The sequence below is a fragment of the Anomaloglossus baeobatrachus genome, chromosome 9, assembly GCF_048569485.1.
Source record: "Anomaloglossus baeobatrachus isolate aAnoBae1 chromosome 9, aAnoBae1.hap1, whole genome shotgun sequence".
Classification (NCBI taxonomy): domain Eukaryota; kingdom Metazoa; phylum Chordata; class Amphibia; order Anura; family Aromobatidae; genus Anomaloglossus; species Anomaloglossus baeobatrachus.
In genome coordinates, this window is record NC_134361.1 from 204,682,267 (window position 1) to 204,753,567 (window position 71,301).

The 71,301-nt window shown below is 46.4% G+C and overlaps 1 protein-coding gene across 1 annotated transcript; it reads left to right on the forward strand.

The window, feature by feature from the left end:
• Positions 1–4,957: 4,957 nt before the first annotated feature.
• ST6GALNAC6 (ST6 N-acetylgalactosaminide alpha-2,6-sialyltransferase 6) lies at positions 4,958–54,867 on the forward strand. Its single transcript, XM_075324296.1, has 5 exons — positions 4,958–5,497; positions 38,235–38,411; positions 39,798–40,207; positions 45,604–45,711; positions 47,897–54,867. The coding sequence occupies exons 1-5, from the start codon at positions 5,489–5,491 to the stop codon at positions 48,093–48,095; spliced, it is 903 nt and encodes a 300-aa protein (XP_075180411.1). The 5' UTR covers positions 4,958–5,488; the 3' UTR covers positions 48,096–54,867.
• Positions 54,868–71,301: the final 16,434 nt, after the last annotated feature.

Here is a 71,301-nt window from a genome sequence, read left to right on the forward strand (position 1 = left end):
GAAAGTCCTTAGTTACCCCTCTCCACCCATAGCAGTTTTTAATTGCAATGAGATGACACACAGTTAGGGTCACAGAGCTAGGGACCCCAATATAGAGATATACCTTGACGAGGTTTTGGGGCTCAGTTACATTGATCAATGCGATTGCTAAATATCTCCTTTTTCCTAATATTCATAGCAGGTATGCAATTCATTATTCACATGTTCAAATTAGCAAGTAGCATTTTTCATTGTATATTCCAATATTTTTCCATATGCTTGAGGCATTATACCATTATCGAAGTTTGATGTGCAGCCTTATTCTTATATATAGTATGTATTTTTGGCTTGCACTCATATATATATATATTAGTGCTCACTTCAGTTATCCTATTCAGTTATATGTAGTTTTTTTTCTGAATGTGAACACAGCTCCGCCCCTTTCGGCCATGTTTTTTCCATCTCCTATATAAGAAAGTCCTTAGTTACCCCTCTCCACCCATAGCAGTTTTTAATTGCAATGAGATGACACACAGTTAGGGTCACAGAGCTAGGGACCCCAATATAGAGATATACCTTGACGAGGTTTTGGGGCTCAGTTACATTGATCAATGCGATTGCTAAATATCTCCTTTTTCCTAATATTCATAGCAGGTATGCAATTCATTATTCACATGTTCAAATTAGCAAGTAGCATTTTTCATTGTATATTCCAATATTTTTCCATATGCTTGAGGCATTATACCATTATCTAAGTTTGATGTGCAGCCTTATTCTTATATATAGTATGTATTTTTGGCTTGCACTCATATATATATATATTAGTGCTCACTTCAGTTATCCTATTCAGTTATATGTAGTTTTTTTTTTTAATGTGAACACAGCTCCGCCCCTTTCGGCCATGTTTTTTCCATCTCCTATATAAGAAAGTCCTTAGTTACCCCTCTCCACCCATAGCAGTTTTTAATTGCAATGAGATGACACACAGTTAGGGTCACAGAGCTAGGGACCCCAATATAGAGATATACCTTGACGAGGTTTTGGGGCTCAGTTACATTGATCAATGCGATTGCTAAATATCTCCTTTTTCCTAATATTCATAGCAGGTATGCAATTCATTATTCACATGTTCAAATTAGCAAGTAGCATTTTTCATTGTATATTCCAATATTTTTCCATATGCTTGAGGCATTATACCATTATCTAAGTTTGATGTGCAGCCTTATTCTTATATATAGTATGTATTTTTGGCTTGCACTCATATATATATATATTAGTGCTCACTTCAGTTATCCTATTCAGTTATATGTAGTTTTTTTTTTGAATGTGAACACAGCTCCGCCCCTTTCGGCCATGTTTTTTCCATCTCCTATATAAGAAAGTCCTTAGTTACCCCTCTCCACCCATAGCAGTTTTTAATTGCAATGAGATGACACACAGTTAGGGTCACAGAGCTAGGGACCCCAATATAGAGATATACCTTGACGAGGTTTTGGGGCTCAGTTACATTGATCAATGCGATTGCTAAATATCTCCTTTTTCCTAATATTCATAGCAGGTATGCAATTCATTATTCACATGTTCAAATTAGCAAGTAGCATTTTTCATTGTATATTCCAATATTTTTCCATATGCTTGAGGCATTATACCATTATCTAAGTTTGATGTGCAGCCTTATTCTTATATATAGTATCATACACAGTGTCTTAAAAAAGTATTCATACCCCGTGACAGTAGTGTAACTAGTAACAATCAAAATGACTGCTGGAACACCATTGTAAATGTGAACAGGGTGCTAGCCAAAAAATACACACTCTATATGAAGTGAAAGCTGCACACCAAATTCAGAGAATAACTGCTTTATGATACATAAGGAATGAAAAATACAACTAGCCATATGAAAAATGGAAAAAAAAAATTAAATGTGAGGATTATTTAAAAAAAAAGAGATATTTAGCTAATATATTCATCAATTCATTACTGACCCATAACCAACTTCACGGTAATCTCTTATTTATGGGGTCCCTAACCAAATGTTACCTCTATATGCGGTTTAAACCTGCTTGTGTGCATGGGTACCTAACCAAATGTTACCTCTATATGCGGTTAAAACCTGCTGTGTATGGGAAACAAGGGCCCTGGCTATATAGGAAGTTGAAGAGATTACCGTGAAGTTGGTTATGGGGCAGTAATGAATTGATCAATACATTAGCTAAATATCTCTTTTTTTTTTCAAATAATCCTCAGCATTTATGCAATGTCACATTTAAACATTTTTTCCATTTTTCATATGGCTAGTTGTATTTTTCATTCCTTATGTATCATAAAGCAGTTATGCTTGTTCATATTTCTCTGAATTTGGTGTGCAGCTTTCACTTCATATAGTAGTGTAACTAGTGTCCAATGGGCAACAGTGCAAATATTTGGACCTGGGCCACAAAATTTGAACCTGCCTTTCTGTCATGTTGGTCAGATGTATGCCCCTTGTAGCGTTATAAATCCTAAAAAGACATGTCTTGCCCCCCCTCCCTCTTCATTATGTGGTAATGTCTCCCATCCTGTACTTATGACCCCCATCCTGGGCCTCTTTCTGGTAAATCTGTAGATTTCCCTGGTGTCAATTGGGGTAGTATAAGCGGAGAAAGCGGACAGCTGGGGGCTGGTATTCTCAGGCTGGGGAGTCCCATGGTTATTGGGTCCTCCACAGCCTAAAAATAGCAGCCTGCAGCTGCCCCAGAATTGGTGCATCCATTAGATGCGCCAATCCTGATGCTTGCAAGGCTCATCACGATTTCACTGGTGCAGTGGCATTCAAGGTAATATAAGGGGTTAATGACAACTGTGATTTATCAAAAATGAACATGTGAATGAGCCCTTACTCACTTACTAAACATTATTAAAGGAATAGTCTACTATTGGACAGCCAGTCTACTATTGGACAACCCCTTCATTAAATGTTAAAGTTAGTCAGAAAAAAAACAAACATTCAGATTGATGTTGTTTTATATTGACTAAAAAAATAAATATTTATAGCAAGTGTCAAGTCCTCTTTAAGTGATGTTATCAGCACATAATGTTATTTTTTAAAAACGTAATGCGGTCCCCCCTAATTTTGATAAGTAGCCAAGACAAAGCGGACAGCTAGGGGCTGGTATTCTTAGGCTGGGGAGTCCCATTGTTATTGGGTTCTCCCCAGCCTAAAAATAGCAGCCTGCAGCCGCCTCAGAATTGGTGCATCCATTAAATGCGCCAATACAGGTGCTTGCAAGGCTCATCCCGATTTCCATGGTGTCAGTCAGGGTAGTATAAGCGGACAAAGAGAACGGCTGGGGGCTGGTATTCTCAGGCTGAGGATTCCCATGGTTATTGGGTCCTCCACAGCCTAAAAATAGCAGCCTGAAGCTGCCCTAGAATTGGTGCATCTATTAGATGTGCCAATCCTGATGCTTGCAAGGCTCATCCCAATTTTACTGGTGCAGTGGCATTCAAGGTAATATAAGGGTTTAATGACAGCTGTGATTTATCAAAAATGAACATGTGAATGAGCCTTTACTCACTTACTGAACATTATTAAAGGAATTGTCTACTATTGGACAACCCCTTCATTAAATGCTAAAGTTCCCCAGAAAAAAAAACAACATTCGGATTGATGTTGATTTATATTGACTAAAAAAATAAATATTTATAACAAGTGACAAGTCCTCTTTAAGTGATGTTATCAGCACAGAATTGTATTTTTAATTGCACAATACTTTGGGTATTCTTATATTTTCTACTAGATTTCCCTGGTGTCAATCGGCGTAGTATAAGCAGACAAAGCAGACAGCTGGGGACTGGTATTCTCTGGCTGTGGAGTCCCATGGTTATTGGGTCCTCCACAGCCTAAAAATAGCAGCCTGCAGCCACCTCAGAATTGGTGCATCCATTAAATGTGCCAATAGAGGCGCTTGCAAGGCTCATCCCGATTTCACTGGTGCGGTGGCATTTAGGGTAATATAAGGGATTAATAACAGGTGTTATTTTTCACTAATGAACATGTGAATGAGTCTTTACTCATTTACTGAACATTATTAAAGGAATTGTCTACTATTGGACAACCCCTTCTTTAAATGCTAAAAAACAAACACTTGGATTATTGTTGTTCGATGTTGACTAAAAAAATATATATTTATGGCACGTGACAAGTCCTCTTTAAGTGATGTTATCAGCACAGAAATGTATTTTTTAATTGCACAATACTTTGGGTATTCTTATATTTTCTACTAGATTTCTCTGGTGTCAATCGGGGTACTATAAGAGGACAAAGCAGACAGCTGGGGGCTGGTATTCTCAGGCTTGGAAGTCCCATGATTATTGGATCCTCCCCAGCCTAAAAATAGCAGCCCCACAATTGGTGTGTCCACTAAATGCGCCAATCCTGGTGCTTGCAAGGCTCAATCGGGATTAGTAACAGCTGTGATTTATCAAAAATGAACATGTGAATGAGATTACTGAACATTATTAAAGGAATTGTCTACTAATGGAGAACCCTTTCTTTAAATGCTAAAGTTCCCCAGAAAAAAACAAAAAAACACTTGTTTTGTGGGTGTTTGATGTTGACCAGATTTCCACCCGCCAGAAGATTTTAATGAGTATACAAACATCATTAGTTGCTTCGGATAACACGGCTGCCTGAGCGTCTAAACTAACTAATAATGTACAAATATGGAATGTGGATTTCGCTGGTTAATCCCGCTGCCCTACACATCGCTATCACTCATACCACACATTCCACGTTTAAAGAGCCACCGACATGTGTCAAGGCGAAGTCAAGAAATCGCAGGGACGATCGTGTAACGTGCGTATAAAAATGATGTCCGCGTATGTTTCCTATATATACATAACATTCCCCCTCTTGACTTCTTTAAGGATTACATTATATCAGCACCACCGTAGACGTGCGGGCACTAGGACCCTGCTCCTCTCCAGCGCTGCTTCCATCTAGCAGCTGCAGACTTTAGCAATCTGCAGAAAGGGGAGAGACCCTCACACAGAAAGAGACCCTCACACAATGAGATCACAGACTGGTTCGAGGGGAGAAAAAAACCCTATAGATGATTGCATTATTATGACAGACCATCTGCGTAGGCGTATTTAATTATCAGACCCTTACGTAGACAGAGACCCTTTATTTTTTTGGGGGGATTGGGAGGCCCGGACCCTCAAGCTGGAAGATAGACCCCTGGTAAAGGAAGGACGAAGAGCTCATCCGGGGTGAAGGTAAAATGTGATCACAATGGGGCATACCCCCCCAATTTAATAGGATTGGCCCCAATGTTGCGTAGAGAAGGATCCCCCCTCGAATACTTAGAGGCTGCTCATAGGTAGATGCATAGGGATGTGCTGTGTGTTGGTAGCGAAGGATTGATCCAAGAAGGAAGGACGAGGAATATCGTGGCTACCGGCAAGCGGAAATATCCTGACGTCCAAGACCAGGCCTGGTGACCAGAGGGGACATCTGAGTGCTCCTATGGCCCCGGTGAGTGCAGGGGAGGAGGGCGGTGGGGGCAGCAGTGACAGCTGTTCTTATATAATCAGTCCGTATCATTGCCCCCCTGTATGGTGACTGGGTGCTGTGATGCCAGCTGGTCACCGCTGCCCTCGTAAAGCTGGCACAATATTTCCTGGATGGTGACCGAAATATGGCACTGCTATGATTCGCAACTCGGCCAGCCGGCGTTAAACAGGTGTTGTTTTGGTGGCCCGGTACCATGGGATTGTGCTATCCTAAAAATCCGAGCACGATATATACATTGGGAACAAAAAAGTTAATTTTAAAGGGTTAATTCAGGATTAGAAAAACATGGCTGCTTTGTTTCAGCACCCAGTCCCATTAGTGTTCATGTAGCTGAGCCGTAATACCAGACACAACCCAGAAAACAGCCTACATTTTTTTTATTCGTGGACAACAACTTTAAAAGCACCCCCTCCAGAGTTTTTATTTTTGTTTATTTTCAGTGCTAGAGTGACCCTTTAAATGTAATCCCCCTGTCATATACTCACCTTTTGGTGGCTTCACTTGTTACCAATGCCGCGCCTGTCCCGCGGACCTATCTTGTGCCTGTAACTTCTGACGGGCCGGACAAGAGCTCAACAAAAGTCTATGAGAGCCAGAAAGAGACTAGAATGAGGCTAGGATGAGGCTGGATCGAGGATGAATAAGGCTAGGATGCGTCATGGCCGACTGTAAGGACTACACACAGGCAGGGGGAAGGAATGACTTATAGCGAGGGAAAGGGGGACTACTACAACCTGCAGCTCACCCTCACTGCTCTTACAGACCCTATACAGGTTCCTCACCTGTCGCCGAGCTGGAATACCTGGGACCCTGTTTCACCCTAGTAAATGGGCCCTAAGTAAAGATGGAGGGTATGAGCGCTAAGTCAACACCACTATCACTAATGGAGGACAAAAGGGAACAATACAGGGAAAACACAACAGTTATCACCAGAGCCCTGGTAGATAGCAAAGACAAGAGAACTGTCAGATAATAACAACAAGTTGACACATCCGGGACAGGATGAGGCCGGAAAGAGGCTAAAACGAGGCCGGAATCAGGGCGGAACGAGGTTACAATGAGGCTCTCATAGACTTGTATTGAGTCGTGACCTCTGGTGAGCTCCATTAAACACTGGAGCTCCCAACAGGTCACAAATCACAGGAGACCGTCCGGAGCGGCGGTGATGGAAGATGATGACTGCAGCAGTTGACTATAAGACTGGGGGTTGGCGACTTAGATTTAAAGCACCACCCCAGAGGTGCAATAAAAAAAACCTGCTGGAGGTGTGCTTTAACTAATTGGGGCATTAAAAATAAATTCGCTTCCATCCCTCCGCTAGGGGGGGTATTCGGTATTATGGAGACTCTGTCACCAGGTTTTTGCCACTTAATCTAATGGGCAGCACAGTGGCTCAGTGGTTAGCACTGCAGTTTTGTGGTGGCTCAGTGGTTAGCACGGTAGTCTTGCAGCGCTGGGGTCTTGGATTCTAATCCCACCAAGGACACCATCTGCAAGGAGTTTGTATGTTCTCCCCGTGTTTGCGTGGGTTTCCTCCGGGTTCTCCGGTTTCCTCCAACACTCCAAAGACATACAGATAGGGACTCTAGATTGTGAGCCCCAATGGGGACTGTGTTGCCAATGTATGTAAAGTGCTATGAAATTAATAGCGCTATATAAATGAATAAAATTATTATTATTATTATTATTAATCTGAGAGCAGCATAATGTAGGGGCAGAGATCCTGATTCCAGCGATGTGTCACTTATTGCTCTGCTACCTCCAGTTTTGATTAAAACCTGTTTTATCTGCTGCAAATTTACCATTTTTGCTAAATGCTAATCTCTGAGTGCACTGTGCATAGGCAGTGTGTCACTTACTGGGCTACATAGTGTAGCTTTTATAAAATCACTATTTAATTAGCAGGAGATTATCATTACTGGACTACTTGGCATGCAGCAGGTAGTCCAGCATATTCATGAGCTCTGTATAACTGCTAGGGAAAACACTGATTTTATCAAAATGAGGGGCTTTGTAGCTATAAGTCCCCTTACTGGCAGCCAGACTGGCTTGCAAAGTCTCCTTAAGGAGAATAGTGTTCCCCCGTGATCCCCACATAGCTTCTCATGAGCCGGATCAGACACCCCATACTTTGCACTGACGAGGGGCAAGCAACCCGAAACACCGTGTCTGCAAATTGGGATTCTGATCTGGCATATATCCTAAGTCATATGCAAAGGATTGTTAAAAATCCACTTTTGACTTTTAGGATCGCTACTTCCAATAGGTGGCGCTGCGCTAGAGTTTGTCTCCAGTCCTGGAGAGACAATTTGAGCAACAGCTCAGTAAGGGACACATCGCTGGAATCAGGGTTTCTGTCCTTACGTTATGCTGCTCTCAGATGGGGGAGCAAAAACCCGGTGACAGAGTCCCTTTAATACAATTTCAGGGGAGTACCGGCTTACGAAGTGTGTTTATAGCTTATAAAAGAACTTTTCTTGTAAAGCTGAGCTGCGGGGAAGGAAAGATTTGGGGCGATACGATATTGAGTCCCCGTGAATTGTAAATAAAAAATAATCATCGTTTAAAGGGTTCTCCTGATAACAGAGAGCAATAGAAGATTTGTGTTCCATTCAGTCCGTGTAAAGTGACTGTATGCAAAATCACCGAGAAACAAGACCCCCCTTCATGTTTTTGGTTGACGAATTGAGACGTCTTGACTCCTGACTTGAACCCGTCTTTCCTCATGTGTGCTTATAAGACCATTGGGTTTGTCTCAGGACACCAGCCGGCCGTCTGGGCATCACGAGCCTTAGTCAAGACCTCTGCATTTAGTCCTCCAGCTAAACACATACAGTATTTGGGCAATCGCTCAGTGCAATCGCTTCCTGTAACCTTTTCCGGTATCCATATCCTGCGTAGAATTGTAGCCCTTTATTCCTTTCCTCCCCGGATGCCCCGTGCTACATTGTACCAATCCTAAATCTCTATGAAAGCCCTACTTATGTTCAGACAATCCCTACTTATTAAAAGTGAATCTCAAAGAGGGACCCCCAGAAATCAGCTATATACTATGTGTGAATGTTCATTTTCCTCTCTGGCGCCCCTGCAGGATAAATAAAGCATTACAAGGTTTGTTTTCAAATCATTGGGTAAAGCAGGACTAGTCCTATAAAGAGAAAGACGCTCTGTATAATTGCTCTCCACTTACGCCAAGAAACGAGGATCCCTTTATGAGGGTTTCCCAATAGGTTATATAAAAACGAGTTATAAACTGAATAAAACAAACACATTTTATATGCACTGATGAAGGTTAAGGTGTATACAGTGTGTCCACCCATATCCTGTCCACCGCCATTAACTTGAGGACGGCTGCAGCTATAGGCATAGAAGTGGTGTCTAGGTATAGTAAAGTAGCCATGCGGGTGTCGTTATATACAGTGTGTCCACCCATATCCTGTCCACCGCCATTAACTTGAGAACGGCGGCAGCTATAGGCATAGAAGTGGTGTCTAGGTATAGTAAAGTAGTCATGTGCTACGCAATGAAACCACCTATAGCGCCACCTGGTGGAAAACAACGGAGTTAGTATTTTTATCTCAAAAATGGAACGAGATAGAGAAAAAAAGTGAATTACAAAGTTGTAGGGCGTCATCAATTCAATACGAATCGACACCTTGCATACAGAAATGCTATGATATGAAACCCATGGCCCCCCCCAAAACACTGAATGCTGGTCACGCATATGGCGCTCATTTAACTTTGATGCTCTTGGTGGCCCCCGTCGGCTGCAATGCACATCTGGACTCTGCACAGCATACTGTATCTTGCTGCACGTTGTGCAATATGGTAGGGGACACGTTTGCACAAGCATCTGTGATACGTGGTTGTAGCTCCTGCAATGTTGGTGGAGGGGTTGCATACACCTGCTGTTTGATGTCACCTCACAGAAAGAAGTCCAATGGGGTCAGGTCAGGTGAGCGGAGGCCACTCCACACAGCCACCATACCCAATGACTTGTAGGAAGGTCTCCATGAGGTATCGCTTCACGTCCGCAGCCTTGTGAGTTTTACACGTTGTAATCATAGCATTTCTGTATGCAAGGTGTCGATTCGTATTGAATTGATGATGCCCTACAACTTTGTAATTCACTTTTTTTCTCTCTCTCGTTCCGTTTTTTGAGATAAAAATGCTAACTTTGTTGTTTTCCACCAGGTGGCGCTATAGGTGGTTTCATTGCGTAGCGCATGGCTACTTTACTATACCTAGACACCACTTCTATGCTTATAGCTGCCGCCGTTCTCACGTTAACTGTATAACTGCAGCAATAATAATAATATACTTTAAAATCCCCAAATCTATAAAAGGTCCCATGCCAGATTATAATAAAAAGTATATGATAGTCAAAAACTTTGAGGACCTCAGTCTGGTAGATAGCTTCTGAAAATAAACAAGGGGTCAGTTACATAGTCCCCATTAATTAAAGAGGTGGGTCACTGCTATTGTGGTCCGCTCATCCCCATCGCATGACCCCCGGGCTTTGTGACCTCTGGGATCCGGTGATGTCAGGTCAACTTCTAGTTGACCTGACATCACCGTGGCCGGCCCCAGTATTCCATGAGTCACTGGGCTGTGGGTGGAGTTTCACCTCTCGTCACAGCCCAGCGTGTCTCCTGCTTGTGGCTCCCTGCAGTGAAAGATGAGGGAGCAGGGAGATGCTGGGCTGTGACGAGCAGTGAAATGCCGTCCACAGGCTAGTCACTCACAGAGACTGCGGCCTACCTCAGTTGACGTGACATCACCGTATCTCAGAGGTCACGAAGCCCGGAAGTCACGTGAAGGGGGTGAGCGGAAAGCAATCGCACCGCTCGCAGGCACTATTGGCAACACAAAGTATTTGAGAGAAACATTATTTTTCAACATATTATTGTTGTGGCCAGTAATGAAAACAGGTGAACTATCCCTTTAACTTTGGCCAAGAAATGAGGATCCTTTTATGAGGGTTTCCCAATAGGTTATATAAAAACAAGTTTTAAACTTTAAAAAAAAAAAAAAAAAAAACACAAAAAATCCCACAAAAACAGATTTTATATGGACTCATAGAGGTTGGGTTTCCAAATAGGTTATATAAAAACAAGTTCTAAACTCTAAAATAAAAAGAAACACACGTAAACCCCCCCAAAAAACACATTTTATATGCACTGATAGAGGTTGGGGTAATATTTATTTGCAGTAATAATAATAATAATAGAGTTAATGTGGATCGATTAATGGATGAGGGAGGAGACGGAGAGAGCAGTTACATAATTTACATAAAGCAGGGCTTTACAAGTCTACCATATTATTAGTTTTTGGGTTTTTTTTCCTTAGAGAAAATTGTATTCTTCACTGAATCGACTAGTTAAAGTCTCTTGGAATAAGATTGTTCTTGTAAAATTGGTCTGTAAGATCTAACTCTCTTCCTTCTTATTTTCTGTACTATTTGTTTTTCTAATAAAGAAAGATTATACATAATAATAATAAATAATAATAATAATAATAATAATATATCAATAAGCAGGTCAGTTATGTAGTCGCTATTAATTAACTTTGGCCAAGAAATGAGGATCCCTTTATGAGGGTTTCTGTTACGGGGGGCTGTCTGATAATAACCTAAAGGAGTATCAGACAGTCAGGGTCCACCGTGCAAAGACTCTGCTGCAGACTATGGCAGAGTGCAATACCTCTGTTAACTCACAGAAGGATATAATAAGTAAGTAAAGCAATTCCTCCCTTACTTGGAGGGTGTGTGGAATGATCTCTGTTAATAATCACAGAGACAAAGGCAATGTGTGCGAAATGTCACCTACCTAGGTCCGCTCTTCTAGTGGTGCAAAAGAGACGAACAGCAGCGTAAGCCGCACAAAGCTCCTACCTGCGTTCGCTCCACTAGTGTGCGAGGATACGAACAACTGCCAGACGCAGCATAAGGAACGTTACCCTAGCGGCAACGTCCACCTACGAGTCGAACCACAAGACCCAGCCAGACCATGTGCCTCAGGCACCTGCCTATATCCGCTCCCCTAAGAGGTAAGGATACGGACAGCAGCTGAAGCTGTAAGGTATAAGAACGCTACCCTGCCGGTAGCGCTCACCTAGCATAGACAGAGGAATGCCTAGAGGAACGCGCACAGAGCGTCTACTCTTATGCATGAACCAAGAGGACTGAGCGCCATGCGGCGTGTGTCAGGGTCTTATATAGACTCTGTGCCTCATCCAAGATGGAGGACACCAGAGCCAATCCGCTGCCAGAACGACAGGAATGACGTCATGCTGGCCTATCACCGAGCAAGGCGTCACAAGCACATGACCAGCGACCAATCGGCATAGAAGGTGTCAGAGACATGTGACCTCGTGTCAGCGATGATGTCACCCGCACATGTGCAATGGCTCCAAGATTGGACTTAGTCTCCGGCGCTCGCACATGTGCAGTAGCAAGAAATCTGGACTTAGTCTCCAGCGCTCGCACATGTGCAGTAGCAAGAAATCTGGACATAGTCTCCAGCGCTCGCACATGTGCAGTAGCAAGAAATCTGGACTTAGTCTCCAGCGCTCACACATGTGCAGTAGCAAGAAATCTGGACTTAGTCTCCAGCGCTCACACATGTGCAGTAGCAAGAAATCTGGACATAGTCTCCAGTGCTCGCAGCAACCGTAACAGTTTCCCAATAGGTTATATAAAAACAAGTTCTAAACTGAAAAAAATAAAAACACAAAACACATTTTACATGCACTGATGGAGGTTGGGGTAATATGAAATTGCAGTAGTAGTAATAATAATAATAATAATAATAATAATTCATAAAAAAAAAATCATAACTTTGGCAAAGAAATGAGGATCCCTTTATGAGGGTTTCCAAATAGGTTATATAAAAACGAGTTATAAACTAAATAAAACAACAATAATCAGTCTGGTTGATTAGATTACTTCTGAAACTAAACCTAGGGGCAGTTACGTAGTCCCCATTAATTTACAATTGTCATTATCTCGAAGGTGGCCCATAGTTATGGGGAACCTGTCAGGACGATTTTACTATTAAACCCATCTGTATGTTTGTAAAGATCATAAAACAAGAAAAAAAATGATATCTGTCTTGTCCAAGTGCCGAGAAATCAAGCTTTGAAGCTACATGCAACGTAGCCTGCAAGTGCTTTTGGGGCGTGTCGCTGCACTTTGACTTCATTGACACGCCCCCAATGCACTTTCAGGCTAATTTATGCATTTTTATAAGAAGGATTTCATGTATCGCTCATTATGCTCCATATACTTTATGGGCATCATTAATAAAGTTTTCTCACTGGTGGTTTAGATAGTGGTACTTTATCTTTATTCCATTTGTATGAGCGAGAACAGCTGCAGTGTAAATCAAGGGGGAAATAGGAACATTTTGAGACTTCAAACATAAGAAAAAAGGGACTTAAATATCTTTCTTAGGATTTTGCAAGTGACTCGTGAATACTATAATCCCTAATACTCAGGAGTGTCCCCCGAGAGATGCTACTGCGGAGAAAGGTACTGATGATGAATCATAAACCGGCCAGTGAGAATAGTTCTGATAAGGGGGGGGGGGGGCGACGCAATTAAACGATTAATTGGAATTTTGGGGGTTAATTGGAGACACTCGGTTCCGAGCCCATAATAGGGAATGCAAACTTGAGCCCGAGCGGAGAGTAGATGAAAATAAATAACCCGAGGAGACGTGATTTATGTGGTTTGTGCAGCTTCTGTTAATGGAGGAACGCTTCCCTCCTGCCATCGCTTTGTCCTGATTTGCTCTTGCCGCTTGTTTTGCAATATTGGTCAATGCAGTCGATGTTTTCTTGTTAGGCTGATGGCTGTAGAGTAATACGTGTGCACTTATGGGGTACCGCAGTCTGCCTCAAAGTCATCGCTCACTTAGAGGGAACCGAACAGATTATTTTTTTCCCCCCGTATTTGTTTAAATCAAGCGAATAGAAGAAACTTTGTAATATAGATTAACAGAGAAATAAGCTTCTTTCTCCACTTATGAGCCACCTTTCTCCTTCCCTCTAAATTCCTCATAGAAAAAAAAACAGCTAAAATCCGTCTTGGAGAAAACAAGACAGACTGTCAGCTTGTAGAGGGATCAGATTATTGCTGCCTATAGAAGTCCGTGGAGATGGGAAGGAGGGAGGGAGACTCAGAGTGATGCACACAGAGAGGTACAGCTGCTTTTTAGTATTTTATATCAATGCAGTGCTTAATTTACGTCTCTACTTATGTATAATGTCCTCTAAGTGGCTGCTACATAGAGACTGTAGAGCGGGAATCCCTCCTGTCTGTGTGTGCTGTCTATAGAAGACATCATATGAGCTAGTCTCCACTCACTAGCTCAGAGACAACTAAAAACTAGTGCTGCGCTATCCCCGGGGAGTGCGGTAGTGAACCTACAGGACCATAGAGGACTGTGGCAACTGACCCCAGAGACGGACTCGGACAAAGCTTGAGGGATGGAAAGAACTTTAATGATTAGAGCCCGACCAGTGCCAAACAACACAGGGTCCTATGGTAGAGTCCAGAGTGCAGGTATAGTCTGTAGAGGAATAGTCCGAATGCCCGTAGGTATGGCCGAGTGGTAATGCACAGCAGGTACGACCTGAGCACCAGTGAAGTCCGGTCCAAAGTGGAGGTAGATGGTAACGCAGAGCCAGGCCTTGATCCAGTAATAGGAAGGACGTTGACACAGGCGACTCGGTAAGGATCTCCTCTGATGGTGCTTGATCCGATGCATTGAGCTGAAGCTGAGTGGTCACGGCCGGACAGGTATGGACTCTGTGGAGCGCAGGGACCCAGGTATGGACTGGAGCAGCAGACATTCACAGCCGGCTCTGAGTGGAGGCAAGGTACAGAGATTAGGAACAGGAGCAAGGTGAAACAACAAGGCAGGGGACAGGGACCTGACGGGAAGTAACGCCACACTAAGGGTCAGGAAGACGTTGCTCAGGCACCTCCCAGAGAGGGAGGATGCCTTATATATCCTGTGCCTTTCTGCAATAGGCTGAGAAGCACTTCAAGGTTAAAGAGTACTGGCCCTTTAAATCACAGCAAGATGCATTGGGTGTTGCCTAAGGAAAGTCCTGGAAAACCTGTTCAGTGCATGCATGTATCTGGAGAGGCAGAGAGCTGGACTAGGATCCAGGACTGCGATCCACGTGAGTACCCTGTATGGAAGGAAAAACAGCGGGATGGGCAGATTGTACAGAGCCCCCTGCTCAGTAGGTGCTGGTCCCGCGGATCGGGGCATGACAACTAGTGATAGAGCCTGCAGATGGGGGAGAGGTGGTTTGATCCAGATTTACTGGTGGATGTTGTGCATTAGTGCTGTAAGTGGTGTTAGCCCTTGTTGTCCTTTTGTTGCTGCCTTTCTCCTCTTGCTTTTCTCCTTAGTTTCTTACTGTTTGTTCCTGTGAGTTTGCAGTGCACCTGAGTTTCTGTTTTTCCCTGTCTGTCTAAATCTGTGTTTCCAACACACTCCTGTCCCTTCCTTCACTGGGAGCGGGGAAGAGATTAGCTCTGGTCAGCAGTATAGCCATGTATGAGACACAGGCATCTCCACCTTTAGGGGTAACCCTGTGAACAGCTATAACCCAGGTTCCCTTGGGCTGAAGGACAGTTTAGGCACTCCCTGTCCCTCGCTATTCTGCAGTCACATTATGACATACTTTACACTGTACTATCTATACAGACAGTGCAGGAAGGAAGTTTCTCTCCAGAGTCCCCAGTGACCTTCCAACATTCAAACAAAACAATGTCTCAGAGGGAAGGTCACTTGCTGATATAGTCCAAATCATTTTTACACTGTATATTAAACTGGTAGTGTCAAATCTTCTCTTTAAAAAGTCCAGTCATTTTTGCTTTTCTTTTTACATATTGTTAAGTTTTTCCAATAGCCCCCAAAAAGTTTTAACAATTGGGCATCACAGTGTCCCAGAGAGTTAAGAAAAAAAATTAGCAGTCTTGAGAAAGGTCATCTTGAAGCCAAAGAAGAGGGTTCTATACAATGTGTCCACCCATATCCTGTCCAGGCATAAAAGTGGCATACCTCCCAACTTTGAAAGAATGGAAAGAGGGACAAAGGCCACGCCCATGCCCACGCCTATAACCACGCCCAGTGAGCAATGACAATCATTGTTTTAGAAACAATAATTAAAAAAATATACAGAGATTTATTTCTAAGTAGTAAATTAAAATATAAATGCAAACTTGGCCGTGTTACATTTAAACTAGAATATTTTAGACCACAAAATTCTGTTTTAAAGCAGATCTTTCCCCTAAATCTGCCCCATGTACAAAACTGCAGACTTCATGACAGATCCGCTCTATTAGATAAAATATCTGTAATACTGTGCTTTTGGTTAATGGGAGGAATTAGTGAATATGGGCAACTTACTGTTCTGATTGTTCCAATTGTAGAGACACAGGGGTCAGCGGGTGCTCTCGTCCGCTGATCCAGTCGCCTTTAAAAAGACAGCAAGGCCCAGGGCTCATCCCGACTGAACGCCTGACATCCTTAATCCCTCCCTCTCCTCCTCAGCTGTGATCCGATTGCAGGATCAGATCACAGTGTAATGGCTCACGCTCATAGCATAGCAGGAGCCGAGGGTCATTAGCATATCGCATCACGTGATATGCCAGTGTGACCTCAGCTTGGTATGTGCGCAGTGCGGAAAAGAACACACCCTCTGGCAGACTGGAGAAATGTAAACACTGTTTGTAAAAAAAAAAATGCATCCAAAACGCATGCATTTTGGATGCATTTTCCATGTGTTTTGCATGCATTTTTGGTAGTGCGTTCCCCCGTCAATTCAGCTCTGCTACATGCCCGCTGACAGCAGACAGAGTCGCACGATGAGAATGAACTCAGATGAACTTCACCCGACTTAATTGTCACCCCGCGGCTCTGTCTGTCGCGTCCTGGTTAGCGGTCAACCGGTGAAGGACTTACCGGTGGCCGCAAATCCCCTGAGTGACTGAAGTGAGCAGTGCGATCAGCGGTGCCATCACTCAAGTTACCCGCGGCCAGCTGGAGTCCTCCATCTGAGACCGCAACTCACCTGTGATGTCATCGCTGATCGCGCTGCTCACTTCAGTCACTCAGGCAACTTGCTGTAACAGTTGGAGGATCCAGCGGTGGCCGCGGGTAACCTGAGTGACGTCATCGCTGATCGTGCGGCTCACTTCAGTTGCTGCGTGGAGCTGATAGAGAGCGGTCTGGTCTGTGACCGCTCCTGTCAGCTTCATGTAGCAGAGCTGGATGCGTCGCGGAACCTCATGTGGATTACGTCGGACCTGGAGGGGTATTTGGGAATTAATAAAGTGGTGAAAGAGGGTGGGTTTTTTTTGTCTTTTATTCCAAATAAAAGGATTTTTTGGATGTGTGTGTTTATTTTCTTTAACTTACAGGTTAATCATGGAAGGTATCTCATGGAGACGCCTGCCATGATTAACCTAGGACTTAGTGGCAGCTATGGGCTGCCATTAACTCCTTATTACCCCGATTGCCATCGTACCAGGTCAATTCTGGATGAGCCGGGTAGAGTCCCAGGACTGGCACATCTAATGGATTCGGCAATTCCGCACGGCTGCTGGCTGATAGTTAGGCTGGGGGGCTCCCCATAATGTGGAGCTCCCCATCCTGAGAATTCCAGCCTTGAGCCGTGTGGCTTTACCCTGGCTGGTATGAAAATTGGGGGGGGGGGAACCGCACGTCGTTTTCATTAATTATTTATTTTACTCCACAATATAGACCTGCCCACCGGCGGCTGTAATTGGTTGCAGTGAGACAGCTGTCACTCAGCGTGTCAGCGTGGGGGCGTATCTGACTGTAACCAATCATAGGTGCTGGTGGGCGGGGAAAGCAGGGAACATGAGATGGAATAATGAGCGGCCGGCATTTTCAAAAGAGGAAAAGCCGCCGGAGCAGTGTGAACGCTGTGCAGCGAGATGCCAGTGAGCTGTGAGTAAGAGAGGGGGGCAGACCGACCGACGATAGTACAGCTAGTACACACATATATTTGAAGAAAAATTTACAAAATTCACATGAACAGACGTAAATCTACACACAGTCATACACACATCATACACACAGACACATTAGAGGTATTAATATGGGGAAGTCGGCAGCAGCCTTACTCACCTCCCCCGCTTCTCTTCGTCCAGCTCCTCCAGGGTATGTGGCTGTGCAGGCCGCACTGCGTGATGGCTGGGGGCAAATACAGCACAGGGGGCATATATGTTACTGGGGTCACCAGGGGGTATACATATTACTGGGGGTGCATAGACATCACTGGGGGCATCCATGTTACTCGGGTGGCATACACATTACTGGGGTCCGTGGGGGGGGGCATACACATTACTAGGGGCATAAACATTACTGGGGTCAGTGGGGGGGCATACACATTACTGGGGCCTGTGGAGCCTAGATACTGACAGTGGTGGCCTGTGGGGCATACATACTGGCCCTAGGGATGCTTAGGGCACAGGCTGGCAGCAGTGGAAGACGCTCAGGGCCCAAGCTGGCAGCACTGGAGGGTGCTGAGGGCATAAGCTTGCAGCACTGCGGGGGGGCGCTGAGGGCACAGGCTGGCAGTACTTGGGGGAACTGAGGGCACAGGATGGCAGCACTGAGGGCACAGGATGGCAGCACTGGGGGGCACTGAGGGCTACTCTGGTTGCTTTCTCTGAGTCCCCTCTGTTTCTGCTTTTTTCTATTGCAGGTACAGGGGGACCTGAGAAGACAAGTGCTGTACTCTCCCCTGCTCCCCCCTCCTGCACTCACTCTGCACTGTCCTCCTGCAGGCACACTGCTCCCCCCTCCTGCACTCACTCTGCACTGTCCTCCTGCACTCACTCTGCACTGTCCTCCTGCAGGCACACTGCTCCCCCCTCCTGCACTCACTCTGCACTGTCCCCCTGCACTCACTCTGCTCCCCCCTCCTGCACTCACTCTGCACTGTCCTCCTGCACTCACTCTGCTCCCCCCTCCTGCACTCACTCTGCACTGTCCTCCAGCACTCATTCTGCTCTCCCCTCCTGCACTCACTCTGCACTGTCCTCCTGCACTCACACTGCACTGTCCTCCTGCACTCACTCTGCACTGTCCTCCTGCACTCACTCTGCGCTGTCCTCCTGCACTCACTCTGCGCTGTCCTCTTGCACTCACTCTGCGCTGTCCTCCTGCACTCACTCTGCGCTGTCCTCTTGCACTCACTCTGCGCTGTCCTCCTGCACTCACTCTGCGCTGTCCTCCTGCACTCACTCTGCGCTGTCCTCCTGCACTCACTCTGCGCTGTCCTCCTGCACTCACTCTGCGCTATCCTCCTGCACTCACTCTGCGCTATCCTCCTGCACTCACTCTGCGCTATCCTCCTGCACTCACTCTGCGCTATCCTCCTGCACTCACTCTGCGCTGTCCTCCTGCACTCACTCTGCGCTGTCCTCCTGCACTCACTCTGCGCTGTCCTCCTGCACTCACTCTGCGCTGTTCTCCTGCACTCACTCTGCGCTGTCCTCCTGCACTCACTCTGCGCTGTCCTCCTGCACTCACTCTGCGCTGTCCTCCTGCACTCACTCTGCACTGTCCTCCTGCAGGCACACTGCTCCCCCCTCCTGCACTCACTCTGCACTGTCCTCCTGCACTCACTCTGCACTGTCCTCCTGCAGGCACACTGCTCCCCCCTCCTGCACTCACTCTGCACTGTCCCCCTGCACTCACTCTGCTCCCCCCTCCTGCACTCACTCTGCACTGTCCTCCTGCACTCACTCTGCTCCCCCCTCCTGCACTCACTCTGCACTGTCCTCCTGCACTCATTCTGCTCTCCCCTCCTGCACTCACTCTGCACTGTCCTCCTGCACTCACACTGCACTGTCCTCCTGCACTCACTCTGCGCTGTCCTCCTGCACTCACTCTGCACTGTTCTCCTGCACTCACTCTGCACTGTCCTCCTGCACTCACTCTGCACTGTCCTCCTGCACTCACTCTGCTCTCCCCTCCTGCACTCACTCTGCACTATCCTCCTGCACTCACTCTGCACTATCCTCCTGCACTCACACTGCACTGTCCTCCTGCACTCACTCTGCACTGTCCTCCTGCACTCACACTGCACTGTCCTCCTGCACTCACACTGCACTGTCCTCCTGCACTCACACTGCACTGTCCTCCTGCACTCACTCTGCACTGTCCTCCTGCACTCACACTGCACTGTCCTCCTGCACTCACTCTGAACTGTCCTCCTGCACTCACACTGCACTGTCCTCCTGCACTCACTCTGCACTGTCCTCCTGCACTCACACTGCACTGTCCTCCTGCACTCACTCTGAACTGTCCTCCTGCACTCACACTGCACTGTCCTCCTGCACTCACTCTGCACTGTCCTCCTGCACTCACACTGCACTGTCCTCCTGCACTCACTCTGAACTGTCCTCCTGCACTCACACTGCACTGTCCTCCTGCACTCACACTGCACTGTCCTCCTGCACTCACACTGCACTGTCCTCCTGCACTCACTCTGCACTGTCCTCCTGCACTCACACTGCACTGTCCTCCTGCACTCACTCTGAACTGTCCTCCTGCACTCACACTGCACTGTCCTCCTGCACTCACACTGCACTGTCCTCCTGCACTCACTCTGCACTGTCCTCCTGCACTCACACTGCACTGTCCTCCTGCACTCACTCTGAACTGTCCTCCTGCACTCACACTGCACTGTCCTCCTGCACTCACACTGCACTGTCCTCCTGCACTCACACTGCACTGTCCTCCTGCACTCACTCTGCACTGTCCTCCTGCACTCACACTGCACTGTCCTCCTGCACTCACTCTGCACTGTCCTCCTGCACTCACACTGCACTGTCCTCCTGCACTCACTCTGAACTGTCCTCCTGCACTCACACTGCACTGTCCTCCTGCACTCACTCTGCACTGTCCTCCTGCACTCACACTGCACTGTCCTCCTGCACTCACTCTGAACTGTCCTCCTGCACTCACACTGCACTGTCCTCCTGCACTCACTCTGCACTGTCCTCCTGCACTCACACTGCACTGTCCTCCTGCACTCACTCTGAACTGTCCTCCTGCACTCACACTGCACTGTCCTCCTGCACTCACACTGCTCTCTCCCTGCTGCTGCTCTTACCTCAGTTGCAGAACAAACGAAGCAGCCGCTGTGGAGAGCCGGTCACGTGTGAGAATCCTGGGCAGAAGAGGCAGGCAAAGGGGGCGTGGCCAGCATAGAACGAGCAGCAGGAGGGGACAAGGAAGGCATCCCGAGGAGTGTATGTGTCCAGCATTCAGAGGGGGCGTGGACGACAGCAAAGCAGCGTGCCCAGCAGCATAGATGCCATGGAAGGCATCCAGAAAGTGTGGCCTGCATCCGGAGGGGGCGTGGTCAGCAGCTGCCTCTCACTACACTGCGGGATTACGGAGCTCCCGGGCGTGAGAACGGGACTGGACTATAAAATCGGGGCTGTCCCGCCGTATCCGGGACGGTTGGGAGGTATGGAAGTGGTGTCTAGGTATAGTAAAGTAGCCCTGCGCTACGCAATGAAACCACCTATAGCGCCACCTGGTGGAAAACAACGGAGTTAGCATTTTTATCTCGAAAATGGAAGGAGATAGAGGAAAAAAATTGAATTACAAAGTTGTAGGGCATCATCAATTCCATACGAATCAACACCTTGCATACAGAAATGCTATGATATGAGACCCATGACCCCCCAAAACATTGAATGCTGGTCACGCATATGGCGCTCATTTAACTTTGATGCTCTTGGTGGCCCCCGTCAGCTGCAATGCACATCTGGACTCTGCACAGCATACTGTATCTTGCTGCACGTTGTGCAATATGGTAGGTGACACGTTTGCACAAGCATCTGTGATACGTCGTCGTAGGTCCTGCAATGTTGGTGGAGGGGTCGCATACACCTGCTGTTTGACGTGACCTCCCAGAAAGAAGTCCAATGGGGTCAGGTCAGGTGAGCGGAGGCCACTCCACACAGCCACCATACCCAATGACTTGTAGGAAGGTCTCCATGAGGTATCGCTTCATGTCCGCAGCCTTGTGAGTTTTACACGTTCTAATCATAGCATTTCTGTATGCAAGGTGTCGATTCGTATTGAGTTGATGATGCCCTACAACTTTGTAATTCACTTTTTTTTCTCTCTCTCGTTCCGTTTTTGAGATAAAAATGCTAACTCCGTTGTTTTCCACCAGGTGGCGCTATAGGTGGTTTCATGGCGTAGCGCATGGCTACTTTACTATACCTAGACACCAATTCAATACGAATCGACACCTTGCATACAGAAATGCTATGATTAGAACGTGTAAAGCTCACAAGGCTGCGGACGTGAAGCGATACCTCCTGGAGACCTTCCTACAAGTCATTGGGTATGGTGGCTGTGTGGAGTGGCCTCCACGCTCACCTGACCTGACCCCATTGGACTTCTTTCTGTGAGGTCACATCAAACAGCAGGTGTATGCGACCCCTCCACCAACATTGCAGGACCTACGACGACGTATCACAGATGCTTGTGCAAACATGTCACCTACCATATTGCACAACGTGCAGCAAGATACAGTATGCTGCGCAAAGTCCAGATGTGCATTGCAGCTGACGGGGGACACTTCAAGGTTAAATGAGCGCCATATGCGTGACCAGCAATCAATGTTTTGTGAGGGTTATGGGTTTCATATCATAGCATTTCTGTATGCAAGGTGTCGATTCATATTGAATTGATGGTGCCCTACAACTTTGTAATTCACTTTTTTTCTCTATCCTGTTCCATTTTCGAAGTAAAAATGCTAACGCCGTTGTTTTCCACCAGGTGGCGCTATAGGTGGTTTCATTGCATAGCGCTTGGCTACTTTACTATACCTAGACACCACTTCTATGCCTATAGCTGCCGTCGTTCTCAGGTAAATGGTGGTGGACAGGATATGGGTGGACATACTGTAGAGCCATGACTTGAGTAGAGGAGCACAAGGGTAGAAAAGGTTTTCAGCCTTTCGGGTGTAAACAAAAATGGTTCCATTAGCAGGCGGCACACAGAGATCTTGGAAATGTTAAGGAATTGAAAAATAAAGCACTTTAAAAATCTACAGAAACGTATTATGCGATGATTAAAAGGATTCTTCCATCTCCTCCTTTAATGGCTGAGACGGGAATAAGTGAGTCAATTCTCTGACCAGAAAGAGCGGAGAACTGCTGTGCTACCCTATTTCCTCCACTCCCATTCAATTCCGAGGGATCACTTTATTTTAATGAAACCTTCACACCCATAAAACCACCATTTATTAACCATATGTTGCTTGTTATTTGGAAACATCTTAATGTGCTCTTCACAACACTTGCAGCCCCTTCCCCCATCTCCGTGGTTCTCCTGAACTGAACCTAGATCATGATGGGGCTCGATAAAGTTTTATGTAGTTTTGAGTTTAGGTGGAGATTTGCTAAAATGTCTATTTAATCCTTCACAAAATTAATTTTTTATATTTTTCCTTTCACTAAAATTGCTTTTCTTAGATTGGGTTGTAAATTGAGCTTAAAGGGGTTGTCCACTATTAAGACAACCCTTTCTGATTCCACATGGATCTCTCTGGTAAAACCTATACTCACCTCCTGTACCGGCGCCGTTCTAGCAATGTCCAGGATCGCGGTGTCGGGACTCACATGGGGTTGTGATGTCACACGAGCCCCACGTCCAATCAGCGTTCGCGGTGCCGAGATTCATGTGGTGCTGTGACGTCACGCAAGCCCTGCGTCCAATCAGCAATTGCGGTGCTGGGGCTTATGTGTGGTTGTGACATGCCATGAGCCCCGCGTCCAATCAGCGCCGGCATCTGTTTTCCCGCCTTCGGACAAAACGAGTTAATCAACAGGAAGTGAGTGCTTCAGCTGCGCTCACTTCCTGTTGATTGCTCTTCTGTCCGAAGGCAGGGAAACAGAAGGCGGCACTGATTGGACATGGGGCTTGTGTGACGACACAACCCCACGTGAGCCACGCACCGTGATCTTTGATTTGACGCAGGGCTCGCGTGATGTAGAGCTTCAGCACCATGATCGCTGATTGGATGCGGGGCTCGCGTGGCGTCACAACTCCACGTGAGCCGCGTCACAACTCCACGTGAGCCACGGCACCGTGAATGCTGACTGGACGTGAAGCTCGTGTGACATCACAACCCCACATGAGCTTCGACACCGTGAACGCTGATTGGATTCGAGGCTCGCGTAACATCACAAGCCCACGTGAGCCCCAGCACCGCAAACGCTTTTTGGATACGGGGCTTGCATGATGTCACAACCCCATGTAAGCCCCAGCATCACGAACGCTTATTGGACGCGGGCCTCGCGTGATGTCACAACCCCAAATAAGCCTCGACACCATGATTGCTCATTGGATGTGGGGCTTGAGTGATGTCACAACCCTACGTGAGCCCCAAAGCCGCAATCCTGAACACCGCTGGAAGGGTGCCATCACCATCACCATTGACCATCAGTTACTGGAAATTTAATCTATCTAGAGCAGGGGTCTCAAACTCGGCTGGGTGTATGGGCCGCATAGAGGAAAAAAAATAATTTGGGGGGCCGCATCCTTTGCAGGACAAAGTGACATTTTTACTGGTATGGTATGGTAAGTGAATATAGGCTTTAATATTTTACCAGGGGAAACATGTGCAATCAGAATGGGTTGTCCTAGTAGTGGACAACCCTTTTAATTTGAGGAACAATATGCATAAAGGTGGACAAATGCATTTATCCAAATATGTCAATTTTGCCTTCACCATCTGACTAAAGGCCACCATACACACTAGAGGAAAACTGCCCTAACCTGCCGATTTTCGGTGGGTCAGCCAAACACCTGATGTTGGGAGAGACAAGGGTCAGCAGCTGGAATTCTTTTGTTTTCACGGGAGATTTTTTTTCCCATTTCTCTGTTGAAAATACATAAATGCTTAGCCCAGTGCTCATAAGTTGTCACGTTCTCACCAGAGTCCGCCACTGCGAATTTTGCTTCGGTCACCAGGTGCTGCCGTTTTCCCACCATGGACTGTGCTGGTGATAGGAGAGGAGTCGGTGCCAGTGGTTCTTGTGGACGCAGACTCCGCTCATCCACTAAGCTGGGTTTTCCTGAGACCTGCAGTACCACTGGCTGACTGTAGGTGGCGTGTGTCTTCAGCTGAAGTTACCACCATTTAGCTACAGCCAATGGAAAGACACCACACCCTTCTAACTCCCCCCTCTTGTCTGCTGGTCACTGCCAGATATAGTTTTGTAATCCTGCTAGTGTCTGGTTCCTGTTCTTACTATTGATTCCTGTGTTTTGACCTCTGCCTGCTCACTGACTACTTTCCTGCCTGCTGTTTTTGTACCTCACCATCTCCGGTTTTGACCTCTGCCTGATTTCCTGACTATGCTCCTGCCTACCTATTGTGTCCCTTTTTTGTGCCTCCTGGTTTTGACCCTGGCTGACGACCACTCTTTCCTGGATTGCAGCCTTCCATAGGCAGCGATCTCCTGGACCTTGTGTAATTCCAAATCCCTGTACAGGGATCAAAGGGTTTCAGGGTTCTTGAGATCCTGCTGACTTCGTGGCTAGCCTCTAGTCTGTCCGTGACAGTCATCCTGAGTCTGTGGTCAAGGGCAGACGTTACATAAGTATGGGGGCATTGGGAGAGGTAGCTGTCTTACGATTGAATGATCTGCTGTGTATGGAGGCCTTAACAGATGACTGGGGTGGGGGGTGGGGGGAGGTTTAGGCATATTGAATTTCACCATCCTAGCTTCCACCAAGGGTTGACCAGATGTCTGTGAGTAGAGGGGGGTCTGGAGGAATAGTTGTCGAACAAATGAGTGTTCCACTGTCCATTCCTAAATTTGTATGGTCACCTTAAGATTTCTGCGTCCTTCACATGGTCCTCCTGAAGTGACTAACATCAATTTTTCTCATGAATGGTTAGAGAAGATATCATTAGTCAGCTCTACCCCGGCTGTTTTCTGGAGAGCTTGAAGTCACAGTATGAAGCCTGTTTGTTCCAGACAGAGTGAGTCCATCAGAACAGCGTGAGAACATGAAGTCAGATATTTGTGGAGGAGGTTTGCCACCGCGTGTAGGGAACAAGCCATATCCAGTGAACTTCCGGCAATTTTACACACTATTCAATAGTTTATGTTGTTTTTCTTTTTGTTTTTTTGCATCTATAAAAATAATCAAAAAGTGAATCAAACAAGTAAATTACAGCAGTGAAAACCATGAAGAAGGATGGCCATACTGGCCCATAGAATCCCATTGTAAGCAAGAAGTGAAATCCCTTTAAAAACCTTAGATGTACCAGATTATTCTTTATGTTATCAATTAGAAGGTGAGGGGTAATTGTAGAGAACATAAGGTCCCCATATGCATTGGATAAAAGTCGTCCAAACCTGCCGTTTTGGGCTCTATCTGATATGTATGGGATGGTGATGTCATGGTGACAGACAGTCCTGTGGTGTCCAGCAATAGAAGGTCGCAGCGTTTGGCTGTGCAAAATGCTCCTGACTTTCTATTGTTCCTGCTGTCAGTATTCAGTGTACTGGGTATCTCTTCTGCTGGGTTTTTATCCTTTTCCCTTTAGGACCCTGCGGAGCTCCTCTACCCCATAGCTGCTAATTATCTGTCCGGCAGTAGAAGGTCACAGCGTTTGGCTGTGCAAAATGCTCCCTGACTTTCTATTGTTCCTGCTGTCAGTATTCAGTGTTATGGGTATCTCTTCTGCTGGGTTTTCATCCTTTTCCCTTTAGGACTCTGCGAAGCTCCTCTTCCCTTCAGCTGTTAATCATCTGTATTTCCCCTTGGGTTTAAATACTCTCATTTTCTCTGGACTTGTGTGGTGATATTATTCTGTTCATTCAAGCTCTGGATGCAAGCAGGCAGCTCGCACTCATCTGTGGTGTTGTTGCTGAAACTTTGCTGAACTTCTACCTGAGTCATTTGTAGATCAGTAGTTCATGCTTTTCCCCCTGAGTGTCCTCCTTGTGTCTTCTTTAGTGTTTAGTGGAGTTGAGGAAGAGCTCGTCCTACTTGTTCCTTATTTAGTGCCCAGTTCTAGGGTCATCCTAGGGTCAGGTATCCGGCTCGATGCATAGGTGTGGAACCTATCTAGGGTAGTGAGGGACCCCAGAGACCAGCAGAAGGTTTGGTCAGGGGTCACCATCTCCCCCTTCCTTAGACACAGGGTTTCCCTTCCCTATCGCCATTCAATTGGTACTTCTCCGTTCCTAGCGTGACAGATAATAAATGGAGAGATGAGGGTCGGAAAATGGAAATATCCGAGTTTGATGCCTTTATTTTCAGAGAAGTTAGGTTGCCGTGTAGCTGCTTCCTCTCTCTGCAACTGAAAACACATGAACATTTGATTTGCCTGAACATTTTCATATGAGAGAGATGGTTGTTTATCAGCTATCCCATGTGCAAAATGTCACAAGTGTGTCACAGTCTGATGTGATCTGGGGGGATGTGGGATCAGAAGGTCACAGCGCCATTTACTCTGAGTTGGGGCATATTTAATTCCCTCCTTTACTGAAGGGGTTAAGGTTCCTTTCTATCCTGCAGTGATCTAACAGGTAGTTGTAACCTCAGCTGCAGCCGCTCCCTTCTGCTATAAATCTTCACTCTCACTCCTCCCTATGCCGGCTATAGCTCATACCTATGCTGTCCATGTTGAAGGAGCTTGTCCCTGCATAGCTGAGGTGTTGTTTTTATTGCAGCTGTGAAGTTCCTTACTGATGAAACCTTGGAGTGCTTTTTGTTGTGTTTTTCAATACCCATTTGGCTTACCTAACTCATGTTTTCTCATTGTAGTACCAAGACTAGTCTTGCTAGCCCTCACTAGCCAAAGAGAATTTACGGTTAGTGAGGGCCTAGGCACGTGATCGGCGTATGGGGGAAGAACCCATCTAGGGATGTTAGGGAGTGTGAGGTTCAGTCTTAGTTGAGGGCTAACCATTGTAATGTTATCCTTGTGTACCCTGTGTGTTGCGTCATTCGCAAGGACACTACCCTAATGCTCCCGCTGTGTGGTTCCACTTGCCGGGAGTCTTCCTATGACCAGGTGTGACACCTGTAGTTACATTGTGACACATAGACAACTATGTGACTCAAACACATGGCGATGATGATTACACAGAGCTATACAGCAGCTCACAAAATCCCTATGGATCCTTATTACAGATCTGTAGGCACCTATGGGTTTCCATGGCTAAGCCGCTAAACGTAAGCCTTATATCACCAAGCACAAGGTTTCCCCTGACTGCATTGTGTACCGTTTTATGGAGGAGAGATAATTGTATAGACTTGTTATTCAAAGGTCTTGGTTCCAGTGAAGGAAAATCATAGTGCTTCGGCACAATACATTATGGACAATTGTAGCGTCTCACTTTGTGGGAACAGTTTGGAGAAGACCCTTCTTGGTTCCGCATGACTTTGTCCAGTTTACAAGTTCCATAAAGATACAGTTGGGGGAGTTTGGTGGAAGAATATATAGGTAAGGATGGTTGACCTCGGGGAGATCAACATCCAACACCGCGGAGACACCATCATGTGTTTCTTAACGCAGTGACACTAGAACAAGGCCCCCTGGGAAAATATGCAAAACAAAAATGCCGAGGAGACACCATCACATGTTTCTCAACGCTGGCAGGAAACTAGCCAAGTCTTTCACCGGGAAGGAACAACCACGGGAAGGGCAGTCTCCAGTCAAGGAGACCACCTATGCCAAACATGGTATCCATCCACAGACAGCTGTTTTGGGGTATTTGCCCCTCGTCAGTGTGGAGTAGGAAACTTGCATATTTTCCCAGGGTGGCCTTGTTCTAGTGTCACTGCGTTGAGAAACACGTGATGGTGTCTCCGCGGTGTTGGATGTTGATCTCCCCGAGGTCAACCATCCTTACCTATGTAGTCTTCTACTAGGCATTACTCCCACTAGCCTGTTTCCTACTCCACACTGATGAGGGGCAAATACCCCGAAACAGCTGTCTGTGGATGGATACCATGTTTGGCATAGGTGGTCTCCTTGACTGGAGACTGCCCTTCCCGTGGTTGTTCCCGGTGAAAGACCTAGCTAGTTTCCTGCCAGCGTTGAGAAACGTGATGGTGTCTCCGCGGCATTCTTGTTTTGGTGGAAGAATATGACCGGCTGCACCAAGCCCGGACCTCATCCCCATCCAAGAAGATCAGTGACCTCACAAATAATAATCTGGATGAAGGGGCAAAAACTCCCAAAGCCACCTCGAAAATCCTGTAGAAATCCTTCCCAGAAGAGCGGGAACTGTTATATCTGCAGAGGGACCGACTCCATATTAAGGTCTATGGGTGCAGAACGGGAGGTTAGAAAAGCTCCCGAGGTGCATTGCCGACCTGTAAAGCATGTATCTGTAATATTGTCTTTCTCCAAGATGGCAACCAAAAACTAAGACATCACTAACAGTTACAGAACTTCTTTATTTTTGGTTTAAGTTTTAGACGCCCACCTCAACTCTACGGCAATGCAAAACCCCCATTGATTAGTTGCTGTCATATATGGCTTGTCGCTGGAGATGATATTGATTTATCTCCACTTCTCTTACCATTAGGGCTAGTTTGCAGGATGATTAAAGGAAAAAAGTTACCCTCCCCCCCAAACCTCTCATCTTTGCATCATCAGGCACTACTCAGTATTACATAAGCTCGATGCTCAGCATCTCATCCCCATTGCTCTCCCACCCTCCCCGTTTCCTCTTGTCTTCTTCGGGAAGGGGGCGGTGGGGAGGTAGGGGGCGGGGGGGGGGGGTTGCAGACTTCAAACCTTCCGATTTAGTTGCCATAGTAACACATTCAGCTTCTGTTAACACAGTATGGAGCTCCGGCGATACAATAAGGAAAGTGTTATAATGAGAGGTGGGAAGGGATCACTGCATTGCAGAATCGGGGTAGGAAACGGTGAGGAGGGGTTGCGTAACTTGTGGGTTTATGGGGTATATAGCCGTCAGTGCGCGATTCATTAGGGCATGCACTTGGCAGATGATTCATACTGTATTAACCATTAATAAATATTTTTTTGCACGGGTGTAAATTATTAAAACTCCTTTGGAAGAGGGAAAAAAGTTTGCACAGTGAAACCAAAGATGAGCAACCAACATTATATTATAGAAAAAACAAGGATAAAAAGTGGAAAAACGTCTGCGCTGCTGTGCCAATAAAGAGTTAATTCCAAATAAGAGCAATGCAGGGTGGTTTATTCTATGCGTTTCGGAGATAACCCCTCTCCTTCATCAGGAAATCCACCAAAAAATGACCATTTTTTGGTGGATTTCCTGATGGAGAGGGGTTATCTCCGAAACGCGTAAAATAAACCACCCTGCATTGCTCTTATGGTGGATTTCCTGATGAAGGAGAGGGGTTATCTCCGAAACGCGTAAAATAAACCACCCTGCATTGCTCTTATGGTGGATTTCCTGATGAAGGAGAGGGGTTATCTCAGAAACGCGTAAAATAAACCACCCTGCATTGCTCTTATGGTGGATTTCCTGATGAAGGAAAGGGGTTATCTCCGAAACGCGTAAAATAAACCACCCTGCATTGCTCTTATGGTGGATTTCCTGATGAAGGAGAATGGTTATCTCCGAAACGCGTAAAATAAACCACCCTGCATTGCTCTTATGGTGGATTTCCTGATGAAGGAGAATGGTTATCTCCGAAACGCGTAAAATAAACCACCCTGCATTGCTCTTATGGTTGATTTCCTGATGAAGGAGAAGGGTTATCTCCGAAACGCGTAGAATAAACCACCCTGCATTGCTCTTATTTGGAATTAACTCTTTATTGGCACAGCAGCGCGGACGTTTTTCCACTTTTTATCCTTGTTTTTTCTTGCTTCTGCCTTTGGCACGTGGAGTTTGCAGCAGCTGATACATGCTTTAATACTGGTTGTGTGTCACACAACCATCTCAGGTGAGTGGTTTTCATTAACCCTTACTGCTGTTATCCTGGTAAGACCCTAAATGCGCTTTTTATATCCACAGTTTTTTTTAACATTATATTATAGACTGTCTTCTGTAGAGGTTTGGGGTGGGGGGGTCCTCCTAAAGTGGCCTGCGTATATCAGAAACGGTTAAATTGACCATCGTTTACTGGAAATTTAATCTAGGGTAACCATATTTACAAAATGTCAAGAAAATGGAAGACTCCTCCTGAAAAAGTAAGAGTTGCCAATTTCCTGAGCACCATAGAAATCTACTGCAAAGGGGTGGAAGGGGATCAAAAAGGCCTGGGCTGCAAAAAAACCCCAAAACATTCAGGGGGTCAGGAATGGGACATAGGCTGCAAAAAATGTGCATGTCTATGCTTAAATAAAATAATTAGTCCAAAAATTTGCAAAGGAGAATTCCTTAAAGTTGGCAAATATGTGATTAAATAGTGATCTCCTCTAAGATGTTGTTTTGTTGGAGAGGTTTCATTGTAAATTTGTACTTTGATACCACCCTGTTACGCTAGGTATGGGGAAATATCGAGCGAATGGCGAAAAGGGAAGGAATGGAAACCCTGTATCTAAGGAAGGGGGAGATGTTGACCCCTGATGAAAAGCTTCCACTGCCCCCCCTGACGTCCCTAGATAGGTTTAGCACCTATGCGCCGCACAGGATACCTAGCCCTGGTTGACCCTGAACTGGGTCTTAGGTAATAAACGGGTGGGATGAGCACTAGTCAATGCGCCAAGCAGGATACCTGGCCCTGGCTGACCCTAAGGTGGGTCTTAGGTAAGGAAAGGGCGGGATGAGCGCTAGTCAATGCGCCAAGCAGGATACCTAGCCCTGGCTGACCCTGAACTGGGTCTTAGGTACTAAACGGGCGGGATGAGCGCTAGTCAATGCGCCAAGCAGGATACCTGGCCCTGGCTGACCCTGAACTGGGCCTTAGGTAAGGAACGGGTGAGATGAGCGCTAGGCAATACCACTAAGTCCTAAAGAACACACAGGGAAAACAAACAAACAACTTATCTCCAAGATGACTTAGGGGTACATTGCACGTTGCGACATCGTTACTGCGATATCGTCGGGGTCAAATTGAAAGTGACGCACTTCCGGCGCCGGTAACGATGTCGCAACGTGTAAAGCCTAGGAGAGAAGATGAACGAGCGTGAAACAGTCAAAAATCGGTGACCTGTGTCACGTCGTTCATTTTCATAATGTCGGGGCGTCCACAGGTACGATGTTGTTCGTTGTTCCTGCGGCAGCACACATCGCTGTGTGTGAAGCCGCAGGAGCGAGGAACATCACCTTACCTGCGTCCCGGCGGCAATGCGGAAGGAAGGAGGTGGGCGGGATGTTTACGTAGATCTCTACAGGGTCCTAATGGGGAAAGAGTAAACTTTAACAGAGAAGACATGCAAAATTCCATTTACAACACTGAGGAAAAGATGGACCGTATAGAAACTTACCTCTATCACCAGCAACATACTCAGAGGAAATGTAAGTATAAAAAGACACAGAGGGTGAGGGATAATGATTAGCAGTTAAAAGGAAAAGATCACAGCAGGGTCCTAAAGGGGAAAGAGTAAACCCTAACAGAGAAGACACAAAACTCCATTCACACCACAGAGGAAAGGATGGAATATCAAGGAGCAGTTTGTGCAGCCAAACACAACGTCCTTTGTAGGGTTGTCGATCAACCATGACACACCCATGACAGATGATTGCAAGCCGACTGCTTCCACTCAGGACTATGTAAAAACTAAACTCTACCACCAGCAGGGAACCAAGGGGTAATCCAGGTATAAGAAGATATCAGGAGTGGATAAGGATTAACAGCTGAAAGGTAAGGATGTCTTCAGGGTCCTAAAAGGAAAAGGATAACCCTAACTCAGAAGATACATAGAATTCCATTCACACCACAGAACAAAGAATGGAATATCAAGGAGCCCCTTGTGCAGCCAAATGCAGCGACCTTCCACAGCCGGATATCACAGGGCTGTCTGTCAACTGTGACACACCCCCTCTGGTGCCATGCTTCACCCCCTTATGCAGACCCCGTTTATGTAGAAAGCCATTAATAGTCTAAATAAAATTCTATCATAATGTGTGGTGCAATGGATGCATCCTCTGGTTCTGTTATGGAACGATTGATTGCACCCCCAGTTTAGGTTTGTCCCCATAATGCTACGTTCCCCTCTTGATAGGCAAACCAATGATACATATGTCTTCTTCATAATTTACACAATCCAATACTCTTCACAGCATGGATGGGGAAAGGTACCAAAGGTCTTCGAAACGCGTTGAACTCTATTTTATCAGAAGACTTTTCATCCAGCGTTCCAGACGAATTGTCTCTTTTGCTTTTTACGCAGAAGATATTTGACCATTTAGAGCGCCGGCTTCCTACTGGGAATCATTATAAAGGTCCATTCAATAACCTTATATTTATACCATATTTTTCCTTCCCAGTAAGTGGAAGACACAAGAATAGCGCCTGAATATAAGACCTTTTGCGGCCTCGATGATTTATACCAATGTACATTGACCTCATTGCTTCTACAATAAAACATGCAAATTTCTATATCGCAGTATGCAATCTCTATTATTCCTCACAAATGCCTATAGCTGAGCTATAGCCGCGCCATTAAATGGAGCACAAGTCTTGTTTTTATCTCGTATATTACATCTTGGGCTTATCCCTTATCTCCTAATTATCATTGCAACAGTGCACAAACCACAAGGCAGTATAAGGACGGTTAAATATTAGAGATCTATAGGGCGACACAAGATCTTTGAGAGTTCGATGTTATTTAGGGCTAGGGGCGGACATATTGCTACATGTGCGGCCGCCCAGGCGCCCAAGAGGTCACTCTTTGTTATAACTATTTATTTGAAGAGCCGCCATATAATAGTGTCTTTCCCCTACAATGGCCACTATCGGGAACGTGTACAGCCAGCGGCAGCGCATCCCTGTAGTTTTAGAAGTGGGATGTGTGTTATTGTGTCGCCCACCTGCAGCGGTCTCCTCAGGGATATCCCTCCATCTTCCAGGGACGCCGCAGGGACTCCACTTTGAGGTATTTCTGGCAACAGGTATGTCAGGTTTATTTACTCGGGTCGTGACGCCACTCACGGTTTTGCGGTCAGGGATGTGGGTGACCGCCACTGCAGCTTTAACGAGCGTCTGGGGCTGATGGAGTCTGCAGTCTGATGGTGTGGCCTCCCGTGAGTGAGGCTGGCCCCAGGGGCTCGGGTATGTGGAACTACAGGTCGCAGAATAACTCAGGCACAGTCCAAGATGTCTTTCAACTTGTTTACTCACTGCTGTTGGTATTGTTGTGAGGTACCCGGGCGATGCTGAGATGACCCAAGTGAAACCAGGTATCCTGCAGGCTGGTCTAAGGGTAACCGTTAACTCGCCTTCCTAGCACTTCTTGTTTCGGATAACCCCTGACTTGAAGTACCGTGGGATTCATCCAGGGAAGTCGCTGCTGCCTTTTCCCCCCTTGTTGGCCCGTTTGCCGGCAGCGTGGACCAAGGTAGATGGCTCCAGGCTCGATCTTCCTTATGGGCCCCCTCGTTGCTGCTGAGGCTCGGACTCTAGTTGGTTGGTGAGGGACTTGTGGTCCTTTCACCAGCAGGCTTAGCAGATCAATAAATCCAGTCATCCAGAGAAGAAAAAGCGGCAACTCACTCTTTAAACGGCAAGTAACTTTATTCTGCGGTTGCAGACAAATACAGGAGCAGTGGGGAGAGGTAGGAGTGCGGGGGACGGAGAGCGGACGACAGCCTGTTTCGCGCTGATAGCGCTTTGACAAGTCCACAATAAATGGACGTCTACTCTAGGGACCTGTTCCCCGTGCGTGCCTAGCTACCAGGAATCCCCGTACTCGACTGACCAACTGTCTCTCACAGCGCGTCTTTCTGACTGACTTTCCGGTAACCGTTCTCCCCCGCCAATGGCTACTACACGTGCAGGGTCTGACTAGCGTATGTGCGTGCCCGCTCTCCGCTTCAGACTGGCTCCACTACTACTTTCCTGACAGCCACTGCCACCTAGCTTCCAGCCCCTCCCCTCACCACTAGCTGAGATGTGGAGGCCACGCCCCCTCTTAGGTCTGCCCAAGGGTCCCCTCTAAGGTGTGGGAGACCTGATTGCTATGTGTCTGTGCGTACACACCCTATTTCAGCCTTTAGGATTACCTGGAAGTACTGACCCAGCATGGGTGCAGTACTCAGTGGTGCCTGACCAGGTCAGGGGCGCCACATTATCCGCTGATCGCACACTTAGATTTATTTAAAAACTTTCTAAGTTAAAGGGCAAGGAACCAATTTATTAAAAAAATGCTATTAACATGCAGATATAGGGTTGATCTTCAGGTTAATAGCATTATAAAGCTGCGAGGATGCCTCACTGAAAGCTCGGCTACTGGTAGGAAATTAACTTTATTCCTCCTGGCAGCCTCCGGCTTTCAGTCATATAGGTGCGGCCGGAGTGGATTCAGTCACCGCTCATTACATAGTGTGCGGCAGCTGTAAAGGTACCTGGCACTGACTGACAGCCGGCTCTGTACTGATGCGCTGATGAGCTGGCTGGCAGCCAGTGCCTGGGCGTGGTTACCGATGCCACTCTTTATATAGTGAGCGGTGAATGAAGCCGCACCTCTATGACTGAAAGCTGGAGGCTGCTGAGAGGAATAAAGTTTATTTCCTCCTGACTGCCCGGCTTTCTATGCTTGGGCTGCAAGACTTTGGAACGCTATTGACCTGCAGATTAACCGCATATCTGCAGGTTAATGGCATTTATGAACATTACGGGTTTTCCCTTTAACTCCTGAAGATTCTATGCCTTCCATTAGAGGTATACCTTGAGATGAGTTCCTATAATATACCTGCAACAAAATGTTCCAAAATACTACATAGCTTTACACGTAAAATATATGTATAACTTGCTTTCTGCATAGTAATATATATAATATATATATATACAGAAAATTATTGTTATGGCCCAATGGAATCAAATGACACTCTTTAGGCCTCTTTCAGGTAAATGAAGCAATAGGCTTCACAGGAGCCGCTGGATCCTCTTCTGTCCTCCATGACGACATCATGGAGCTGGTGGATGTTAGAGGATTTACACTCCTCCACCTTCCATTTGAGGAGACCCCACAGATGTTCCATAGGGTTTAGGTCTGGAGACGCTCGGCCAGTGCAGCACCTTTACCCTCAGTTTCTTTACTGAGGCAGTGGTGGTCTTGGAGGTGCGTTTGGGATTGTTATCATCTTTAGAAGAGGCTTCCTTTTGGGACAACAACCATGCAGACAAATGTGATGCAGAGTGTGGTGTAAGGTCTTCTGCAGTGTGCGGCGTATGGTCTGAGCACTGACAGGTGGACCCCCCACCCCTGTAACTTCTGCAGTGTGTGGCATATGGTCTGAGCACTGACAGGTGGACCCCCCACCCCTGTAACTTCTGCAGTGTGTGGCATATGGTCTGAGCACTGACAGGTGGACCCCCCACCCCTGTAACTTCTGCAGTGTGTGGCATATGGTCTGAGCACTGACAGGTGGACCCCCCCACCCCTGTAACTTCTGCAGTGTGTGGCATATGGTCTGAGCACTGACAGGTGGACCCCCCACCCCTGTAACTTCTGCAGTGTGTGGCATATGGTCTGAGCACTGACAGGTGGACCCCCCACCCCTGTAACCTCTGCAGCAATTGTGGCAGCGCTCATACGTCTATTTTGAAAAGACGACCTCTGGATATGACGCTGAGCATGTGCACTCAACTTCTTTGGTCGACCATGGTGATTCCTGTTCTGAGTGGATCCTGTCTTGTTATGCCGCTGTATGGTCTTGGCCACCGTGCTGCAGCTTAGGTTCAGAGCAGTGACAATCTTCTTATAGCCTCGGCCATCTTTATGTAGAGCAACGATTCTTTTTTTTCAGATCCTCAGAGAATATTTTGCAATGAGGAGCCATGTTGACCTTCCAGTGACCAGTATGAGAGAGTGTGTGAGAGATAACACCAAATGTAACACCCCTGCCCCCCATTTACACCTGATACCTTGTAACACTAATGAGTCACATGACACCGGGGAGGGAAAATGGCTAATTGGGCACAATTTGGCCATTTCCACTTAGGGGTGTAGTCACGTTTGTTGCCAGCGGTTTAGACACTAATGGCTGTGGAGCCTCCTCAAATGGAAGGTGCGGATCGCAAGGTCTGTAACATCCACCAGCTCTGTGATGTCGTCATGAAGGATGGAAGAGGATCCAGCGGCTCCTGTGAAGTTCTAGTGACCTCCATGCCCAAGAGAGATAAGGCAGTGCTTGGAACTAATGGCGGCCACACAAAATATTGACACTTTGGGCACAATTTGACCATTTTCACTTAGGGGTGTACTCACTTTTGCTGCCAGCGGTTTAGACATTAATGGCTGTGTGTTGAGTTATTTAGAGGCCACCAGACTTACCCTGTTATACAAGCTGCACACTGACACTGCACATTGTATCACAGGGTCAGATCCTCAGAGTTGTCCCATGAAAGATATAATAAAAAATTTACAAAAATGTGAAGGGTGTACTCACTTTTGTAATTTACTATACTGTGTGTGTGTATATATATATATATATATATATATATATATATATATATATATATAAAAACACAGATTCTTAGTCAACCCAACAAATTACAAAAATGTGAAGGATGTACTCACTTTTATAATTCACTGTACTGTGTATATATATATATATATTAAACACAGATTCTCAGTCAACCCAACAAATTACAAAAATGTGAAGGATATTCTCACTTTTGTGATATACTTTTTGTACATCAAATAAGTCCAAAATTCATCAAGTTGAAAACAAATATAGAATAGTTAAAACGTGAGGTCCTTGGTGAAGTCTCAAAATGAAAAGGAGAAGGTCAAAAAGGGACAGAAATGCATGAGCTGCTGATCATACCATGAAAAAAAACAACGAGGAACCCCTGAGGAAGCCCCTGCGAAACACGTTAAATTGAGGGCACATATAGGGACAATTCAAATCATGGGTAAGCATTAGTATCTTTGACTTCACTAGTGTTTTAGCACTTTTGGATGTACATATTTATGCCTTTATGATGTTTATTGCTTAGCAGAACCATATTTTCATAGTAGTATACCTTTCGGACTTTGCACTCGTGTTCTATGGGCATTTTCTTTTTTTTTTCTTCCTGTTCCTTCCTATGGATATCATTTATACCCATCTGACTTTACTTGATGGTATCATCTGCTGCTCATGCATTTTTGTCCCTTTGTCTCCTTTATCTTTTTTTTGGAGTTTTCACCCTGGAAATCATGTTTTATTCTATTGTTGTTTTCAACTTTATGCATTTTGGGCTTATTTGATATACAACCTAATGCCATTGGGGTTCTACAGACGATCTGGATCCTTCAGGATGGATTTGTCCAATCTAATCTTTCCTTCTAGAGACAAGCAGTCACAGAGGGGTCTGTCAGCTTCTTTCCTTTCTTCCTCGTCCTACCCCTTAGACATAATATGCATATTTGGCCATATCGAATGTTGACTTGAGACGAACGGTAATCTTTTGTCATGGTATTGCCATACAAGATTGAGTATGCTAACTTTTTAACCTTTTTTCTCTACCTCTTCCATCCTCCGAAGGGTCGCACTGCTGCCCTCATTCTGATCTTCGCACTTGTGACCTTCCTCATCATTCTGAGTTCTAACAACTATGAGGAACCATTCAACTATAAGGATCTGAAAATCAAACATCACAACCCACCCAATATCAGAAAATGGGGTCTGCAAGACGGTTACATATCCGTGTCTGGAAACAAGGTAAGATAGATGATGTTTTTGTCCCCCCCCCCCCCTGTTAAGTGTATGGCGTTATAGCAGATATGTTGGTGTGATGCATTTAGACAATACTCACTTGCTATTAGTTGAGGCTATCTAGGAGGTTCTGGAGTGAGAAGGAAATTTATTTTCCCTTTATAAAGGCCTGGCTCCTTTTCTTGTCCCCTCTGATGCTAGACACTACGAGCAGTATGAATATAAGGGTAGTCAGACAAGCCGAGATCATAAGCCAGGAGGTAACATATAAGATTCAGGGAGCATACAGAGACGTGGTCAGGAAAGAGGTCCGAGGTCAGAAGTCGAGATGTAACGTATAAGGTTCAGGGAGCAGACAGAAATGTGGTCAGGAAGAGGTTGATGGTCAAAAGCCGGGAAGTAACGTATAGGGTTCAGGGAGCAGACAGAGACGTAGTCTGGAAGAGGTTTGAGGTCAAAAGCCGGGAAGTAACTTAAAGGGTTCAGGGAGCAGACATAAACGTGGTCAGGAAGAGGTCGGATGTCAGAAGCCCAGGAAGTAACTTATAGGGTTCAGGGAGCAGACAGAGACGTGGTCAGGTAGAGGTCCAAGGTCAGAAGCTGGGAGTTAATGTATAAGGTTCAGGGAGCAGATAGAGATATGGTCAGGAAGAGGTCCGAGGTCAGAATCCGAAAGGTGATATATAAGGTTCAGGGAGCAGATAGAGATGTGGCGAGGAAGAGGTCCGAGGTCAGAAGCCGGGAGGTAACGTATAAGGTTCAGAGAGCAGACAGAGACGTGATCAGGAAGAGGTCCGAGGTCAGAAGCTGGGAGGTAACGTATAAGGTTCAGGGACCAGACAGAGACTTGGTCAGGAAGAGGTCCGCGGTCAGAAGCCAAAATCAAAACACTTATAGCAGACAGAAGCCAAGAGCACACTGAGCAAACAGGAAGTATGAGTGACAAAGTTCAGAGAGAGCAAGCCCAGTAAAGAGCCAGAGCAATCACCAGGAACGAGGCGCATCTGTGAAGGCACCTCTCAAAACTAGCGTGGTTCCTATTGCTAAAAGACAACCTGTAAGCAAGTGCACAAGGGACATATAGCAGAGCATTTTCAAATGCAAAATGCTCTGCACAGCGGAACCGTGACATCCCCTGAATGTGTGCGTTGACACCTGGCTTATACAAGGACTTCATTCCGGGAGGTTCCAGGAGACGTTAGCTGCACCCAGGAGGTTTGTCATCCTTTTGGGTGTCCTCTACTTACAGCCGCTTCTCAGGCAGATGGTGACGTATGATTGTGACTCGGTGGCTTTACATTCAGTTGGGGTTCATCCAACAACATAGTGTGAAATGTTTGCTAAGATATCCGGAGATCTATTATTTCACCGTGACCTCTGATCTCTTTGTAGACTCTTCACGCCAAGTGCAACAGTTGTGTCCTGGTCACCAGCTCCAGCCACCTGCTTAATACCGACCTGGGCTCTACAATTGACCAGTCAGAATGTATCATCCGCATGAATGATGCCCCCACCACAGGCTACGAGAAGGATGTGGGCAATAAGACCACGTTCAGAGTGGTGGCGCACTCCAGCGTGTACCGCGTACTGCGGCGACCTCAAGAATTCTTAAGCCGAGCTCCGAGACAGACTCTTCTATTCTGGGGGCCTCCGATCAAGATGCAGCAGAACAGCAAAGCTAATCTGTACCACATTATCCAGCGAGCCAGCTCAGCTTTTCCCAATGTGTCCGCTTTTGTTTTGTCTCCCCGGAACATGGCACGATTCGATGAGCTGTTTCGGGCAGAAACAGGAAGAGACAGGTGAAAAAATACACCCATTTTGATGTTATTGTGACACTGAAATTGTAACAAGGGTTTGTTTTTTTGGGAATAGGCATCCACTGAGCCCCAAATGGTTAGTGAGGTGGGTAGTTAGATTGGTTGGGTACATACAGGGCATTTCTAGTGCTGGAAAATTGGGGACCCAGTATAAAGAAGACTCAAGAAGAGGCAGAGGATGGGTTCTGGAGGTTGACTTTGATTATGGATGAGGACACATGGTGTCTTTGGTCGAGCCACAACCATATTTACTGTCATAAGATTTGCTCTAGTGCCATATTTGGCCGCGCAACTTGTGGTCCAAACAAAGATGCCAAGTAATTACAGTCTTAGGCCCCTTTCACACTACGTTACGATCTCTGTTCAGTAGTTCCGTCGGGGCTTCCGTCCAAACCCCCCGCAAAACGGGTTACGGACGCATGTGCCAATGGGGCCATTGACTAAACTAGTGTAGACTGAGTCAGTGTGCTCTGTCGTGCACCATTTTCAGGAGTATAAGCTTACTGGAGATACGTCTGGGTGTCCGCATATACTCCCGAAAATGGTGCACAACAGAGCACACGGTGACTCCATCTGTACCATTATAGTCAATGACCACGTTGGCACATACAACTGAAATCCGTTTTGCGGGGGGTTTGGACGGAAGCCACTGAACGGGGAGAGGAACGCAGTGTGAAAGCAGCCTTAGGCTATGTGCGCACGTGTGCGCTCTGCACCGCACCTAAAAGGTGCGCTTCAGAGCGCAGCTGAAAAGCTCCGTTATGAAGCGCATGGTGCCGGCAGAGAACGTGCGCTCTGCATGCTGCCTCTCCCTATAGACAGCATGCAAACTGCACGGAAGAAGTGACATGTTACTTCTTAGAACACAGCGATTCGGGCAGCAGCCGAATCGCTGCGTTCTAATATGCCATGTGCGCACGGCCTCTGCACAATCTCCATAGACTGTGCAGGGGACGCAGGACACATGCAGTTACGCTGCGCTGCAGATCGCAGCGTAACTGCATGTAATACGCACATGTGCGCACATAGCCTTTCTGATACGTATTTTTGTAGCCCTTTATTTGTGTCCACTATATATATATATATACATATATATATATATATACATATATATACATATATATATATATATATATATATATATATATATATATATCTATCTATATATGTCCATATATTCCCCCAATGGCTGATGTGAAGGAAAAAAGGATTGGGCTGATAAATTGCAACATGACTTATCCTTTTGTTTTCAGATTATATGAGAGGAGTCTGGCAGTGGTTTACTCTTTTCTCCACATTAAGTCCTTATGCACATGCTGCGTTTTTTTATGCTTTTTTTGGTGTAGTTTGAGGCCCAAATCCACATATCTATCCTTCTCCCAGCAAAGTCAATGAGAATTCTTAAGTGCAGTGCGCACGTTGCTTCTTTATTCCTTGCAGTTTTGGGTGCAGAAAAAAAGAAGCAGCATATCAATTGTTGGTGCACTTTTTCCTGCATTTTGTATCCCTTCCAGTCATTGATTTAATTAAAAAAACGCATGGCACAAAAGTGCACAAAAAAACGCACAAAATAACGCACCAAATAACACACAAAAAAAATGCACCAAATAACATACCGAAAAATGCACCAAATAACATACCGAAAACTGCACCAAATAACATACCGAAAACTGCACCAAATAACATACCGAAAACTGCACCAAATAACGCACTGAAAAATGCACCAAATAACACACTTGAAATATGCACCAAATAACACACCAAAAAATGCACCAAATAACACACCTGAAATATGCACCAAAAATGTACCAAATAATGCACTAAAAATGCACCAAATAACGCAGCAAAAAACACACCAGAAAATGCACCAAAAATGCACCACATAACGCACCAAAAAACACACCAAAAATGCACCAAATAAAACACCAAAAATGCACCAAATAACACATAAAAAAATGCACCAAAAAATGCACCAAATAATACACCAAAAAACGCACCAAATAATACACCAAAAAACGCACCAAATAATGCACCAAATAACACACCAAAAAATGCACAAAATAACACATCAAAAAAATGCACCAGATAACACACCTAAAGATGCAACAAATAACGCACCAAAAAAACGCACCAAATAACACTAAAAAAATGCACCAAAAAATACACCAAATAACACATAAAAAAATGCACCAGATAACACACCTAAAGATGCAATAAATAACGCACCAGAAAATGCACCAAATAACACTAAAAAATGCATCAAAAAGCACACTAAAAAAAGCAACAAATAATGCACAAAAAATGCACTTTTTTGTGCATTTTTCTGCCACAGGGTGCAGATTTTGATGCAGAAAATTTGTGTACCAAAACTCAGCTTGCGCGCATACTCTTAGGGGGGCTTTGCACACTACGATATCGCAGGTATGATGTCGGTGGGGTCAAATCGAAAGTGACGCACATCCGGCGTCGCAGTCGATATCGTAGTGTGCAAATCCTTTTTGCTACTATTAACGAGCGCAAAAGTGTCGTTATCGTATCATCGGTGTAGCGTCCGACATTTCCATAATGCTGGTGCAGCGACAGGTACGATGTTGTTTCTCGTTCCTGCGGCCGCACACATTGCTGTGTGTAAAGCCGCAGGAGCGAGGATCATCTCCTACCTGCGTCACCGCGGCTCCTGTTGGCAATGCGGAAGGAAGGAAGGAGGTGGGCGGGATGTTTACAACCTGCTCATCTCCGCCCCTCCGCTCCTATTGGCCGCCTGCCGTGTGACGTCGCAGTGATGATGCACGACCCGCCCCCTTAATAAGGAGGCGGGTCGCCGGCCAGAGCGACGTCGCACGGCAGGTGAGTGCATGTGAAGCTGCCGTAGCGATAATATTCACTACGCCAGCAATCACAAGATATCCCTGCTGCGACGGGGGCGGGGACTATCACGCTCGGCATCGCAGCATCAGCTTGCGATGTCACAGCGTGAAAAGTACCCCTTAGAATATCTGCATGTGTGTCGCCCTGGGCAAGCCAGGGGACACAGATAACAACACACACGCACCCCACATTCCCTGCAGGTACACCAGCTAACCCATAAATCCTTGTTGCCTTCCTCCAGAGGTTGATGATGCACACCAGGGGGTGGGCCAGGCGGTTGGCTCCGCCCACCTAGGAGCTCACAACTCTGGAGGCAGGAAGTAAACCAGGCAGTCCAGCTAGGGACATGAAAGAGTGAACAGGAGATTAGCCCAGGCAGGGCTAGAGTGCAGAGGAGCTCAGGAGATTAGCCCAGGGAGGGCAAGAGTGAAGACAGAGTGAAGTCTAGCAGAGGGCTAGAGTAAACAGAGAAGTGAAAGTGGTGAAAGTAGAGAAGTGTAAAGGAGAGAAGCCAGTAAAGTGACAGAAGGAAAGAAAGCCTGAGAGCCCAGCTTTGTGTAGGGCCAGAACAGCAAGGTCAGCAGACAGCGGTGAAGATCTGCAGTGGGACTGTCTGGAGGTTGCTGGAAGGGCCGCGGAGGCTGTGTGTATCCAGGGCCTGGAGCAGTATACAAAGGGCAGTCAGTACCAGAGCAGGGGCTTTCGGATCCCAGCAAGGCTTGGAGTCGCCGTAAATTGCCAAATCCGTTAGTGAAGGGGACGTCTGTCTCCCAACAAGCAAGTCCTGATTGACGGCAAAGGTCCAACCACAACGGGGAAACACCGCCACCGCCAAGGCACCAGTTTCCCAGGGCCGGCGCCTGCGGGCAAAGTGTAGAGCTCCTCCGGCCCAGATTGCAGCCGGGGAGCGGGTAACCGGAGGGAATCCACCGATACCACAAGACATTTCAAAGGTGCAGGGAAGAGACCGTCACCGCTAACTGCAGGGAACCGCAGCACCGTGAACCGTCCGAGGGACCCGTCCAACCAGCCGTTTGTTTACCGAGAACTGTGTCGTGTTTACTGGCTGAGTGAGTACCTCAGTGCCGCAAGGCACAGCGCTGCCCCTGCGCCCCTGCACCCCACTGGGCCCCGGGATCACGAACCCCTACCCACGGAGGGGCAACACAACACCTGGCTGCTCCCATCACCATCCCCGGGATCCCCATCCAAAGCAGCGGTGGTGCAATCACCACAACCGTGGGTGGCGTCACGAACTATAACCCCAACAAACACCCCCTTTTCACTCACGGGCGAGGAGTGTCGCTCGAGACACCCCGGGATCCGGCCCACAGCTCGAGCCACCAGGAGCAACTGCCGGACCCGAGCAGAAGGGGTGAGCGCGGTGTGCTGACACCCTCCTCCCCGCTCGCGACACATGCTCAATGGAGCCAAATGCACATGTGTATATATGGGGTTAGAAGACAAAAGAGCCTTCCCCTTGATCTCTAAAGTATACGGCCATCTGGAAAATTCTAACATCAGCTTTGTATTTCCATAGTGTATACAGTGAAGTCTTGCCTAAAGGTGATTTCCAGTTTTGGAAAAACAATCTGTGCCCTACTCACCCTTCCTGGGTCCAGGTCTGAAAATCTGACAAACAAAGCAACTGAAGGCACCACCAAATAATCCACCAAGCACATACTTAGAAAACAATAAACATAAGGAAAAAAATTGCTTTGGGATCACAAAGGAAAAACAGGGGGAAAAGCAGAAGTGATAAAAACACTAGGTTATCAATTAACTGAACAGTTGGGCCCATAATAAAACCGCCACCTAACCTCAAGTGTCAATTCACAGGATATCGGACAAGAATTGAGCCTATATAAAATGAAATTGAAATGAGTTAAATAATTGTATGGTAACTGAAAACACCCTAAAATAGTAATAAGTGCAATATAATTCAATATATGAACCATCTATAATATATATATATATATATATATAATAATATATATAATATATGTATATATAAAATGTATATATTTAAATACCTTCAATATAAGTAAAAACTAATAGAAAAGGTAGAGAGAGGTAACACACAAGGTTGTTTAGAAAAGTAAAAAATGAGAAAAGATAAGAAAGGAAGGGTATGGAAAACTGAATGTTAAAAAAAAAGATGAGGAGTGAAGTCCACACGTTTCGCCGCCACTCTGTGGCTTCCTCAGGGGAATTCTGAGGAAACCCTCTGTGGCTTCTTCAGGGGTGAAACATTTTGAATTATCAACTTATATACATTTTTTAAAGTGATATACGTTACCTGGATTTCCTCTGGTCGTATTACTGTTCTGCACAACATCAGAGTCGGAACAACCAAAGATTTCTGTAGGCCATCATGTAAATCTTCACGTCCTTAAATCTTTTATTTTGTCACATCATATTTAGTATAAATACAAAAAAAAAGTACAAAGCATAGTTCTCCCATATAACCAACTGCTAATTAGTGACAGTCGACGCTTTGTTTCCTCCAGGGAGAAGTCCCATTCGTGGCTGAGCACTGGTTGGTTCACCATGGTTATTGCAGTGGAGCTGTGTAACAAGGTCCATGTGTACGGAATGGTGCCCCCCAACTACTGCAGGTAATCAAGCTCCTAAAATGTCAAATTAACCCTTTATTAATGTTTATTTTGTCCAGTGACCGTTCTTAAAATCTGCTCAGGGAGAACAACATTGTAGGTATTATATCTTCTTAGTGTGATGACTGTCACAAGGTGGCGCTAGACACTACTTGTATGCAGTAAATGGAGAGGTAGTCAGATAGGCCGAGATCATAAACCAGGAGGACACGACAGTACACGGGAGGGCAGACTGAGACAAGGTCAAGATACAAGCCGAAGGTCAGGGTTCCAGAAGATTACGTACAAAATATGGGGAGCATGCAGGAAAGTGGTCAGGAGGAAGCCAAAGGTCAAAAGCCGGGAAGTCACAACAGAAACAGGTAAACAGACCAGAGTCACGAGACCAAGATCTGAACACTGAGCACCACGGAAGCCAACAGCACAACTGTAACTAGGAAGTATGACTGGAGGCGTCCTGAGCTAACACGCTCCCTAATGAAGCAGAGCAATCACCAGGAACGAGAAGCATCTGCGAGTGCACCTCCCAGGACCAGCGCGAAACCCTTTGATGTGAAGCAACCAGCAGAGCATTCATCCAGGAAAACGCTCTGCACTATGAGCAACATATCTGCAGGAGAGCATACCAGAACAATACAGAATGTTCTGCACATAGGAATCGTGACACTTAGAACAGTAAGTTGTGGAATTATGGAAATCACAGGATGGAGGGACGTGTTACTGATCTGGAAATAATGGAAAAATGGAAAACATTTTCCAAACATGCTACCATGGCCTGCAGCGTCCCCAGACCTGTCTCCATTGAGCATATCTGGGACATCATTGGTCGGCACCTGCACAGGGAGCTGCCAGCAGTGGATCTTGATGATTTCTGTGCCCAAGTGCATAGTGCAAGGCAGAACTTTCCTCGGATGGGCATTTATAAGCTCACAGATAGCAGCTTGGATTTTTGCTCATACTTGATTCGATAAATCGAGATGTTTTGAAAATGTGGTCCCCATTTTTTCCTAATTTTCATACCATTAATATATCTAACCATTCTGTGATTCCTTAGTGTTCCAGTTTATAGGTTGAGGTGGAGGAAAGCTGAACTAAATGGATCTAGGTCTTTTTTTCAACCTATGTAACTAATGTGTGTAGGCACACTAGCACATACGTAGCTGTCTCAGCAGAGGAGAGGGAGCCATGGTAAGCAGATTCACATCGTCTCTGTAGACTCTTTCCCTCTCCAGTCCGTCCTGACAGAGCTGCTGCCTGGATTAAGTTACAACAGCTGACAAGATGTTATAACATAAGCAGGAAAGAGCAGAGATGGTGGGACCTCCAGCTGCGCCTCCTCAAAATCCCTATCCAACTTAACGTGGGGAAAGTGTCACTGGGTGTGAGGGTATATACCGGGGCTCCTAATCAGGACCTCAGGCTAGGGGGACCTAGCTGTCCCTGATCCCAGAGATACCTCTGATGGTGAAGATGTCTGGGCCACCTTCCTTGCCCTGCTCCTGGACAGCCCTGATCTAATACCCCCTCTCCTCAACCTCAGGAGGAGAGTACCAGAACAGGAGTGGTTCAAGCCATAGATATAGACAAAAGGGGGAAACAAAACTCTATAACACAGCTAGCACACATAGAGATATTAGATAATATGTGATAAGGAGGAAATAATCAGAAAACAAGAGTTTTTCCCACAGCACACTAAGCAGCATGCAGTAAATCACCAGCAACTGGAACACAACAGCACACGGACCGGATTAGCAAAAGCTATAGTCGGCATGGGAAGACAGATTCCTCCATCTTAAAAAGGCGGGAAGTAACTGTGATATATATTCCACAACATGTGATCCAAGAGGTAACCAGCAGGCTAGCAGAAATTACGTCCTGCTAGTACAATCACTAATTAGTACACAGCGGGCGTGGGCGGAGTTATACGTAGCTCAGTATTCATATCACTGCTAGGTATATAGAAAAGAAAATGAAGATTCTATCAGAACTGCACCAAACAATCTAGAAAGTGATATATTGCTGTAATCAGGGTCTCAGCCTCTATATCATGCTACTCACAGATTAAATAGCAAAATCCTGCTGACTGTTTCCCTTCAATCATTACGTCACTGGGATATGGTGGGTCCAGGTATCACTTTTCCACTAGAGCTTAGAAGATAATTTGACTGATTTCTTTATCTATTTCCAGTAAACGGCAGCACAAGATGCCATATCACTACTACGAGCCCAGGGGTTCAGACGAGTGCACCACTTACATTCAGAATGAACGCGGACGAAGAGGCAATCACCACCGCTTCATCACGGAGAAACTGGTGTTTGCGCGGTGGGCATCTGTATATAACATCTCCTTCTCACACCCCGAGTGGTTTAAAGATCCAGACAACTAAATAGCGGTGTCCATGTCTTGTCTGTCCCACTTCACTGGTCTCCTGGTGTGGAATCGAGTCCTCTGCTGCTTTAGACAAAACTGGGTCTAGAAATTACGTAAAGAGAACAGTATGTGTCACCAAGGACGATGTCCAAGCGCCGGAACCGGTGATTTCTGTAGGCTGGTTGCATGGGCGAAACACAGAAATGTGTAAGCAGAGGGCTATAGAAAACTGCGTATGTCTGACCTCAATGTGCCACTGATGGTCGATGGGTATTCAATGAGTTGCCCTCGTATTATACTACTGGAGAATAGTAGTAGCACCGGTTTGGAGAGTGCACAGTGTTGGAAATCTTAAAGGCAAATTATTAGTCTTCGTTGCCCATTTTTATTCTCTGTGACCCCCTACCTTGCTGTAGCCCTTCCACGCCAAATGTGATTTTACACGATTGGAGCTGATTGTGGCTACTAAGCTATGTACCTCTGTGCATTTTATTGATGTCGACGATATATCAATCATTTAGGAAGCAAAGAAGGCAATCGATGGCCCCATGGGAATGGGAACTCAATATAGCGAAGCTTTTTTTGGTCCTCAAATACAGATGTAAAAACAAACACAATGTCGGGATTAAACCTAGGTCAGGTCCTTGATAAAATGCTGAATGTTTATGTAGAGGGTGGTTTACACCTTGGAGGACCCATGATGGCAAATCTAGACAGTCTGTAGATTGTAAACTTACAGGTGTTTCCACCTTCCTGTACTTGAATTCCCAGGTTTTTCCAATTTGGATCCCATCGTAACTTGTCCTTGGGGGATTACAGTAGTAGCATGGACTTGTGAGGCCCGAGAGTGAAGCTCTTGGGCGTACACCTTGGAGGACCCATGATAACAGATCTAGACAGTCTATAGATTATAAAATTAGGGGTGTTCCCACCTTTCTGTACTTGAACTCCCAGATTTTTCCAATTCGGATCCTATCGTAACTTGTCCTTGGGGGATTAGTCACATGGACCTGTGAGGCCCGGGAGTGAAGGTCTTGGGTGTACACCTTGGAGGACCCATGATGACAAATCTAGACAGTCTATAGATTGGCCCAGGTTTTTCCAATTCGGATCCTATCGTTACTCGTCCTTGGGGGATTGGTAACATGGACCACTGAAGGGCCCTTGGGTGATTGGTAGCATGGATCTCTGAAGGGCACATAAGTATTAAGGCCCAAGAGCAAAGGTCTTGGGTGTACACCATGGAGGACCCATGATGGTAAACCTAGACAGTCTAGGTTGTCAAATTAGAGGTGTTCCCACCTTTCTGTACTTGAACTCCTAGGTTTTTCCAATTCGAATCCTATTGTAACTCCTCCTTGGGGGATTGATAACATGGACCTCTGAAGAGTCCTTGGGGGATTAGTATCATGGACCTCTGAAGGGCACATATGTATTAAGGACCGAGAGCGAAGGTCTTGGGTGTACACCTTGGAGGACCCATGATGACAAATCTAGACAGTCTATAGATTGTAAAATTAGGGGGGTTACCACCTTTGTGTACTTAAGCTCCCAGGTTTTTCCAATTCGGATCCTATCGTAACTCGTCCTTGGGGGTTTGGTAGCATGGACCTCTGAAGGGCACATAAGTATTGAGGCCCGAGGGCGAAGATCTTGAGTAGATTCACTTTTATTTCTTGCATAGGTTTAAGCACAACTTTCCTTGGCTCCATACGTCACAACATTTTTCTGTAGCTCAGGTGTCCTCCACGTCGCCACCATTACTGATTTTGTGCTCACAGAAATGTATTAGGTATATTTTTCTCTACACATAAATATGCTGTAGTATTTTATACAAATGGTCAAGACAGGGAACGGTCGCATACAGAAATTACAGGTCAGCGAATGCTACATACCAAAGTGGGGCTCTTATGCCTGAACGTGGAAATATGTGGTCACTATGGGGCAGTGGTCTCCGGTGATGCTGGTAAACTGCTTTGCGATGTATGGATGTGTCGTGCTGTGTGTTATATACATGATCATGGGTTGTTGTGGGGGTTTTTGTTGTTTTTTGGGGGGGATTGAATTGGCGAAACTTGGGTTTAGTACCTTGGTAAGATTGAAAATGTTTGCACACACTTGGCGACGTCATCATAACTTTATATACTCATTTATAGGCATTTTAATTCCACACGGACAGTTCCACATGTTGGCACAAAGCATAGAGATAGTCACTGCTGAGTCCATGCCACCTTACGTGGCCACGGGCGGAGCGGTTAGCTTTTCTTGCCGTTCCCATAACAGACCATTAAATTATATCTAACTGTGCTTATAAGGTTCCCCAAAGGAGGCACTGGGCAAATACAGTGTGGCTCCATGGCCCAAGGCATGTGTAATGGTGTTGTCTATGTCCCCCCACTTAAAGGGGTTCTCTGGTCATATGATACTGATCTGTAAAAGTGTTGTCTATGAAGAACAGTCTGTAGTGAGTCTATGTGATGGCAAGTGTGCAAATCGCATTTAGGCGACCGCTCACCCGCATGGAGCACACAGGGAAATCGTGACAGTGTGCGCATCACAATTTGGTAGTCACATGGAGTCACTACAGGCTTTGATTTTTAGAATGGATGAATCCTTTAAGACAAATCATCAATATCAGATTGTGAGAGATCTCGACACCGGGCACCCCCTGGTCAGACCAGAACTGGTTACTTTTGCAGGCTGATTGCACCGACCAAGGCCACCCAACCCCAACCAAGGCAATTAACCCAACCAGGACCATCCCAACCTCAGCAATTTCATGGTCCCAACAGCATTCCCCCTAACCTCAGCCAGGCGGATGACAACGATCAAAGCCACCCAACCCCAACCAATGTAATTAACCCAACCAGGACCATCCCAACCTCAGCAGCGCAATGGTCCCAACATCGTTCCCCCTAACCTCAGCTAGGCTGATGACACCGATCAAAGCCACCCAACCCCAACCAATATAATTGACCCAACCAGGAACCATCTCAACCTCAGCAGCGCAATAGTCCCCAACAGAGTTCCCCCTAACCTCAGTCAAGTTGATGACACCAACCAAGGCCACCCAACCACCAAACCAGGGCCATCCCAACCTTAGCAGCGCAATGGTCCCCACCAGCATTCCCCCTAACCTCAGACAGGCTGATGACACCAACCAAGGCCACCCTTCCCCAACCAAGGCAATTGCCCCAACCAGGACTATCCCAACCTCAGCAGCACAATGGTCCCATCAGCGTTCCCCCTAGTCTCAGCCAGGATGATTCCTCCCCAAGTAAGGGCAATAACACCATAGTCACAGCTGCAATCCGAAACATTATCCAGTCACCAGGCTTCATCCCAATCCCACACTTCTCGCCAGTTGATAGTTTCACCTTAGAAGCCAATCTCCCTGCGAGCTGCAAGTAATTTCTACGGCCCCTACAGGTTATTATTATTATTATTTATTATTATAGCGTCATTTATTCCATGGCGCTTTATAAGTGAAAGAGGGTATACGTACAACAATTATTAACAGTACCAAACAGACTGGTATAGGAGGAGAGAGGACCCTGCCCTCGAGGGCTCATAGTCTACAGGAGGAGAGAGGACCCTGCCCGCGAGGGCTCACAGTCTACAGGGAATAGGTGATGGTACAATAGGTGAGGACAGAGCTGGTTGTGCAGTGGTGTACTGGACTGAGGGCTATTGTAGGTTGTAGGCTTGTTGGAAGAGGTGGGTCTTGAGGTTCCTCTTGAAGCTTTCCACGGTAGGGGAAAGTCTGATGTGCTGGGGTAGAGCGTTCCAGAGTATGGGGGATGCACAGGTTAAACAATTGAGCAGACGCCAAAGTTCCTGAGTGTCAAGCAGAGATGTCTGGCGACGTTTCAGTCCTCATTTGACTTCCTCAGGGGCTCAATGCTGTTTGTGAAATTGCAAGCAGAGCTCTTGAGGTAAAAGCACTGTTATTAGCTCCACTGTTGGCTGGATGTGAATAGAGTTACTGTGTGGCATTCGCCGGCAGCCACTGGACTAGCTGCGCAACCCTGTTCAATGATTACATCCGTCTGCCAGCCGAGCAAATAAAAGATGATCGACGGTGGTGCCAGGTATCACACCCCCTCCGATCTATTAGTGGTGACCTGTGACAGGATAGGTCATCATCATCAATACCATATAACTGGAAAGGCAGCATAAATTACAAAATTGCACTTGTCCTGGATCCATATAGGGCCAAGCGTGTACTAGGTCACTTTCTGGATAGCCAGCATAGGGAGCCATATAGCTTAGAAAATGCTCCCTGGGAAAAAAAAGGGTATTTAGGAGAAAGAAATCTGTCTACCTATCTAATATCCACCTATTGGATATTGCTACCTCCATTAGGTGGCGCTAAAGAGCCCTATTTGACATATTTGAGACTATTACAGACCCTCCATTTTTGTAAGAGCCAATAAGAGCATGTTTTATTGTTCAAGAGCTCTTAAGAAAATAAAAGCTGGTTTCTGATTGGTTGTTTTGTAGGGGAACCATACAGCAAGTGTTCAATTTCCCTACAGTGCCACCAAAGGAGAAATTAAGCATTGCACAGTTATCGATGGAATTAATGAGCTGTCCATGTAATGCCTGGAGGCTCCAGAGAGAAATACACTATATTCTTTTTTTTTTTTTTTTTTGCAATGGTGAATATATAAGGGTCCTGAATGTAAGATGCACTTTTTAATAACTAAAAACACCTAAAAAAATATTAGAGAATTATTTTTTAAAAGCCAAATGGTCCCTGTAAAGTGTTCTATGATTTTAGATTTGAGATACAAATGTTGGAAGGTATGGAATCAGAAGTCACAATAGATATTCGACTCCTCGTTACCATTTTTGAGGATTATTTTTAGCGAGGAGTACGTAATTGCTTACTTTGTAATTATTTGGCCTCTGTAATCATAAGAAATTGCAGCTCCTGAATGAAAACATCTTCTAAAAATGCTTCCAAGCACAAATAGACAATCAGGGTGATTCTAAAAATTATCATTCCCGGGCACGTGTATATTCTGCCCTACAAAGACTGGGCTTTGTATGTCATTCGGGACAAATGCATCGCCAATCCAACAGGGTTCACTTCAAGGAGCTGCCACCCCTGGTCAGACCAGAAATGGTTACTTTTGCCAGGCTGATGGCACCAATCAAGGCCACCCAACCAAGGTAATTGCCCCAACCAGGATGACCCCAACCTCAGCAGCGTCACCCTAACCTCAGCCAGGACAATGACACCGACCAAGCCCACCCAACACCAACCAAGGCAACTGACCCAACCAGAACCATCCCAATCTTAGCAGCATAATGGTCCCTATCAGCGTTCCCCCTAATCCCAGGGAGGCTGATGGCATTGATCAAAGCCACCCAACCCCAACTAAGGCAATTAACCCAGCCAGGACCACACCAACCTCAGCAGTGTCACTTTAACCTCAGCCAGGACGATTGTCGATACAAAGGCCACCCAACCCTAACCAAGGCAACTCACCCAACCAGGACCATCCCAACCTTAGCAGGGCAATGATCCCCACCAGCATTCCCTTCAACTTTAGCCAGGCTGAAGTCACCGATCAAGGCCACCCAACCCCAACCAAGGCAACTGACTCAGCCAGGACCATGTCAACATCAGCAATGCAATGGTCCCCACCAGTGCTCCCCCTAACCTCAGCCAGGCTGATGGCAACGACCAAGGCCACCCAACCTCAACCAAGGCAATTGACCCAACCAGGACCACACAAACCTTAGCAGCGCAATAGATCTCACAAGCGTTCTTCCTAACCTCAGCCAGAATTATGGCCTCCCAAATCAGGGCAATAACACTGTGGTCACACAGCTGTAGTCAGAAACGTTATCCAGTGACCGGGCTTCATCCCCACCCCACACTTCTCACCAATGTACAGTCTTACCTTAGAACCCAATCTCTCTGCGAGCTGCAAGTCATCCCTACGGCCCCTACAGGTTAAACAATCGATCAGACGCCAAAGTTCCAGAGTGTCAAGCAGAGACGTCCAGCAACGTTTCACTCCTCATTTGACTTCCTCAGGGGCTCATTGTTGTTTGTGGTACTGGAAGCAAAGCTCTTGAGGTAAGGTAAAAGCACCAGTAGTCAGAATAGGAGCGCTACCCTGTCAGACCAAATGTCTGTGTTCGATACTTAGGAACGTTGGTGGCTGCGGCACTAGTCCTGCTAGTTGTCTGTGTAGTAGTGATGGAGAAGTCTCATGCGTATTAACACACATGAGACTTTTTTTTAAGTATAAAATAGCCCACACAGGCATCAATGACACTTATACAATCATTACTGCGTATTCTGTAAGGAATACAAATATAGTAATATGTAATCGGACTGTAACCTTAAAAGCCACTACAAAGGGCATCAGAAAGTCCAATAGTTTATTTTACTACTGTATTTTTGAAACCCTAGTGAAATGGAGAAATTAATCTGTATGACATATGAGGTACTTTTCTAAAATGTCAAAATGTATGAGATGCAGTAGTTTCATGAGCTTTTATAAAACCATGGAGAATATATTATAATGCTTCGGAAAAAATGAGCCTTTATAGGACACGCAGGGTCCTGCCGAAGATCCCACCCATATATCTTGTCCCAAATATTCTTGGATTGTCTTAGAGGATGTGTGGCATGTTGATGAGTATATTGCTAAGATACTTTTCAAATAAAGGCTAAAAAACTGTGACAATAAAAAAAAAAAGTATTCTTGAAAAATAAATTAATTGTTGATTTCACAGAAAAAATAATAAATCTAATTTTAATATGATATTTTTGTGTGTTGTACTTTATATTCTTGCACTATGGGGTACACGCATCCACGATCCACGGCCAAACAGAGGATTTTGTAGAGGTTCAAGGTTGTGATTTAATAATGGGCCTCTATAGGATTAAATAGTTATGTCTTGTACAGTATATATCTGTTTTAGTTGACAAACCATTTCTGAGTTATGTGTCATCTTGATTTCTACTTCTTCTCCTCCGATATTGTCAAATTAATGCATTTTACTTTTCAAAACATTGCACTATGTTCTGTTGAGTCCAATCTAACAGCAGTGATGGACAGGTCTCCATGTATCCTATGTATTGCAGCCTCAGCTTGTCTTCCCTGCCTCCTGCAGGTGATTTGTTTCTCCCTGTCAGCTCTTACAAGCAGGAGGCAAGTCGATCCAACAATGCTGGAAGAGACTGTCACGGGTGACAGACAGTCATGTGGTTTCTGGCAATAGAAGGTCACAGTGTTTGGCTGCACAGAATGCTCCCTTACTTTATGTTGTTCCTACTGTCAGTATTCATTATACTAGGTAGTTAATTAATACAGGTAAAAGGGTACAAAACATATATGAAACAGATGGTCATTGCAGAACACATATGTACTTTATCACAGTAAGTTGAACATCATCATATTATACCGGGCTATACAATTACTCCTCGTTGATATTTAGGATACTATTTTGGTTTTCGATAAACTAACCAATTAAACAACTTAACATCATTAAGATATATATTTCAGATATGAGCGAACAGCAGGGGGGAGAGCAGGCACTCCTGCCTTGTACCTCTTATCACAGGAGAAGAACTGGAGACCTGACCATTGACCCCAACCCTCGCCACCGGGGAGTCATAGAGCACTTTAACCCAATTTATGAACCTGTCTCCAAACCCCATTTTCTGGAGAACTGTCATACTAGGTAGGTTTCCTGCTGGCTTTCATCTAATCCCCTTTAGGACCAAGGGGAGCTCTCCTTCCATCCAGCTGCTGATTATCAGTATTCCCCTTCTACTTAAATACTCCTGGACTGGTGCTTGTGATAATATTCAGTTCACTCAAGCTCTAGTTGCAAGCAAGAGGCTTGTACTCCTCTGGGGTATCATTGCTGAACCCCTGCCTGAGTCATCTGTGGATAAGTAGTCCATGCTTTTCCCACTGTGTGTCCTCCTTGTGTCTTCTATAGTGTTTAGTGGGGTTGACAAAGAGCTCATCCCTCCCATTTTCTGTCTAGAATCCAGCACTAGGGATACCTGTCAAGTCCCCACCAGAGTCCACTCCTGCAACTTCTGCTTCGAATACCAGGTGACGCTGTGCTCCCGCCATGGACTGTGCTATTGATATGAGAGGAGTCGGTGCCAGTGGCACTGGTGGGCGCAGGCTCCACGCATCCACTAAGCTGGGTTTTCCTGAGACCTGCAGTACCACTGGCTGACTGTAGGTGGCGTGTGTCTTCCAGCTGAAGTCACCACCATTCAGCTACAGCCAATGGGAAGACACCACACCCTTCTAACTCCCCGTCTTGTCTGCTGGTCACTGCCAGAGATAGTTTTGTATTCCTGATTTCTGGTTCCCGCTCTGTTCTGAATAGTGGTCCATGTGTTTTGACCTCTGCCTGTTCTCTGACTACCCTCCTGCCTGCAGTTTTTGTACCTCGCTGCCAGATCCAGATTTGACCTCTGCCTGGTTTCCTGACTATGCTCTTGTCTGCCTATTTTGTCCCTGTCCTGCATCTCCTGGTTTGACCCTGCCTGACGACTACTCTTCTCTGGATTTCAGCCTTCCACAGGTAGTGATCTCTGGGACCCTGCAGTAATTCTAAATCCCTGTATAGGGATTAAAGGGCTTTGGGGTTCTTAGGGCCCAGCTTTGAGAGCAGGTTTCTTCTAGCCTGCCCGTGACAGCCAATGGTATTGTAACGCCTGCCAATACCAAGGGTCCGGTATCCGGCTCGGCGCATTGGTGAGGAACCTATCTAGGGTGGTGAGGGACCCCAGAGACCAGCGGTAGTTTTGGTCAGGGGTCACCATCTCCCACTTCTCTTACCTCTTGCCGCTCACAGGGTACTTCCCCGTATCTAGCGTGACATAGACAGTAAGCACAAATAGAGTCTTACCCAAATAAATCTGGCAGACAGAAGTCTGGGAGAGGCTCACCTTGAATGGTTGTAAGTCAGAACCACTATGATCGCACAAACGGCAGCAGCGGACCCATGTGGAAGTGTGAACCAGAAAGGAGAGAAAAAGGGTATTTCATCGAGCTGCCATAGAGGTGATAAGAAATCCAGATGAATATGAGGAATTATTTATTGTCCACGCATTTCAAAGCCAACAGGCTTCTTCTTCAGGACAAATCGTATACCTGCAGGAGGCAAGAAGAAATAAGTAAGATTGCATCTCATATGATTTTACTAATTTACCACCACAACTTTTGCATCATCCATAGGCGAGTGCTGGGTTTTCAGAAGATGGACCACTGAGGATCAAATGATATTTATCAAGCAAACCACTAATGATACTCAGGAGATTTCATTTGTCTCCATGAAAAGGAGCATGGCAGATGTTCCGCTCACGAGCAACAGATGCTACAATATTGTAATGAGTAGTGACAGATCTTATAGAACCAGGAGTACAATATAGTCCCATAGCAGGTGGAGAGCCATGCTATGGATCCAGACGACACAGATCTGTACTACGTAAATGTACTCTCCTTATACACTACAGACCCACTGTGACTCACCTAAGACGCTCGCACGCACACAGGCACTCCTCTTAAAGGGCTGACATGCTCTTTCCAGGAAATGCCAGTGTATTTAAGGCATCCTCCCATTAGGGCAGGTGCCTGCGCAATGGTCCTAGCTAGTCAGTCAGCTCCTATCCTGCTAACCCTGTGTCCGTCTCCAGTACCTGCCTTCCCATACCTGTGTGCCCCTGCCCACCATTCCTGTCCGTACCCGCCTAATCAGCCTGCCTCAGTCACCCCGCTTGTACCCGTCTATTCCTGTGTCCGTCACCTGCCCTGGGATCAGCTGCCACAGTCCCAATCACTGCCCTGAGGGTAGTACCTGGTGTCTGCCTTGTTGTGGGCGCTTAGTCAAGCCCCTAAAGGGTAAAATAGGGTCCCCCATGGGATCCAGTGGGTCCACTAATCCCTCTCACTGCCTCTACACCAACCATAAGCGGTACAATTTCTCTTCATACACTACACCCCCAGAATATCTCTTCATACATACACTACACCCCCACAGAGTATCTCTCTCCATACACTACACCCCCACATAGTATCTCTCTGCATACACTACACCCCACAGAGTATCTCTCTTCATACACTACACCCCCACATAGTATCTCTCTGCATACACTACACCCCACAGAGTATCTCTCTCCATACACTACACCCCCAGAATATCTCTTCATACATACACTACACCCCCACAGAGTATCTCTCTCCATACACTACACCCACACATAGTATCTCTCTGCATACACTACACCCCACAGAGTATCTGTCTCCATACACTACACCCCCACAGAGTATCTCTCTCCATACACTACACCCCCACATAGTATCTCTCTGCATACACTACACCCCACAGAGTATCTCTCTCCATACACTACACCCCACAGAGTATCTCTCTCCATACACTACAACCACAGAGTATCTCTCTACATACACTACACCCCACAGAGTATCTCTCTCCATACACTACACCCCACAGAGTATCTCTCTCCATACACTACACCCCCACATAGTATCTCTCTGCATACACTACACCCCACAGAGTATCTCTCTCCATACACTACACCCCACAGAGTATCTCTCTCCATACACTACACCCCACAGAGTATCTCTCTCCATACACTACACCCCACAGAGTATCTCTCTTCATACACTACACCCCACAGAGTATCTCTCTTCATACACTACACCCCACAGAGTATCTCTCTTCATACACTACACCCCACAGAGTATCTCTCTTCATACACTACACCCCCACAGAGTATCTCTCTTCATACACTACACCCCACAGAGTATCTCTCTTCATACACTACACCCCCACAGAGTATCTCTCTTCATACACTACACCCCACAGAGTATCTCTCTTCATACACTACACCCCCACAGAGTATCTCTCTTCATACACTACACCCCCACAGAGTATCTCTCTCCATACACTACACCCCACAGAGTATCTCTCTCCATTCACTACACCCTCACATAGTATCTCTCTTCATACACTACACCCCACAGAGTATCTCTCTTCATACACTACACCCCACAGAGTATCTCTTTCCATACACTACAACCCCACAGAATATCTCTCTTCATACACTACACCCCCACAGAGTATCTCTTTCCATACACTACAACCCCACAGAGTATCTCTCTCCATTCACTACACCCCCACATAGTATCTCTCTTCATACACTACACCCCACAGAGTATCTCTCTTCATACACTACACCCCACAGAGTATCTCTCTCCATACACTACACCCCACAGAGTATCTCTCTTCATACACTACACCCCCACAGAGTATATCTCTTCATACACTACACCCCACAGAGTATCTCTCTCCATACACTACAACCCCACAGAGTATCTCTCTCCATACACTATACCCCCACATAGTATCTCTCTGCATACACTACACCCCCACAGAGTATTTCTCTCCATACACTATACCCCCACATAGTATCTCTCTGCATACACTACACTCCACAGAGTATCTCTCTTCATACACTACACCCCCACAGAGTATCTCTCTTCATACACTACATCCCACAGAGTATCTCTCTCCATACACTACACCCCACAGAGTATCTCTCTTCATACACTACACCCCCACAGAGTATATCTCTTCATACACTACACCCCCACAGAGTATATCTCTTCATACACTACACCCCCACAGAGTATCTTTCTTCATACACTACACCCCACAGAGTATCTCTCTCCATACACTACACCCCACAGAGTATCTCTCTCCATACACTACACCCCACAAAGTATCTCTCTTCATACACTACACCACCACAGAGTATCTCTATTCATACACTACACCCCACAGAGTATCTCTCTTCATACACTACACCCCCACAGATTATCTCTCTTCATACACTACAACCCCACAGAGTATCTCTCTCCATTCACTACACCCCCACATAGTATCTCTCTTCATACACTACACCCCACAGAGTATCTCTCTCCATACACTACACCCCACAGAGTATCTCTCTTCATACACTACACCCCCACAGAGTATATCTCTTCATACACTACACCCCCACAGAGTATATCTCTTCATACACTACACCCCCACAGAGTATCTCTCTTCATACACTACACCCCACAGAGTATCTCTCTCCATACACTACACCCCACAGAGTATCTCTCTCCATACACTACACCCCACAAAGTATCTCTCTTCATACACTACACCACCACAGAGTATCTCTATTCATACACTACACCCCACAGAGTATCTCTCTTCATACACTACACCCCCACAGATTATCTCTCTTCATACACTACACCCCCACAGTGTATCTCTCTCCATACACTACACCCCCACAGATTATCTCTCTTCATACACTACACCCCACAGAGTATCTCTCTCCATACACTACACCCCCACAGAGTATCTCTCTCCATACACTACAACCACAGAGTATCTCTCTACATACACTACACCCCACAGAGTATCTCTCTCCATACACTACACCCCACAGAGTATCTCTCTCCATACACTACACCCCCACATAGTATCTCTCTGCATACACTACACCCCACAGAGTATCTCTCTCCATACACTACACCCCACAGAGTATCTCTCTCCATACACTACACCCCACAGAGTATCTCTCTCCATACACTACACCCCACAGAGTATCTGTCTCCATACACTACACCCCCACAGAGTATCTCTCTCCATACACTACACCTCCACAGAGTATCTGTCTCCATACACTACACCCCACAGAGTATCTCTCTTCATACACTACACCCCACAGAGTATCTCTCTCCATACACTACACCCCACAGAGTATCTCTCTTCATACACTACACCCCACAGAGTATCTCTCTTCATACACTACACCCCACAGAGTATCTCTCTTCATACACTACACCCCCACAGAGTATCTCTCTTCATACACTACACCCCACAGAGTATCTCTCTTCATACACTACACCCCCACAGAGTATCTCTCTTCATACACTACACCCCACAGAGTATCTCTCTTCATACACTACACCCCCACAGAGTATCTCTCTTCATACACTACACCCCCACAGAGTATCTCTCTCCATACACTACACCCCCACAGAGTATCTCTCTTCATATACTACACCCACAGAGTATCTCTCTTCATATACTACACCCCCACAGAGTATCTCTCTTCATATACTACACCCCCACAGAGTATCTCTTTTCATATACTACACCCACAGAGTATCTCTCTTCATATATTACACCCACAGAGTATCTCTCTTCATACACTACACCCCCACAGAGTATCTCTCTTCATACACTACACCCCCACAGAGTATCTCTCTTCATATACTACACCCACAGAGTATCTTTCTTCATAAGCTATACCCCCACAGATTATCTCTCTTCATACACTACACCCCCATAGAGTATCTCTCTTCATATACTACACCCACAGAGTATATCTCTTCATACACTACACCTCACAGAGTATCTATCTTCATAACCTATACCCCCACAGATTATATCTCTTCATACACTACACCCCCACAGAGTATCTCTCTTCATACACTACACTCCCACAGATTATCTCTCTTCATACACTACACCCCCACAGATTATCTCTCTTATTATGCTACACCCCTACACAGTATATCTCTTCACACACTGCACCCCCCCACAGAGTAATTATCTTCATACATTACACCTCCGTAGAGTATCTCTCTTCATACACTATACCTCCACAGTGTGACTATTCTCATATACTACATTTGTGATACACTACATGTCCCTGCCATGATGACTATGAGAATAGCAGGAAACCGGGGCTCCTAAGCTGACCCTGAGGCTAGGGATGCTATGCCTAGTCTCAGGGATATCCCTAATGGTGGAGAGGCCTGAGTCTCCTTCCTGGCCCTGATCCTGAGCAGACTAGATTTGATACTCCCTCCCCCAGGGGGACCAAAACAGGAGTGAGATTAAATGCACAAAAATACACAGACAGGGGAAACCAAAACTCTGTCACACAGCACGCGCTCACAGGTATAAAACAATAAAAGATAAGGAGAAAATAAGAGCAGGGTGGAAACAGCAAGACGACGGTTAAACTACACAACTACTCCAGGCAAGAAGCAATACTTTCCAGATAGCCACCACAACACACAGACCAACACAGTATAACCTATAGCTGACATAGGTAGAAGATTTCATCCAACTTAAAGGGAACCTGTCAGCAGAAATTTCGCCCAAAACCTAAAAGATTCCCCCTCTGCAGCTCCTGGGCTGCATTCTAGAAAGGTCCCTGTTATTATTGTGCCCCATGTGAGACCAAAATAAAGACTTTATAAAGTGGTACCTTTTTGTATTCAGATACTGTAAATGTGACACGGGGGCGGGCTTTCTGGCGTCCGTTATTCTGCCTCCTGGTCCCTTTGCCGCCCCCCATCGCTCCTTTCCATAGCTGATGCACCGCCCACTGCTCCAGCCATCCCCGCGCATGCCCAGTGCCAGTCTCACGGGACTGAGCAGTGTGACCGCTGGTGACGTGTGCGCAGGCAAGTGATTATGGGCGGGGCTGTGATTGTTATCAGCAAGTACCCGCCCATAATCTCGTGAGCGCGCAAACCTCACCAGCGGTCACACTGTGCTCAGAGTAGATGCTAGACTGTATGGGCTGCTTCCAGGGATGACGTCCCTTTTGTCACGTGATAGGGGCGTGTTCAAAATACTATCACGTGACAAAAGGGACGTCATCCCTGGAGTGGGAATCTTAGGTTTTGGGCGAAATTTCTGCTGACAGGTTCCCTTTAAAAATGAAAGGAGCAGATGTGATTGGCTTCCTCACAACATGTGATCAAAGGAGCCTAACAAGTCTATGACTGAGCACACAGCAGGTCGACACTCGAGTCTGTTAATCAGAGACACCATTGGGCAGAGTGTCAGAATCTGCAATGTGAACAGACCCTGACGCCGCCATGACAGTTTGCAAAGTTCATGCAAAACTCTGTGTGACAGTCCCACAGTGTAACTCCACTCATGCACAATGCCTCCAATAGTGTGAATGTACCTCCTACAGTGGTTCTTATACCCCAACAGAGCATTTCTCTTCATAAACTACAACTTCCACAATGAACAACATTATATAGGCTCCATAGGTATCAAGAGACAAGGGGAAGAGCAAGTGCGGTAAATACTATAGCGTAATTAGGCAAAGATGTATACAAATGTCAGGAGGCCAATACATATAGATCAGTATATAATAATATTAGAGTTTCAATAAATAAATTCAAACCCTGATTAATAAAGATTAATGTATTTTAAACCACCGTGAACGGGACTTCAAAGTATCATTGAACTTTATCAAATACATATGGAGCCTCACCAGTTTTGTCCGTGCGTCGGCAGTTATCACCGGGAGGATAGATCAATACATGCACATAAGGTGAACCTGTTACGGTCGCCTCTCTGCTATAAGAGTTTAGTGACAGGTGAATTCAGATGCGTGGCCCGGAGGTGGAAGGAGCTGCTGAAACCCTCTGCAGTCTGTTGTGGTGTTTTCCCACTTTCTGTCTTCCTTCTGTGACGCCCTGGGCAAGCCAGGGGTCACAGGTCATTGCACCCACACACCCTACACCCCAGTTAGGCACATCAAAGCTAACCAAAATCCTTGTTGCCTTCCTCCAGAGGCTGATGTTCACACCAGGGGGTGGGCCAGGCGGTTGGCTCCGCCCACCAAGGAGGACACAGCTCTGGAGGCGGGAAAACCAGGCAGTTCAGTTTAGGAGGTGAAAGTGAAAGGAAGTGAAGTGGAAGTGGTAAAGGAGGAGTAGGAGAAGTGGAAGAAAGGTGAAAGGTGACAGAAAGAAAGCCTGAAGAGAGTCCAGCTGTGTGCAGGACAGAGTCAGCAAGGTCAGCAACGGTGGTGATTGTCTGAAGGGGTGACCGTTTGGGAGTTCCTGGAAGGACCGCGGACGGGTAGTGGCCCGGCGGTCTGGAGCAGTGTACCAAAGGACAGTCAGCACCAGGGCAGGGGCCTCTCGGACCCCGGCAAGGCTTGGGGTCGCCATAATTTGCCAAATCCGTCAGTGAAGGGGACGCAGATCCCCCAACAACCAAGTCCCGATTGAAGGCAACAGCCCAACCATTACAGTAGAAACACCGCCACCGCCAGGGCACCAGTTTCTCAGGGCCAGCGCCTGTGGGCAAAGAGTAGAGCTCCTCCAGTCCAGCTTGAAGCCGGGGAGCGGGTTACCGGTGGGAACCCATCACTACCAACACAGAAACAAAGGTGCAGGGAAAAGGGACATCACCGTCACCTACTGGGAGAGCAAGTGCAGCCGTCCGTGGGAACCGTCTTTCCAGCCGTGTGGTTTACCGTAAAACTGTGTCAACGTCTCAGGCTGAGTGAGTACAACAGTGCCGCAAGGCACAGCGCTGCCCCCGCGTCCCTGCGCCCACCAGGCCCTGCATCTCCCATTTCATCACCGGGCCCCGGGATCACCAACCCCTACCCACGGAGGGGCAACACAACAACTAGCTGCTCCCCTACCATCACTCCCGGGATCCCCACACCGAGCAGCGGTGGTGAAATCACCACAACCGTGGGTGGCGTCACGGACAATAAACAATCCCCACACCCAACAAACCCCCCTTTCACTCACGGGCGAGGAGTGCTGCTCGAGAACCCCCGGGATCCGGCCCACAGCTCGAGCCACCACTGAGCAGCAGCCGCCGGACCCGAGCAGAGGGGTGAGCGTAGTGTGCTGACACCCTCCTCCCCGCCCGCGACAACTTGGCGTCACGAACAGGATCCTACCGCTCTGCCGTTTGGTAGAGGTGCGCCTTGTTACCGCCAGAGGTATCCGGCTGAAAAATTTCAGAAGCCGCCATCTTTGGCGCGAAAAGTTCCCGCTCAAGCGTCTTCTCGAGTAGCAGAGGCGCGAAGGCCAAAACCCCGCCCCGAGAGAGGAGGGGCCGAAAAGAGCTAAGGGGGACGCGATGGCGGCTGGCTGCATGTAGCTGCAGCTATAAAAGCAGGGACGCCAGGACTCTGCAGACATACTGTTCCTGGAAGAAGTCACCATGTGGATGCCGTCCCGCGACACCGTAGCCCCCGCGCCTGGAACCGCGGCGTGGGTGGAGATCCGGACCGCGCAGCTCTACTAACGGCTGCAGGTGAAGATGCAGATCCTCATGGAGGAGTGGGAGACCGACATGGCGGACGTTATAGCCACCGTGCGGAGACGCGAGGAGGAAGCGGAGAAAGGGAGGGTGAGTGACCCACGCCCCTATGTCCCCGAGGGACCGGTCGCTGCGGCTGAGGGACCCGGTCCAAGCCCTCTCCCCCCGCTGCCTCCCTCGCCACCCGTCCCGGAGGCCGTGACCCCGCCATTAGGCCTGCTACCACCGCAACCGGTAGCAATACCCAGCGTCCCCGCCCAGGCGGGCCCACCTGTAGCCGGAGCCCGTAGTAAACCGGAGGTGTTGCCGTGGAAGATTCCGAAGGCTGAACCGGAGGCATCCCCTGAAAAGTCCCCCGAGCCGGAGCTGATGACCCGCCCCGAGCCGAAGGCCCAGCAGTGGAAAGCCCCTATGCCCATCCCCCACACCTCGGCTGAGGTAGCGCCGGGTTGTTGCTGTAAGGCAGCGCCCAAGGCCAAGACACCGCGGGACACGCCGCCCAGATTCCTGACAGTGGGCAACGTCCAGAATGTCCCGCGGGGCCCGACCCGTGCGCCGGAGCTCACAGCAGCGCCGTATTGGGATAGGGAGCCGGTACCGTTGGGCCTGGAGATCGCTGAAAGGGAACGGAAGAAGGCTGAGCTGGTGGCCAGAGCGATAAGGGAGAAGGAGAATCTCCACCAGGCCACGTTCCGTGTCCGGGCCCCGTTGTACGAGGGGCAGGTGAGGCGGTTTGATGTCCGCCGGGGCTATGGGTTTATTTATGAACCGGGCCTGGAGGCCGAAGTGTTTATAGCCCGGCGGGATGTGAATGCCCACCTGCCTGAAGAGCATCCCGGCCGCAACCTGATGCCGGGCGACATCGTGCAATACACCCGGCACTATGGGGAGCGGGGATGGTTCGCGCTGGACGCTAAGTTAAGGGGCAGCCAAGAGTCCTGAGTGAGCGCCGCGCCCCCTCCCTTGGCAGAAGCACCAGAGCCTGAAAGTCCGGAGTAGGGCAGCGGATGCCCGCTGCAGCAGTCCCCGTTGGGACCACCACTGAGTTTATGAAAGTTAAAAGTTTACAGAAGAATGATAAGAAAAATGATTATCGTGTACTTCACCTGATTGTCTGCTTGATTTGCAACCGGCCGGAGCTGGCACCGTTGTCCCCGTGGGGACCGTTTACAAGTTGTTTTGCATGGGAACTATCCATGGACAAGCCCGTGAACTTGCAGGGCAACCACAAACGTTAAGTGGCTTGTAAATAAGTTGTTTACCGTTACCGTTTTCCGCAATGCCGCCTCCGGAGAGGCAGGTTGGAGGGAGGGCCCGCAGCAGAGGCGGCTGGGGCCCAGCCACCAAAGGGACCGGTGGCTACCCTCTGGAGGGGAAGGACAGATCCCGCTCGGGTAACGTGTGCTGGACTGTGGGTCAAGGGGTGCTGCCTGGGTTTTAGGGGCAGCATCAGGGCCAGGTTGCTTGGGTGGGAGAGAGCGGAAACCGTAACCGTAAACCGTTTGAAACGTTAAAGTAAAAGTGCCTCCCGTTATGGGAAGATTCATTAAAAATGTAAATATGTTACCGTTTTACAATGTTATACCTTTTATGCATTTACAGAAAAATAAAACCGGTGTTGGACGGGCAGCCCGCGGACGGTCTGCATTTTGCTAAGGGGGAATGTGACGCCCTGGGCAAGCCAGGGGTCACAGGTCATTGCACCCACACACCCTACACCCCAGTTAGGCACATCAAAGCTAACCAAATTCCTTGTTGCCTTCCTCCAGAGGCTGATGTTCACACCAGGGGGTGGGCCAGGCGGTTGGCTCCGCCCACCAAGGAGGACACAGCTCTGGAGGCGGGAAAACCAGGCAGTTCAGTTTAGGAGGTGAAAGTGAAAGGAAGTGAAGTGGAAGTGGTAAAGGAGGAGTAGGAGAAGTGGAAGAAAGGTGAAAGGTGACAGAAAGAAAGCCTGAAGAGAGTCCAGCTGTGTGCAGGACAGAGTCAGCAAGGTCAGCAACGGTGGTGATTGTCTGAAGGGGTGACCGTTTGGAAGTTCCTGGAAGGACCGCAGACGGGTAGTGGCCCGGCGGTCTGGAGCAGTGTACCAAAGGACAGTCAGCACCAGGGCAGGGGCCTCTCGGACCCCGGCAAGGCTTGGAGTCGCCATAATTTGCCAAATCCGTCAGTGAAGGGGACGCAGATCCCCCAACAACCAAGTCCCGATTGAAGGCAACAGCCCAACCATTACAGTAGAAACACCGCCACCGCCAGGGCACCAGTTTCTCAGGGCCAGCGCCTGCGGGCAAAGAGTAGAGCTCCTCCGGTCCAGCTTGAAGCCGGGGAGCGGGTTACCGGTGGGAACCCATCGCTACCAACACAGAAACAAAGGTGCAGGGAAAAGGGACATCACCGTCACCTACTGGGAGAGCAAGTGCAGCCGTCCGTGGGAACCGTCTTTCCAGCCGTGTGGTTTACCGTAAAACTGTGTCAACGTCTCAGGCTGAGTGAGTACCACAGTGCCGCAAGGCACAGCGCTGCCCCCGCGTCCCTGCGCCCACCAGGCCCTGCATCTCCCATTTCATCACCGGGCCCCGGGATCACCAACCCCTACCCACGGAGGGGCAACACAACAACTAGCTGCTCCCCTACCATCACTCCCGGGATCCCCACACCGAGCAGCGGTGGTGAAATCACCACAACCGTGGGTGGCGTCACGGACAATAAACAATCCCCACACCCAACAAACCCCCCTTTCACTCACGGGCGAGGAGTGCCGCTCGAGAACCCCCGGGATCCGGCCCACAGCTCGAGCCACCACTGAGCAGCAGCCGCCGAACCCGAGCAGAGGGGTGAGCGTAGTGTGCTGACACCCTCCTCCCTGCCCGCGACACTTCCATGGTCTTTTATTTTAGTGCAGCGACGGGGCTAGCATCCATTACCTGCCCACTCACTAGCCAGGACTAATGTAGGGTCATCAGGGCTTCAGGTTCCTGCTCGGCGACAGGTGAGGAACCTGTATAGGGACTGGCTAGAGAATGCCAAGAGAGTGCAAAGCAGTAATCAAAGCAAAAGGTGGCTACTTTGAAGAACCTAGAATATAAGACATATCAGTTGTTTCACACTTTTGTTTGTTAAGTATTTCATTCCACATGTGTTAATTCATAGTTTTGATGCCTTCAATGTGAATCTACAATTTTCAGTCATGAAAATAAAGAAAGCTCTTTGAATGAGAAGGCGTGTCCAAACTTTTGGTCTGTAATATATATATATATATATATATATATATATATATATATATATATATATGTGTGTGTGTGTGTGTGTGTGTGTGTGTGAATGGAACTGGTAATTGTTCAGGAGGCTTTCCATAATTCCACGACTCAATGTGCAGAAGTACTGTATATACAGCGAGTGAGATGAGTATTGAACATGACACCAATTTTCTACAGTAAGTAAATGTATTTTTTGGTGGTATTGACATGAATTTCATCTAGTAAAGACTCCGGTGATCACTGTTGGGGCCATAACCTGAAAGGTGAAAGAACATAATTTCACCATAAACTGGCTCTGACCAGGTGCACCCTGTAAGATTTCAGAAACAGGAGTGAAATAATTATTGGAAGAGTTGTCTGAGAGCCAAGATCCAGCTGTGGAGATCTACAGAAAGACCTGGAATCTGCAGGTACAATTTTAGTAAAGAAAACAATAAGTAATGCACTCATTGTCCATGGCCAGTATGCACGCTCCTGTATGCATGCTCACCACGCAAGACTCCATTGCTAAAAAGAAAGGATCTTCAAGAGCGATTAAAGTTTCCTCTACAACATTTAGACAAGTTTGTGAAATACTGAGAGAATATAGTGTGGTCATATGAGACCAAAATTGAACTCTTTGGAGGCCATAATACATATCATGTTTGGAGGCCAAAAGGCAAATCAACCAAAAATCACCATAACAGTGATGTGTGGAGGTGGGAACATCATGGTGTGGGGCTGTTTTGCAACAAACGGCACTGGCAAAGTTCGTGTTATTAAAGGAAGGATGAATATACAAATGTACCGAGACATTCTTGATAACAATCTGCTGCCATCTACCAGGAGGATGAAGATGAAATGAGGGAGGACATTTCATCAAGACAATGATCCTAAACACACAGCCAAGGTGAAAGAAAAATAATGCTGCTAGAATGGCCGAGCCGATCACCGGAGCTGAATCCAATAGAAAATGTATGGAAGGAACTAAAGCTCAGAGATCATAGAAGGAGCCACCGGGACCTGCAGGATGTGAAGAGTGTTTGTGTGGAAGAATGGCCAAAATCCCACCTGAGCAATGCAGGCAACTAGGTATCTTGAAACTTCATCACTAGCAAAGGCTTCTGTAAAAAGTATTAGCCCCTTCACAACCTTAGACGTACTGGTACATCCAAGGTTCTGTCCTTTCCTTTGATGTGGACTTTTGCAGCGAGTCAGCATGTTTCCCTGCACATGTCAGCTGATCTGATCAGCAGACATGCGCTTCTAACATGTCAATCTCTGACTGCGGGATTTCACGCGCACTGGAGGGGAGCGCGCCATTCCTCAACCCCATCAGTGACCCCGTGATGAGACACTGATGGGTTGTCATGACAGCCAGAGGTAAGTTGATGACCCCTGTGACTGTCAAGACATAGTTCCTGTGAACGCCTGTGTTCATAGGAATACAGCATTTGTGCTGATTAGAAAAATGCTGATGCCCTGCTCTATACAGCACAAGCAATCAGAATATCGCAGCTTTAGGAACTCGTAAAAACAATAACAAGTGTAAAAAAAAGTTTTAAAAAATAAGAAAAAACCCCAATAAAAAGTGTAAACAAAAAGTTTTAAAAAACATAAAAAAACCAAACAATAAAAAGTGTAAAAAAAAAGTTTTAAAAAATATGAAAAAAAAAACCAATAAAAAGTGTAAAAAAAAGTTTTAAAAAATATAAGAAAAAAACCCCCACAAAATTTCAAATCATCCCCTTTTGGTCTAATGAAAATAAAACAATTAACAAAAAAAAACAAACCACAACACATATTTGATATTGCAGAGTTTAAAAATGCCCGATCTATCAACATGTGAAATAAATTAATCGGATTGGTAAAGAGCGTAACGAGAAAAAAAAAAAAGGTTGCCACAAAATTGCAACAAAATACAAAAAATTGCATCTAAGTAAAAATGGTATAATTGCCTTAATGGTATAAAAACATCAGCTCAGGATGCAAAAAATAAGCCCTCACAGAGGCCAGATCCCAAAAATGAGAACGTTATGAGTCTTTGAAAATGATGTCAAAAGAGCAATTTTTTTTATACACATTTCTGACATTTCTTTAACCATTTAACCCCCCTCAAAAGTAATAAATAAAATATATATATATATATATATATGTATTTTACACACACACATATATATATATATATATATACATATATATATATACTGTATGTATATATATATATATATATATATATATACTGTATATATATATTTATTTATTTTATTTTTTATTTATTTTTTTATTTTTATTATTTTTGTATTTATTTTTTCAATTTCACCGCACTTGGAATTTTGTTTTCTGTTTTACAGTACAATATATGGTAAAGTGAATGGTGTCACTCAAAAGAACAACTCGTTCTCCAAAAAACAAGCCCTCGTATGTCTATATTGACAGAAAAATACAAAAGTTATGGCTCTTAGAAGAAAGGAAGGAAAATGAAAACGAAAAATGGAAAATTACTGGGTGGTGAAGGAGTTAAATACATTTCAGTAACGTGTTCAATAATTTTTACTGTGTTATTTCTCATTATTACACATAACTTAATTCATGGACATCTATGGTTTCATTCCTTTGCCTGTGTGGATTGGATGGGTTTTAACCGACATCTGGTGAGAAATTCATAACAATAGCACTTTTAGAACTATATATACACAGAATATTGCTGGTGTTCAATATCTCTATCTATAACTGTTCAACAGCATCCTAAACAAAAGGATCATCAGTTTCCTTACCGAGCACAATGTCTTGAGCAAAAGCCAA

Coding starts and splice junctions, on each gene's coding strand:
- ST6GALNAC6 (XM_075324296.1), top strand. Junction 38,412..39,797: donor TATCCGTGTCTGGAAACAAG/GTAAGATAGATG, acceptor ATCTCTTTGTAG/ACTCTTCACGCCAAGTGCAA. Junction 45,712..47,896: donor GTGCCCCCCAACTACTGCAG/GTAATCAAGCTC, acceptor ATCTATTTCCAG/TAAACGGCAGCACAAGATGC.